We start from the raw sequence: 72,089 nt of genomic DNA, 5'->3' as shown, positions 1-72,089 counted from the left end.
TCCATATCACAAGCTGCTCTCTCTTCTTCCCATTAATATAGTAATAAGCATGTTAGTATTGAGATTAAAGATGTATTCAGATAAGGCATTTGAGGAAATAGTAACTACAGACAGGGCTTGGAAATAAGAATTTGTAACAATTCTCATTTTCAGGATCCTGGCACTTCACGGTTCTCATTCAGTTCTCGAACTCATTATCAATGTATGGTCAGCAAAGTTTCATGATCTCAGTTTATGATGAGAAATTGAAGTGGGGAGAAGTCCAGTGACTTGTCTGAGTTTACAGGGCCAGTGGAAGACCGAGGGCTTCAGCCTGGGTCCTCTGACTTTATATTATATTATATTTAAAAATATGACTATAATAACTAGTATTAATTAGGCTCCTACTGTATGCCAAGCACTATTCTATAAAACCCTTTATGTGCGTAATTATGCAATCCTCAAAACAACCCCATTATTTTTATCCCCATTTTGTAGAAGAGAAAACGGAGGCGTGGGGAGTTGAAATAATGTGCTAAGTGGTGAAGACAGAGTTTGCTTCTCGTGCTCTGGCCATGCTGCTCATTGAAGCACCTTCACTGCTACATACTGTAGAAAATTTACCTTCTTCCTTTCTTTCTTGATTTTGTGTTCTCTACGTCTAAGCTATAATGGAATGTTTGAGGTTATCGGTTATGGGCATTGACTTCTCCACCTTTTCTCTGTACTCCATTCTCTCCCTTGGGCAATAGGACCCCAGCATAGGGAATCCCAGCCCCAGCCGGCCGGAGCCGGCTGTTGCCTGGAGTATGGTCATCCAAACTCCTCCTGGCCTTCGCTTTCTCTAGAGTGAAGCTCTAGTTGGCTCCAGAGAAAAGAGGCTAAAATTGTGATTTGTAAAATCTATTTCCATTCTCATGTTCATGGAGTTATGCTTTTGCAATCTACTCTTTCCATTTTTGAAAAAAAGGTTGCTTTGGATTTTTGTTTTGTTTTGTTTTGTTTTATTGTGCCGTGGTAGTGGGAAACTTCAAAAGGCACACAATCCCTGTACCAAGCAGGACTAGGAAATGTATTTGATGTGGCAAAATGTCACTGAGCACCTAACCAAAAATATTTTAGGATAGCAGTTGCAAAAGACAATACAAAAGAAGCCAGCCATAAGTTATCCATTCCCAAAATGGAAAGAAGAGCATCAATAAGATGCCACTAGATAAGACTTTCAAAGTATAACCTTATTTTAATGGAGTCCAGAATTAAGTCTGTCACTGATGAAGTTTAATTTCATGATCTCAAGTACAAACTTATTTTTGAAGTTCAGTATGTGGTAGAGGGTGACAATCTAGGCTACTATGGAAAGTCAGAGGAAAAAGCCATGTGTGCATAAAATAATTAAAATTAAATTTATTTTTAGTTATTACATCTTCCAAAGGGGTACCGTGGGAAAGAGAACAAGTCACAACCTGTTCTTTTTTATTGAAGTGTGGTTGACGCACAACATTACATTAGCTTCAGGTGTCCTGCATAGCAATTCAACAACTCCCTACATTATGCTGCTTTTATTGATCAAACTCTTCCAATTACAGACAGTTTTACATAGGAGACACTGCAGATATTAGAAACAATTGGGAAGTAGGAAATACTCATTTGAGATTCTGGCATTCTAATTACTTCTCCTTCGGCAAGGTCTTTAATTTTTTGTGGGTCTCCATTTGCTTGTTTATAATATGTGATACTTGTCTTATCTACCTCACAAGATGATTGTGGGTTCACTTTTGTTTTCTATATATATTTGCACCTGAGAGATCTTGCTAAGTCCAAGCTTTCTCTATGCTAACAACTGAAAACTTTATTCTCCTCTCTGGAGTTTTCCCTGCCCTCCAGATACATACATCTGATTTTGTTTGACATCTCCATTTTGATGTCTACTAGGCATCTCAAACTTAAAAACCAAATTCCCGAATGAAGTCCCCCCCACTTCCTGCAATATTATTTATTTTAGAATATGGCCAGTTGCTCAGACCAAAAACCCAGAATTGTTCTTGACTCCTGTCTTCTCACACTGCACATTCATTCATCAGCAAATCTTGTTCGTTCGACCTTCAAAATACACACAGAGTCTGACCACTTCTCACTAACGCCATCTCTAGTGCTCTGGTTTGGACCACCAGCATTTCCCCTGTGATGTATGGCTTGAGTCCGCTCATGGGTCTGCCCTCTTCTGCCCTTGCCAGCTGTATTTCTTTCCTGTGGTTGTCAGAACAAGGTACCACGACTGAGTGACTTGAAACAATAGAAATATATTGGTTTATAGTTCTGGAGGCTAGAAGCCCAAAATCAAGGTGTCCACAGAGCCTTGTTCCCTCTGAGACTCTGATTAGAATCCTTCTTTGCCCCTTCCAAGCAAAGGGTGGTTGCCTGCAGTCCTTGGCTTTCCTTGATGTAGCTGCAAGCATCACTCCTGTCTCTGCCTCTGGCCTCGCATGGAGTTCTCCCTGTGTCTGTGCCCACGTTTCCTTCTTTCATAAAACACCAGTCATATTGGAGTATGGCCCGATTTTATGACATCATCTTAACTTGATGCACACATCATCCAAAAAGACCCAATTTCCAAATAATGAAGATACTGTGGGATAGATGTTCAATACATTTTGGGAGGACACAATTCAACCCATAACACCAAGCTTCAGAATATCCTCAAGCTGTGAGTAAGAGTGACTCTCAACAACACAAGTCAGACCCATCCTTCCTTTGCCCAGAACCTTCTTATGGTGTCACCATCTCCCTGAGAGTAAAAATGGAAATCCTCACATCGACCTGCAAGGACCACACCAAGGCCCCACATGACTGCCCCTCCCACGCATTTCTAAACCCACCATTGCCCCTCTCCCCGAAGCCTATTGCATCCAGCAGTACTGAATCTTTGCTGTTTCTCCAAAATGTCAGATACTCACCCAGCCAAGGCAGGGGCATTTGCACTTGAAAGTTTAGGTCCAGAATGCTCCTCTCCCGAGTACCTGGTGGGCTCATACTCTCACTTCCTTCAGGGTCTGCACTCAGATGTCCTGGATCAGTGGGGTCCTCCCTGCCCATCTATAAAAACTAAAAGCCCCTCCTTCCATGTTGGAGTGTGACTTCCTGACCACCTACCTGATTCATCTCCTTTAGATCTTATCATCACAGCATATTCTCTATTTACCTATTTCTTTCCCTCACTTAACTATAAGATCAGAGACAATGCTCTATCCACTTTTTTTTGTTTAAAACATAATAGGCAATTTATTCAATAAATATTTGTTGAGTGTATAAATAAATGAACTTGAACAAGCAGAAAATGAGATTTTTTAAAGTTCCCTAGCTTAAAGAAAGACTGACTTTTCTGTTGTCATGATAATAAGCAGCCATCAGAATCATTTTCAAACCTTCTCAATTGACCAATGACAACTTACCTCCATAAACACATTGTTGTCAGTCAAACAATCACCATCAGCCCCTGTTCCCCTTCTGAAAAAGTTTACCAATCAGGGATTGGTTAGTTCCAATAACCACACTCCTAAGTGCCTACCAATCAACAACTGCGGCATCTGAGTACCCACACTTCTGGGAATGACATGAACCCATTTATGTCTCTGAAAGTCACCAATCCCTGAAGGAGGTACTGTCCTTGACCAGTGTAACTCTCACTTCCTATAGTCAGCAATAAGTTTTTTGCACCTGAGAGATCTTACTACATTTGTCAAATGTACATAGGAGAAAATGTACATAGGAGAAAAGTATATGAGATATCTTGGGGGAAATAGACAAATGTACATGGGAGAAAAGTATATGAGATATCTTTGGGGAAATAGAAGGCGCTTTTGAAATGTCATTTGACATTTAGCATTATGTTAATATTGTGCTTTAAGAATCATTAATTATTAGAAAAAATAGATATCTTGTCTACTTAGTAAATTGTTCAGAAACTGTGCTCTCATCAAGTGATCTTATTTTATTGTACATTACCATTAAGTTAATGGTTAACTTAATCGGGCTAGTTATTCCTTCATTTAGTCCTTCATATCTTCATCAACTTACATACTTCAAGTCTATCTTCCTGCAGCAAGAAATTTAGTAGTGTGTCCATCTTATTTCTCACAAAACCAACATCACTAAGGTGCATACATTTGAGAAGCATTTATTCTTTTTAATGCCACAATTATTGAGTGATTAGTGTGTACCAGGATCTGTGCTGGGTTGTAGGTAAATGCATTCTCTACCACAGGGAGTTCAGAGATTAGTGGGAGAAACCGATAGTAGACCGATGGTGTCGGGGTGTACTTGTGTTCACACTGTGTCCTCGATAAGTGCGTTGTGCCCTGAGGGAGGAGCCCTGACTGAAGGGAGAGGCAGGCAAGCCTCTCTGAGGATGTAACCCATACATGGCGGAAGGAGGAGTGTAGCATGCCAGGGAAGACATTCTCTTGGGGTTACTAAGAGGGATCAAGTTTACACTTACAACATCAGGGTATCAAGAGCAAATTTTTCTCATTTTAAAGACAGTTGACACTAGGAAAGGTAAGCAGGTGAAGACAAAATACTAGTAAGTGATAGACCTTGAAGTAGATAGCAAATCTTTTTTTTTTTTTAAAGATTTTATTTATTTGAGAGAGAGAGAGAATGAGAGAGAGCACATGAGAGTGGGGAGGGTCAGAGGGAGAAGCAGACTCCCTGCCGAGCAGGGAGCCCGATGCGGAACTCGATCCTGGGACTCCAGGATCATGACCTGAGCCGAAGGCAGTCGCTTAACCAACTGAGCCACCCAGGCACCCCTAGATAGCAAATCTTGATTATCACTTCCCGTATGCCCTCCATGTGCCCAACTCCCTCATCTTATTGTCTTTATAACTAAAAACCAGCACAGACTCCTCACCATCTGGGACTGTCTCAAGTTTTTCGTTGCCCACATTCATTCTCTGAAAACAAAAATGTTGCTTACACTCCAAGAATTAGGTGAATAAAACACACACAAATGAATGTGTATGGTCGTCCCCCAAAAAGGTATATCCAGGCCCTAATCCCAGAAACCTGTGAATGTTACTTTATTTGTAAAAAAAAGTCTTTGCAGTTGTAAATAGGTCAATCATTTTGAGAGGAGGAGATCATCCAGCATTATCAAGTTGACCCTAAATCCAAAGATAAGTGTCCTCATAAAAGACACACAGAGGAATAGACAGAGATGAGGAGGAGGGATGTAGCCATGGGTGCAGGGATTGGAATGATGAGGCCACAAGCCAAGGAACACCTGAAGCCACGAGAAGCTGTAAGAGGCAATGAACAGAATCTCCCCTAGAACCTTGGGAGGGAGCACAGCCTTGTCCGCACTTTGATTTCTGACTTCTGGCTTCCAGATCTTCAGAATAAATTTATGTTGTTTGAAGCCACCCAGCTTGTGGTAATGTGTCAGCAGCCCTGGGAAACAAATTTCTGTCCCATCAAGTCATCCCAACAGATTTTAAATTGGCAATAGGCATCTAATCCAAGATGTAACTGCACTCATTTTTCCTTCTGTGTTTCTTCCCATAAAGTCAAAATTTTACTGCCACTACTAATTATAATAGTATCATATAATAAATAACAATAGCCATTATTATTGCTATAATGTATTTATTAAGTGGCAACTCTTCTAAATACTCTACGTCTTTTACGTCATCTAACCCTTGCAACAATTCTATGGATTAGGTGCTCTTACCAGTGCCACTAAAAAAGCCACTTTTTTTCAGTTCATTAGACTGAATCTCAGTTTAATTGCCTATAATTGCACAGTTAGTATGTGATGGAAATGGCATTTGAATTCTGCTTTTATTCTCAGATTTCCTACTACATCATGCTGTCTCCTTAGAAAGAGATCATCTGTTCAATTGCTTTAATTACTTTTCATCAGTGATGGGGATGGGGCCTCTCTTGATGTCCAACCACTTCTCTCTCTCTCTCTTTCTGACTCGGTCTCTCTCCTCTTTCCCCCTCCCTCCTTCTTTTCCTCCTTCTCCCTTTCTCTGTCTCCTTTCCTTCATCCCTCCTTTAAATTCTTGCGAGCAGAAGAAACATGCGTCTCCTGACACTTTGTCCAATCGAACTGTTCAGAACTCCCATTGCAAGAAATTGGCAGATGTGATAGAGTCCCAAACTGCTGAGCCCTCTCATGGCTCCCGACTGGGCTTTGTGAAGGAGATTTCCTGGAAGAAATGTCACATCCATTATTTTCAGTTTTAGTTTTAGAAAGGTTGCCTGGAGAATGTCACTGAACACCAAATTTAACCTTTCAGTGACACTTGATATGAGAATAAATGAAACCATCTATAAGCTTGGACCTCCCTAAAATAAAGATGTTGAATAAATCCAGCAAATATGCCAGAGCCATGTGGGAGTTTTCATTACTAACCTAATGGGTTGCAAGCAAAGTGTTCAACTATTCCAATGACACAACTCACAGTTACGATATAGTTATTGAATTTGTGGATGGGATAAATCTGGCTCAGGAGTGGTTGGGAAGAGTTTTAGGTGACTTAAAAATGACCCTGGACCTTAAGTGGGCTGACGTAAGATAGCCTGGGACACTCTTACACTTCTCTGGGGAATTAGCTCAAGTGTGTCTCCTCTTTCAGAAAGCCTTTCAGAGCTCTCCTCACTCCCTGCTGGGGAAGAGTGTGGACCCCTTCTTGGGGCCTCCTACCATGCTCATCTCGTTGTATGAAATGTTCTGCTCTTTGGCCTGCCTTCCCTAAAGAACTGCAAGTTTCTTTAGGAGGAGGTGGTTCCACGTCAGCCCGATGCCTAATCCAGGACTACTGCGAGTCCTTCATAAAGGTGTGTTCTGTGGGCACCTCCAATGCCTCCAGTGTTGAGAGGACTATCTGACCGGTGAGCAGGGCACTATGTTCCCTGGAATAAACACAGGGCCTAGTGGGGCTCACTCTATGCTCTCCCAGTCCTCCTCCATTTGGAGAGGGAAAAAAGGACAAAAGTGAAGGTTGGAGATGATGAAACATGAAAACAAAGATCACAGTAAATAATCCAATAAGCTCTGACTTTTAAGATCTCCTCAACTTCCATTTGAGGCTAAACCCTGCCTGAGGATCACTTTTGACTTGCGGGTGGCACAAGCTCTTCTCCTCACAAAACAGAGTCTTTGGGGCTATTCTACTTCTCACCACCAAGAGTACAGAGTGGCTGCTTTGAATACCGACCGGAATTGAAGGTAGAGAAATCCCCCAAAAAGGGAGCTGGCCCGGGGAATACCTTTCTAGGAAATCTGATTTTTCTGGAGAAAAGGTGCTTATATGCCCGGTATTGGAGACATCAGAGCCGAGTAGAAATTAGGATTCGGTGTGTAAAGGAGTCACTGGAACAAAAAGACCACCCTTTCCCAAAAGCATTTCGCTACAGAAGCGGTTCTCCACCAGGCAGCATTTTGGAAATGGGAGGGAGTGTCTAGTTCCAGTGATCTTTGGGGGAGGAGATGCTACTTGGCATTTAGTGGGTACGGCCAAGGACATCAGAGGGCCTGCGGTTCATGGGACAGTCCTGCACAGTAAGAATTGTCCCAAATTGCACACAGTTTTCACAAGTCCTACCGGACCTTTATTGAGATGAAATTCTGCTTTGTGTGTGTGTGTGTGTGTGTGTGTGTGTGTGTGTGTGTGTGTGTGTGTGTGTTTTAATTTTATTTTATTATGTTATGTTAGTCACCATACAATACATCACCAGTTTTCAATGCAGTGATCCACAATTCAGTTGTTTTCATACAACACCCAGTGCTCCATGCAGTACGTGCCCTCCTTAATCCCCATCACCAGGCTAACCCATCTCCCCCCCGCCCCGACAAAACCCTCAGTTTGTTTCTCAGAGTCCATAGTCTCTCATGGTTCATCTCCCTCCAATTCCCCCCCCCATTTTTCCCTTCCTTCTCCTAATGTCCTCCATGCTATTCCTTATGTTCCACAAATAAGTGAAACCATATGATAATTGACTTTCTCTGCTTGACTATTTCACTCAGCTCTTTATTCTAACAATCTCTCTATTCTACCTGTGCAGTCGATTCTCTTCATTTGTGGTAGTTACATTCGATAAAGCCACCAAGGACACTGGGCTAGGGAAGCCAAACCATTGCTCCTAGGAAAAACGCAGTCCGGTTCCTGCGAGCCTCTGGTCATAACAGTTTCATCAACCCATCAATACATACCCTTGTTTTATGTCCGTTTAAAGACATCTGATTTTATATTTATTGCTGACTTGTTAACATTAAACTCACCGCCAAAGGCACTACGGCCCACACCTGTACAAAGCTTACCTAACACACGCATTTTCTCTGTAAGACACACCGCAGCCTCCTCGTGCTTCGGAGAACAGACAGCATTTCAGTACTATGCCTGAGGGCCCTTGACAACAGCAAAATCAGCAACAAAAGCAAAAAACGTGGCACTAAATAGACCTGAAAAGGACACTTGCTTACAGTAGGAGAGCTGAAGCGAGACGGCAGAGCCTTGCCGTCTCACCTCAGCTGGGAATGTGCATATTGGCGACTCAACGTTTTCACTGCTCTGCACATACTCGGGAATGAGTGCAAAAAGCACCATAAATATCCATTTCGGGGTCGTAAATCAATTCTGGCAAGTAGCAAAGTCACAAACACGGAATCCACAAATAATGAGCAGTGGCTGTCTATGCAAAGTATTTTTGCACAGTTTTAAGTGAGACTGAATTTTTCAGAAACGCACAAACTAGGAAAACCAAGGGAAAGTTGTGCTTCGGCCCGGGCTTTCACCAAAAGTTATGCAATATTTTGGAACTCATGTCCCTGAAGGCAACACTGCTAATGATGTTTGAGTCTCCAGAACAGCACATCAACATCACTCCGCATTTGCAGCAATGCCATTCGTGTGATTTGTTGTGCGGGTGCAAGCAGCTATCCGTTTCCTGATGTTGTCTAGCACGGCTGGGAGTGAGCACTTATAGGTAACAATGTGTAGGATTTCAGTGTATGTCCCTGTCTTTCAGCTTCATTTTATCTCTATTCTACACCCCCCACATCAACACAACAGAACACAATCCACCTGCCATCTTATATCTTATTTTTTATAGAACTCATTTCTACCCCTTTTTCAATATAAAAATTGGTAGCTGTTTTCACAGTTGAAATGTAATTTTCCTAAAATGTTGTGCTCCCAGGCTTTTTGTTTTGCTTTGCATCCCACTTCCTTTCTCTGAGTTACCTGATGCCCTCAATTAGTTCTTGCAGCGGAGAACTATGGCCGTCGCACTCCAGACGCTGGGGAATGTCTTCATTTAACCCTCAGGCATAAACCACATTTTAAAGGAGTGTGGTGGGGCGCCTGGGTGGCTCAGGCCGTTAAGCGGCTGCCCTTGGCTCAGGTCATGATCCCGGGGTCCTGGGATCAAGTCCTCTCATCAGGCTCCCTGCCCAGCTTCTCCCTCTACCTGCCCCTCCCCCTACTCATTCTCGCTCTCTCAAACCAATAGATAAAATCTTTAAAAAAATAAAATAAAGGAGTGTGGTATTCCAGGTCAAAACATATTTTCCCTCACATTCTGAGTATACTATTCCACTATCTTTTATCGTCTATTTTTACTGTGGAGAAAACCGCCGCCAGTCTGTCTCCATGTGCAGGTAGTCTGCACTTCCTGTCCAGTAAGATTTGCAGATTGCTTGTTTTCCCTGGTTGCTCTGAAGATTTTCTCCTCATGTTTGCGGTATCATTTTGACGTGTTTGCGATGGATTGATTTTTATTCATCCTGCCCAGCACTCAGTTTATACTCTGAATCTGAGGCCCATATAAGTTTCCTAATTTCTGGAGATTTCTTTTGCCTTTTATCTTCAAGTAGTGATTTTTCAATCACTAGTGCAATATATTTATATAATAATTCATAAGTATATGCTATATATAATGTATGTTATGTAATAGTATGTGTAATCATTTTTTAAATAATATAATAAGTCTACCTGATTTATTTGAAGGAATCGGCTGAGACGATTATGGGGGCTGGCAGGTCTGAAATCTGGGCAGGCCCGTAGGCCAGCAACCCATCAGGGAAGAGTTGACGTCGGAGTCTTGAGTCAGAATTGCTTCTTCTGTTTGACTAGGAGTTTTTTGGCTTCTGTGTTTTCCTCTCTAGCTCTGTGCTCACCCTTTCCCCTAAAGCAATTTTGCTTCTACCCATCTACTCAAGGTCCTGTCCCAAGGTGACATTAAGGACATTATTGTCCCTGTCCCAGCGCCAGTGATGACTTGGCCCAAGTCCTGCTGGTGAGACAGAGTCTGCCTCTCCCTCCTTCCCTGGGATGTGGGCCACAGGCAGCCACCAGTCACAGCTCCCTCGCCTTCCTTCCCTTGGTTTTAAAGCAGGAAGCTGGTCCCAGGCACCCCACCTCACACAGATGTTTATTTTCCATGAACACACAGGAGGAGAACACACAGGCACATAAGACACTTCCTCACCTGGAGTCAACAGCCCCGTCCCGTTTTAGTTCTGTGAGTACTGTGGGCTCACTTGAGTTCAGCTCAGCTTCCGGTCCAGAGATGTACAACCTGATTTTTGATTCTGGCTATGACTTGGATGTTTTTTTCTTTTTCAATGTTGAACTCTTGTTGATACATAGAACACGTATATGTAGTTGCTTTTGTTTGAAGAAGAAGAAAGAGCCTCAAATTACACACACATCTGCTGCGCCACCTTGATGAATGTGTTCACGACCAATTTATTAAAATGGCAGTTTGGTCATTGTCTATTTTTCCAGCAGAGCTGGTTTGATTAATATCTCTCATTATTAAGAAACAGAAACACATTTTCTTAAAGTAATGAGAGTTCGCTGGGACTATACATGAGCACGTTAAGGTTACAGTTGTAGGAAGCACAGAGCCCGCAAGGACCTGAATGTGTCCCTGAAACTAAATCAAGACCAGCGTCCCCACCGCGGCACCATCACCCACACCCTCTTCTCTCAGCTCCCTGATTTCTCCGTTCGCTCATTGTCCTCTCTCCTTGCTGCTCTTCCACATGGTGTCTGCCCCTTCCCAGCTTCAACTGTCACACTGCCTTCTGCTTATATCCTGCCCCCTCTGCATCTCTTGAACTCTGTTTTATCCCATTATCTGTTCCAGTCTTTCTTATCCTACTTTCAGACTTCTCAGAAGAAATATCGCTGGCTTGTTAATGTTACCACAAACAGGAGCCGCATGGTCCTACTAGGTAGAGCTCTCCTCCAGAGCCACATTCTCAATCACTCCTCCTTCTCGCCCAGACATGATCCTGGTCCCAGCAGCAGTAACCAGATCTACAGGCTTTATGACCTAAAGCATGGACTCTAGATACAAAATGGCCTATTGCTTCTTTGCTCAGAAGGGGAGTGTGGATGTGGCAAGCACTTGGAAAAGAAAAAAACTTTGCTTTGCAGAGCTGGTCCCAGTCGCCTCTGTCCCCAGCCCAAAACATCTACAATTATGTTCATGATAATTGAGGGTCCTTTGCAAATGTCATTATAGGATTCCTTTTATCTATTAGTAAATCCCAATTTTGTGGGTAGTATTTTTTCTTGTGAAATTATACCCTTGGGAAATGTGCATTTCATAAGACTGCAAAATACACATAGGCGCTCCTCAAAATCATGAATGCTGACTCCAGGGTGAGATGCACGATTATGAGAAAAGATTGAAAAAACCTAAGATAAAAATTGTACCTATATATTTCTTCAAGTGCTCTTTGAGCATTTATGTTCTAAAGCAAATGTCATTTTCTTTACAGTATTTTAAGTTATCATTGACTTTTCTTATCTGTGGACAATTTCTTATGGGTTTAAATTTAGTGGATAACATTCATCTAACAAGGTATTTGTAGTTTTAATGAGCCACCCTACCACAAACAAACAGTTGTCCAAGATAGCATTTAGAAACCTTATGCTAGTTTCATTCTTCTACATGTGGCTGTCCAAGTTTCCAGCACCGTTTATTGAAGAGACTGTCTTTTTCCATTGGATATTCTTTCCTGCTTTGTTGAAGATTGGTTGACCACAGAGTAGAGAGTCCATTTCTGGGCTCTCTATTCTGTTCCATTGATCTATGTGTCTGTTTTTGTGCCAGTACCATACTGTCTTGATGATGACAGCTTTGTAATAGAGCTTAAAGTCTGGCATTGTGATGCCAGCCATTTTGGTTTTCTTTTTCAACATTCCTTTGGCTATTTGGGGTCTTTTCTAGTTCCAAACAAATTTTAAGATTATTTGTTCTAGGGCGCCTGGGTGGCTCAGTTGGTTAAGCGACTGCCTTCGGCTCAGGTCATGATCCTGGAGTCCCAGGATCGAGTCCCGCATCGGGCTCCCTGCTCGGCAGGGAGTCTGCTTCTCCCTCTGACCCTCCTCCCTCTCATGCTCTCTGTCTCTCATTCTCTCTCTCTCAAATAAATAAATAAAATCTTTAAAAAAAAAAAGATTATTTGTTCTAGCTTTGTGAAAAATGTCGATGGTATTTTGATAAGGATTGCACCAAATATATAGATTGCTCTGGGTAGCATAGACTTTTTAACAGTATTTATTTTTCCAATCCATGAGCATGGAATGTTTTTCCATTTCTTTGTGTCTTCCTCAATTTCTTTCATAAGTGTTCTGTAGATTTGGAGTACAGATTCTTTACCTCTTTGGTTAGGTTTATTCCTAGGTATCTTATGGTTTTGTGTGCAATTGTAAATGGGATCGATTCCTTAATTTCTCTTTCTTCTGTCTCATTGTTAGTGTATAGAAATGCAACTGATATCTGTGCATTGATTTTATATCCTGCCAAGTTGCTGAATTCCTGTATGAGTGCTAACAATTTTGGGGTGGAGTCTTTTGGATTTTCCACATAAAGTACCATGTCATCTGTGAAGAGTGAGAGTTTGACTTCTTCTTTGCCAATTTCAATGCCTTTTATTTCTTTTTGTTGTCTGATTGCTGAGACTAGGACTTCTAGTGCTATGTTGAACAACAGTGGTGAAAGTGGGCATCCCTGTTGTGTTCCTGACCTTAGGGGGAAAGTTCTCAGTTTTTTCCCATTGAGAATGATATTCACTGTGGGCTTTTCATAGATGCCTTTTTACGATATTGAGGTATATTCCCTCTATCCCTACACTGTGGACAGTTTTAATCAAGAAAGTTTGCTGTATTTTGTCAAATGCTTTTTCTGCATCAACTGAGAGGATCATATGGTTCTTGTCCTTTCTTTTATTAATGTGATGTATCACTTTGATTGATTAACAAATGTTGAAATACCCTTGCAGGGGAATGGAGGGAAAACAGAATAGGAAGTCATCAGAAAGGGAGAAAAACCATGAGAGACTCTTAGCTCTAGGAAACAACAAACTGAGGCTTGCTGAAGGGGAGGTGGGTGGGGGGATGGGGTAATTGGGTGATGGGCATTAAGGAGGGCACGTGATGTGATGAACACTGGTGTTATAGGCAACTGATGAATTATTGAACACTACATCTGAAACTAATGATGTCTATAAGTTGACTAATTGAATTTAAATTTTTTTAAAAAGTAACCTTATGCCAACAAATGGCCATAATTGGAGACCTACTTTTCCAATCCCTACTCAAAAGCTAAAGACTATTGACGACCATTCATAAGGCATTTAAATTCTCCTTTTTCCTTAAACATACCACGTGTGTAAAAGAAGTCATCATAATGTTGGTGACTCTGCTAAGAACTCCCTCAATTTCCAACATGATTTTTTGCTAATTCCATCCCCTCTGTGGTGAGGTGGTGATAGAAGAGGTTCCCATCTGTTCTCTCTAATGAGATGAGGGAATCTTAGTCCATATCCTCTATCTGGCCTTTGGCTTAAATTCATGTTTGTAAAATCCATATGGAACAAGTCCCAAGGGACCTAAATAGTGCCTGAAAGTGCTTAGAAGGCCTGAGTGTGCCACACAGGGCAAGAACTCCTGGTAATATGGTGGGCTGAGCACTGGACTAAGTTTCCCCATGAAAAATAACTTAAAATGCTGGTGAAAATAACAACGACAAAAAAAAAAAAAAAAAAACCACAACAAACAAAAACAAACACTGATGAGCTGCAAGAGAGTAAGGAAGTCTGCAGCCAAAATCTAAGTGAAAGCTGGAAGCTGTAACAGGAGGCCTGTGCTTTAGCCCCTTCTGCCTGAGGGCATTTGCCAAAATAGGAACTTGAGAGGTGATTTTTAAGTTTTCATTCAGGCATGTGGAACAGAGACAAAGTGGGTGGTCTAATAACAAACCTTCCCCTCATAAAGCTGGGACCCCAACGGGTTCCACTTTTGGTTTAAGGATTAACTGGAAGAAAATTTATCACCTTCCTCACTGAAGACTGCAGGGAAAGTTGCTGTGTTGCTTTGGCAATAAGCAAAGCAGAGGAAAAGAGAAGAAAAAGGAAGAAAGGAAAAGAAATGGTAATGTCAAGCTGACTTTTGCAGATTTTTTGCCCAAATTCACAAATTCAAACAGTGCATTTAGTTTATAGAGTATCCAGATTGGGATGGTTCCCAGGACCTGGCAAAGCCTATCTGAAAGAACTTGCCTTCATTCTAGATCTTTAAAAAGTTCCCATGATTAACTCTTCAAGAATAAGGAACCATGAACAATAATCAACAGTTCAGAGTAAAAATTAAAAGCCAAGTTTGAAAGTATGCAAAGTAAAGGAAACTACAAAGAATTACAATGTATACTTGTCAGGAAGCAAATAAAGCTTTTAGATAGAAATGGAAAATATAATTGGAAATAAAAAATCAATGGACAGGTTTAATAGCATATTAGATACAGCTGAAGAGACATGGAGATTAGCATGAGTATATGTGGAAAAATTTCAGCCATTATCAGTTGAAATACTGCCCACACTCCATCCTCTCTTCTTTCCTAGAACTCTTAGTATTTGATTTTTATAACTAACAAATACTCACTAACATCCCAATATTCAGAGTTCCCAAGGGAGAAGACAGAGGATGGAACACAGGGAATATCTGAAGTTTTCCAGATATGGTGAAAGATCAAAGTGTAGTTTCAAGATTCCAAATGAATCCCAAGCAAGATAAAAATAAATAAATAAATTGATACCTAGATAAAACAGCATGCAACTAAAAAACACAAAAGACAAGGTATACTCTTAATAGAAGCACAAAGCCAAAGTTCGAGTACAAGAACATCATTTAGACTGACAGGTGACTTCTGAACAGCAACAATGGAAGCTAGAATAGAGTATAGAATCAAGTTTTAGTTATTTATTGCTGGAAAACAAACCACCTCAAAACCTACTGGCTTGAAACAACAATGATCACTGTACTCAAGAATCTGTGATTTGGGCAAAGTGTGGCAGGAAAGTCTCCTCTCTGTCCCATGAAGCATCAGACAAGGAGTCTCAACTTGGAGCTGAAGGATCTCTCCACAGTGTGGCTCACTCACATGGCAGGTGAGTTCTTGTAATGTGGGACTCCCCACAGGCAGCTTGGGTTTCCTTACAGTATGGTGCTTGGGTTCTAAAAGTTAGCATCCTGGGGCACCTGGGTGGCTCAATAGATTAAGCGTCTGCCTTCAGCTCAGGTCATGATCTCAGGATCCTGAGATCAAGCCACATGTCAGGCTTCCCTGCTCAGCAGGGAATCTGCTTCTCCCTCTCTCTCTGCCCCTCCTCCCCGCTTGTGCTCTCTCTCAAATAAATAAATAAAATCTTAAAAATAAATAAATAAAATAAAAGCTAGCATCCCAAGAGAATAAAGTAGAAGTATATGGCATTTTTATGACCTGTTCTGAAAAGTCATATGGCATCACTTTTACCATGCTCTATCGATCAAGCAAATCACAAACATGTACAGATCCAAGGAAAAGGGACAGACTTTACCCCCAGTGGAAGAGTGGCAATGTTTCATAAGAGCATATAGGATAAGAGATCATTTTCCAGCCATCTTTAGAGCATGCGATTTGTCACAGCCTTCATTTGACACAACAATTCACATCCTTCTCAGGTACAAAATATTTTCATGTCCTCACCTAGGACCTCTAGCTCACCTTACAGGATAAGGCTTAGGCTTGAGGTTCAGAATATTCTCCTAAATCACATCCAGGGGTACATGAGGCTCCTCAAGTGCAGTTCCTCCGGGATAGTTCTTTAAGAATCATTCTGTTCACTCTGAAAACATATGAATTAAAGAGGAAAAGGTATGTCACTACACACATGCCCAGCATAAAATGATGAGACAGGCATAGGATAACCACTTTAGATATTCTGGTTCAAAAATGGTAAAATAGAAGGTACATAGCTGTCACTGACCCACAGTAATTCTGAAATCCAGCTAGGCGCATGTTGCCACTTGCTTGATTAGTGCTGAATCCTAGTCCTCGGGGTTATACTCCAAAGTTCTTGGCTCCTTTTCCTGGGTCATCTTTCTTTTTTTATTAAAAGTAGCCCATGTTTGAAGCTGGGTGGTTTTCTCAGCCCCATTAATAGAAGTGTTGTTGTTAAAAAGCCTCTTTTTATTTTGTACTATGTCTGGGTTTCTTTAATCCATTCTGGTAGTATTTATTTTAGAAAATTAACTTTAAAAAATATTGTGGGTTTTCTATCAATCTTATTGGGGTTTTCTCTGCCCCAATACAAAAGCCATTACCACACAATTCTTCAGCATAGCCTTCTCGAGGTCTCTTTGGGGCTGCTGCTGGACAATGCCCCTAAGATTCTTTTAAGTCCTGTTGTTTAATGGAGAAAATCTGTAAGACAGGCATGCCCTTAAGATCCTTAGGGGCCCTAAGAATCACAGAAAGATTCTAAAAGGTATGGAGTTAGATTTTTATGATGTTTGCTTAAAAGAACTTTCAACTCCACCTTGGATTTACCTTTAGTCTAAGGTTCTTTCTTACATTACAAATTGTTTGAAGTCTGGAGAAGCTTGAAAAGTCTTGGCTCCTTTTTATTTAACAGCTCAGATCTTTAGCTCATGTCTCTTTTGCATTTTGTCATAGGCAACAAGAGGAAAAAGTTTCAAAATTGGGCCTGGAGATCTCCTTATCTAAATCTTTGAGTTCATTAAGTGTATTTAGTATTTTCCATACTCCTACAGATGACAGTACTGCAAAGCTTTCCACCACTCACTACTTCTCAAGGATTTCCTTCCCTCCAACTTCCAATGACATTTTTCTCAGTCTTTCTAGCCTCACTGACAGCCTCTCTTCAGACTTCCAACATTCTCCTTGAGCTCTTTCAGGCTCTCCTTAACACTCTGCGTAAAGCCTCTCCAGCTTCTACCTGTTACTCCGTCTCAAAGCCAATGTCAAACGTTTTCAGGGTGGTTTGGTTTTTTTTTTTTTTAGTATTCCACACCTAGGTACTAAATCTGTTTCAGTTTTCCATTGTATAACCACCCCAAAACTTAGTGTCTTAAAACAACAATTATCATTTATTTTACTCATGAATCTGGTATTTGATTATGGCTTGGCAGGGATGACTTGTCTTTGTTCCACACAGAACCAGCTAGACAGGCTCAACTGGAGGGTGTAGGATCCACTTTCAAGATGACTTATCCAAAGAGGGGACTGGTCCACTTTTCATCTCAGAATCACTGCATCATGCTTCAAGCTCAGCTGCCACCAAGAAGCACAATAATCACTGGATAAAGTATCAGAGAAATGTATTCTCTCACAAGTAACAGTCCAGTTTGGTGGAGTGTCGCTGCCTCATATGGTCATCCAGACCCACAGCTACCTTCCATTGTGTTGTTCTGACGCCGCCTAGGGTATTCTTGTTGTCTGTGTGAACAAAGCCGGGAAGCTTCTTGTCAACAGTCCAGCCAGAAAACAGGGGAAAAGAGCATAAAAGAGGCCTTGTCCAATGCTTCAGGCTCAGACTTAGCTGTGGTACATAGTTCTTCTCATGGTTTGTTCTTAAGAATTTAGTAAAATAGGGACACTGGGGTGGCCCAGTAGGTTAAACATCTGACTCTTGATTTTGGCTCAGGTCATGATCTCGGGTCATGAGATCGAGTCCTGTATTGGGTTCTGAGCTCAGTGGCAAGTCTGTCTGAGGATTCTCTCTCTCTCCCTCTCCCTCTGCCTCTCACCACACTTGAGCTCTTTAAATAAACAAATAAATAGGGGGCACCTGGGTGGCTCAGTTGGTTAAGCAACTGCCTTCAGCTCAGGTCATGATCCTGGAGTTCCAGGATCAAGTCCCGAATTGAGCTCCCTGCTCAGTGGGGAGTCTGCTTCTCCCTCTGACCCTCCCCCTTCTCATGTGCTCTTTCTCTCTCTCCCAAATAAATAAATAAAATCTTTTTTAAAAAATAAATAAATAGGGGCACCTGGGTGGCTCAGTCGTTAAGTGTCTACCTTCAGCTCAGGTCATGATCCCAGGGTCCTGGGATCGAGCCCTGCATCGGGCTCCCTGCTCCACAGGAAGCCTGCTTCTCCCTCTCAGACTCCCTCTGCTTGTGTTCCCTCACTCTCTGTGTCTCTCTCTGTCAAATAAATAATAATAATAATAAAAAAGAGTCTGTTAAAAAAAATTTAAAAATAAATAAATAAATAAATAACAAATAAATAAATAAATCTTTTTTAAAAAAGCCACAAAATAGCCACCTAAAACTACAAAGGAAGCATGAATGCAAAACTGGCTGGGTAGCTAGGTGCCCGGGTAAAACTCTATGACTGTGGAGGAAACTGAGAAAGGGTTTTTGTTGACACTTTTCAGTCCTTGTCACAATCATTAACCTCGAATGGGTCCTCAGTGCCGCCCCATAATCCTGCTATGCATCCTTGGCCCATTTTGTCTCCCACTCTTTTGGATCATTTGTCATACCTTCATCCTCTCCTCACACATGGCCAGCTCCTCCCTCATCATCGAGAATAGGCTTGTTTCTTACTTGTTGAGAAATTTGAAGTAACCAAAAGGAACTTCCTCAGGCCGCCACCATTGCACCTGCACACCTATCTTCACGTCCGTCCTGGACCAGTAGCATGCATCCTGCATGAAAGGTCTGTAGTCCCAGTTGGTAAAGACTGTTCCACTTGTCCACCAGACCCCGTGCTTTATCACCTACTCAAGGACATCAATCCAACAATGGTCCCTTTCCTGTCCCCCCACAGCATCAACTTTTCCCTCTTCTTGATTGTCACCAAGCATACTGTTTTTTCTCCCAGAATATCAATCCTCTTTTGACACCCACTTTCCTCTTCCAACTACCATCAGATTTCTATCTTTCCTCTTATTTTTTATTATTTATAAATAAAGTATAGTTGATATACAATGCTATATAAGTTCTATGTATACAACATAGTGATTCAACAGTGCCATACATTTTATAGCAAAAAAAAAAGGGGTTAACTGTACTTACTACCACCAATTTCTCTCTTGCTATTCTCATTCAAATCAAGGCCTGTCAAGGCCTATCACCTACACTCCACAGAAACTCTCTTCTCAGGATCACTAAGCAATTCCACACTACAAAATTCTACAGTTGTTCTCATCCCTCATCTTCTGTGACCATCAATATTCTATGATCTACCTGCTAACTCTTCCCTCCCCCAAACTTCCCTCACTGGATTTCTAGGTCTCTGCACTAATCTGATTTTCCTAACCTCTCAGACCACACCTCAGTCTTCCTTACTGGTTCTTCCCTTTCATGTGGCATCCAAATATTTCAATGTCCCAGATTTCAGTCCTTCACCTTTCTCATTTCTCTCTATTTTCAATCTCTTCCAACCTCCTAGAAGTAAATATCATCTATATGCAAAAATCTTTCAGATTTCTATCTATAGTCTACGTCCCTCCTTTGAAGCCCAGATTCATATATCTACCTGTTTACCAGAACTCCACTTAAAGATCAATATGCATCTCAATCTTCACCTGTTCAAACCAAGTTTCTAATATTTCCCCTGAATCTGCTCTTTGCTTACTCTCTACTGTCTCAGAAAATGACGACTGCATTCCTTTACTTGTTCTGACCAAACTATTTTGAGTTATCATTGATTACTAAGAATACTGCTGAATCTACCTTCAACATAAACAATGGATCTGTTCAGTTTTCATTGTCTCATTTGCTACCAGTTAAGTTCGAGCCACCATGATTTCTTGATAGGATTATTGTAGTAGCATTGGACATCTTGTTTTTACTCTTGAACAACTACAATCTCTTTTCAACACTATGGCCAGAATATTCCTGCTGAAATGACAGTCAAATCATGCCATACCTTTGCTCAAAACCTGCCCCTGCCTCCCTGTCCCCAAATATATTTGCATGGCTGCTCTCTTTCTTTAGATCTTACTAAATTATTATTTTATTTGTGAGAACTTAGCCTAGACTTAGTGAGGACATTCTCTAGATACCATATCTAAAATTAGATAAGACAAAACTTGGATGTCACATCCTCTTTCCCTGCTTTGTTCTTCACCTTAGCACCTAACCATTGCATACTATAGATTGGTGTTTCTCAAACATTATTATGCCTACAAATTACCTGGGGATCTTGTTAAACTGAAGATTCTGATTCAGCAGATTTTGGTGGGACCAGAGATTCTGCACTTGTAACAAGCTTCCAGCTAATGCTAATGTTGCTGGAATGTAGGCCACAGGTTGAATAGCCAGATTCCTTAGAAATAAAATGTGAGTAACATATGTCACTTTAAGTTTTCTAGTAGCCACATTTAAACCTAAATAAGTGAGGTATTCATGATCTATAGTAATATATTTTAATTTTAGTAACATATTGTAGTTAACCCTATATATCTTTATTATTAGCATTTTACCATGTTACCAACAAAAAAAGTGTTAATAAGATATTTTACATAATTGCTAATAGTATGTCTCCAGAACTCAGTGTACTCACAACCTGATTTGGACTGGCCATGTTTCAAGTGCTCAGTAGCCACATGTAGCTAGAAGCTACCATATTGGACAGACCTAGACTTCACTTATTTATACTACTTTTATCTTTCTTTCCTTCCAGAATGAAAGCTACCTAAGGACATAAGTTTTTGTTTTGCTCACTAATGTATCCCCCCTGTGCCAGAAAAGTGTCTGGCTTTAGTGGCCCTCAAAAATATTTGTTGAATAAATGGATTAATAAGTATCTAGTGTGCTGACAGAAAACGCTGGGTTAGCTGTTTTATTTCCCAGAATCTCCCAGAGAGAGTAAATGCTAGCCACCCACAGTGATAGTTTGCCTTTATTGGCCACCATCACTTCTCTGACCCATGTCCTTATTCCCTCCCCAGGTAAATTACTTTCAATAGAAGACTTATCTCAGCATTGGCTTTGGGGGAAACCCAAGCCAATACATTGGCTTCAACCTATCAGTTCACTCCTTCTGGATCAGCTGGACATGGGTCCCTCTTTCTTAGATTCCCTCACACTGATGGATGAGGGCCATGACTCATTTGCAAAAGAGACATGAGACCAAGTTTAATGTTCAACATAGCTCCTCATCCAGTTGACATTTTCCCATTCTCCTTTTCCACCCACTACCAGATTCAAAGAAAGCAATTTGTTAGATAGAAATTACCAAAATAGGGGCGCCTGGGTGGCTCAGTCGTTAAGCGTCTGCCTTCGGCTCGGGTCATGATCCCAGGGTCCTGGGATCGAGCCCCGCATCGGGCTCCCTGCTCAGCGGGAAGCCTGCTTCTCCCTCTCCCACTCCGCCTGCCTGTGTTCCCTCTCTCGCTGTGTCTCTCTCTGTCAAATAAATAAATAAAATCTTTAAAAAAAAAAAAAAAAAAAAAAAAAGAAATTACCAAAATATTACCCAAGGCCCATTAACATGCCTGGAAAAGTTAAAAGTGAGTAACATCCCAGGAATTCCTGAGGAGTGACAAGACTGCCTTTATGTTTTGCTTTGGTGTTGACAACTGGGAGAAAATGCACACAAAACAGTCCTTGCGATAATTCAGCCGAAGGCTAGCTAGGGCTGGACAGTGCCATTTCGTCTTAAGTGACAGAAACAAAAAGGCTTTTATTTCGGATTACTTCTCCAAAATCAACATTTTTGAAATGGTGCCCATTCTCATAGCCTCCTTCTCTGAAGCATAAACATTGTAACCACCTCTTTGAATCTTGGGAGTTAGGCCACCGGGTCTGGGTACAAATACTATAGTCCAGTATTAAACGCTAGATCAGATATCGGCTGGAATCCCAGGGGTCTTTTAGTACAGTATAGCTGTCTGAAGGGGAAGCATTTTTTTCCAACATAGCGAATTCTGTAGCTCTGAAATTCTGAGTTCTGGATCGGGTTTGTTTTGATAATGCATACCTCAGCTTCTCCAGAGAAAGTTCCTCTCAGTAGTGAAATGATGGCTTCAATTAGACTTGGCTCCACCAGTCAAAGCCTGCAATTGTGATTCAATGGGCTGTCGATGTTTTATTCTGCCACCTTTGACATAAATTGTTTTCTGTCTGTGGCTAAGCCCCAGGTCTGTTCCATGGAAGCCATGCATAAGGGAAAAATGTGCCCCTTGCACAATAGAACCATTGATGCCTCCTGAATGGAATGGTGCCCATAGCCCTCTTTGTACCTGCAGATCCCTCTCTTAAAGGAGAGCCCTTCATTTCACTTTCTCCCTACAAAAGTAAGTCTGCATGTCATTGCAGGGTCCCAGGATAAGCCAGGTGCCCCGGGAATCCTAGGAAAAGACATTGCAAGCTGACTTATTATGATGGTGCCTGAAATATTAGAAAAGCTCAGAAACAGAGAAGAAACTGAACCTTAAAATTGTAAGCAATGGGTATCACTTCCCTGCTCTTCTTCCAGGAACAGAAAAGCCATTATCTACAGAAAGTATTTTAGATAAAAATAAGTTTCAATTCTCAGGAATGATTCCTCAATTCATTTTCTCATTTCTCAAACCGTCTCCCTTACCTCCCTCAAGTCTTTTCTCAAATAGTCAAATGTTATTTTCTCAATGATGTCTATACAGACCATTTGATTTAAAATTACAAAACCAATTCCTCCCTCTCCCCATGCTCTCTCTTTTGCTATACTATTTATCACCTTCTAATATTCTATATAATTTACTTATTATGCCTATTATCTATTATATCTAGAGCAAGCGCCATGAGGAAAGGAATCCTTGTCAGTTCGGTTCAAGGACCTGAAATAGTGTCTGTCCAAATTGGCACTCCTAGATATCCTTGAATGAATATGTAAATGCAGTAGTGAGTCGAAGAGTTGCAATGTAGCAGCCATCCATCGAGGCCCTATGGATGCAAGGATAACATCAAATTAGATGATTCTGGATCAGGGCTTGCAAACTCAGATACCTTCAGGGGCCAAGGAGATGCAATCCATGAGTGATGTGAGCCAGGTATAAAACAATAGAAAGGCGGTGGGATTGGGAGGGCTTGGAGAATACCCACCCTTACTAAAGGCATCAAATTCAATTTAGAAAAATTCTCTGCCAAGCAAAACACATCTGCAGAGTGTATGAGCTTCCACATTATGATCTCTATAATTCTACCTATTTTCCAGTGTACTCACATTTTCTCCCTCCTGCTTTTAATTCTTTCCAAACTTCCTATCTCAGAAAGTCAAAATACTATAAAATCAGACTCAACTTTAATAAAATTGATGTTTCATTTTAAAGTGATCCCATTTCTGGTTCTAATTAAAAAGAGTTATGAATAAGAGTTAAGTAAAAGACTTAAAATCTATTTCGTGTGTATGAAGCACCTCCCAATATCTGTATTATTGTCCATAGAGGTATATATGGAGGCCCAGACTAGTCTAACTTATTTTTTTATTTCTCTCTAAATTGTTGTGTGAACTGGAATCTTTCATGTAACCTCTCTGGATCCCATTTTACTCATCTGTAGAAGAAATACTGTGTACTTCTAATTTTAGGATTCTATTTAGATTTTACTTCCCCTCCTTGCCCTAAGAATATAAAACCTAACATTTTTTAGGTTTTGATGCTGAAGAATGCTGTGTAAGGTAGTTTGTACTAGGCCATTGTATCATTGAGCTCTCACTGTGTAAGAAATAGACACAAAACCTCAGAGGTGTATACTCGACTCTACAAGATGGCTCTGCTCCACATGTCTCATGCTGGTTACCAGGGGGGATGACAGTGACAGCAATATCAGATGGCAAGTCCACCAAGCAAGCATTTTGCAAGTCTCTGTCCACATCGCAATGAGATGGATTGTCCTGTTGGTCTTGAAGAGTAGGCTGCCTTGTGGGAAAAGGCCACGTAGCAATGGCCTGAGAGTGGTTCCATCCAACAGGCAGCAAGAAAACCGGGACCTCAGCCCTACAACTGCAAGGAACTGAATTTTGCCATCAACTCATGAGCTTAGAAGAAAAATTTGTGGCTCATGTGAGAATGCAGGTCCAACCAGCACCTTGATTTTAGCCTGTTCACGCACTGAGCGGAGGACCCAGTTAACCTCTACCCAGACTCCTGACACATGTGTGTTGTTTCAAGCTGCTAAGTTTGTAAGAATCCATTATTCAACAATAATGGACATTAATACAAAAGAATATTATGAACTCAATGGGGGTAGCATGGCAACATTTTAGGTCTACCAAAATTAAAGAATTGTAATTAAAGAATTTGAATCCAATTCAAAATTGCTTCAAAAATCAGTGACTAGTAATTCAAAGTACCTTGACACAAAAGGAAACAGAAGTTGATAAGTCATACCCCCGATCTCCTTCCACTGGGCCCTCCTATTAGCTATGACTCTTTTCCTTAGCTGCTCTCCTTCCCTCGTCTCTAGCAGCCCACCCTCCCAAGCTCACCCCATGCCCCCTCTCAAACATAGAGTCTCACCAGGTCCCCTTTACTTTCAGATGATGTCACCACCTAATTTCAGCCACATGGAATAATAAAATTCCATTTGTGTTTATGCCACTTTGATTTAGGGTTTCTGTTGTTTAGAATAAGAGATTCCTAGTGAACAAATCTCTTCCAGCAATCATCCTTCCTCTCCCTATTTCCCTTCACAGCCAATGTCATAAAAACTTTGCTCCATTTTCATACCCATTCTTAGCTCATGGGTATGAAAATCACTTCCCATCACTCCAAAGGAATCACTGTTGTCAAATTCCCTAAAGAACTTTGCTCTTCATTGCTCAAAGCTTATTTTACTTGGTGTTTCAGTAATATTTAGCATTGTTGGCCACCCTCTTCTCTGGAAATATTCTCCATAGGCTTCTATTTTTCCTTATTTTTCTCCTTTAATAATTCCCTTCTTGCTTTCTGCTCTTCCCTGAAATGATGATATTCTGGCTTGGATCAGAAACTGGAGAGTTACGCTTGATTCCATCCTTTTCCTCATTCCTTGAAACTAACAATTTATCAAGTTCTATGAAATCCACTTTCAAAATATCTCCTGAATTTGCCTTTAGGTCAACGATTCATAACCTGGGGTCTGCTGATATATAGAATTCAGGGATTCTGTGACTTTAAATGGGAAAAAAATTTTTATTTTCACAAACCTCTAACTGGACTCTAACAATTCCCGCAGTATCAATGCAGGCAACAAACCATAGTAGAATTTGGAGAACTTCTGACATTATTACCCAAAAAATCACATATAGCTTCATATCACATTACAGATGTTGCAGATACCTCAAAATATCACCTGTGCTTATCCCTACTTTGAAATAACAATGTCACCAGACCCTCCACTAAATCCTGCCATCTGATGCATTAATAAAGAAGCATATATATTATTCTATGAGATACTTGTCATTCCTTACTCTTTTGCCAACTGTATCTCAAAAAAGTTATAAATTTATAATCATGTATTATATTTTATACTTATAAAAATATTCTCAGAAGTGGTCCACAGGCTTTTCCAGACTGCCAAGGAGGTTCCTGTAATAAAAAAGGTTAAATATCTCTACTTTATTTTCTAAGTAAAGTGGCCACCAGAGGTACACCCCAGCCACCTTCACAGCAGAACTCAGTCTATAAATGACCACACTTCTGCCATGGGCAGTAACCTAGAAACTCTACCTGAGATGAGAGATGTCCCCTTCCTACCTTCACTGTCCTGCCAGCCACTTCCCAAAGCCCAACAGACTCACTGATGGCCATGACCACAGCAGTTAAGTGGGTTTCGCTCCAGCATCAGATTCACCATGCCACGCCCCACCCTTCTGCCTCTGCTTGACTAAAGAGAGAAAATCAGTGGTTAGTTGAGGTTTTTGTAGGAGGTACCTGAGAAGCCAGAGTACAATGCCCCTCGAATCCATTTTACTTTTCAATTTTCTCTGTTTGTATTATTTCCATTCAGACATCTGCAGTCATCCTAGAAACTCATGAATTTATGATGCCATTAGTGTTTTGAAAAGCAAGTACATCTCTTCCCAGATGTCATTTTGTATAAAGATTTTTTTCTTTTTCAATACCAGTTCAAATAAACCAAGTCATGGCTCTAATTTGAATGAAGGCCCAGACTTCACTTTCTGTCACACGCCAGCTGTCGTAAATAAATATTATGACAGCCTGGACACACGATGTGTCTTGATGCTGGGAGGAACGAGGCAGGCTTCCACCCAAGAAGGCAGCAGAAACCATACTGTTGGTCTACTGCCTTGCTCTTCTCCCCAGACCTCTGTCAAACCATTTAGAAAAGACACCACAATTTAACTTACAATCTGTCACAGGACCTTAGAATCAAAGAGGAGTCTGTAAATACCCATGATTATGTATAATCATTTAATTCAAAACCTTGAGATGTACAAAAGCATATGCAGCACACCCTGGGGGTTTTCATTTTACCTAGGAAGCCTGAATATGTTATTCTGTCCCCTGAAATCATAGATGGGGTAGCTTGGCCATAAGCACTCATCTTAGAAGTAGAAAAACCTTAGCATAAAGAAATAAATTGTCAAGATAGACTTAAGAGGGTGGCGCCTGGGTGGCTCAGTCGTTAAGCGTCTGCCTTCAGCTCAGGTCATGATCCCAGGGTCCTGGGATCGAGCCCCACATCGGGCTCCCTGCTCTGCAGGAGGCCTGCTTCTCCCTCAGCTGCTCCCCTTGCTTGTGTTCCCTCTCTCCCTACCTCTCTCTGTGTCAAATAAATAAATAAAATCTTTAAAAAAAAAAAAGATAGACTTAAGAGGTCACAGGGTAGGCATTTTCCTTCAGAACATCCCTGTCACTCCTTATATTACAAAATGTAGTCCAAAGTCTATTTCTACTTTTTAAAAAAAAGAGCTATTTTGGCCTGTGACAAAAATGTGAGCCAGGTTGTGTCAGTTACTCAGCACCTGCCCGGCCAAGATTGGACTTCAGCATCCTTCTCAACACCATGCTCCTGGAAGCTGCTACTCTGATTCAGAGCCAGCAAGGAAGAGAAGACTTAGCTTGTCTTCTCTGCCTTTGGAGTTTGTAAGGGAGAGGAAACTGAAAGTGAGAAAAGATCAAAGAAAGAAGCCTTTTCCCCATCACCATCTATCAAAGTCCTGACGGTCCAAAGACCATCTCAATATTTATCTCTTCCTTAAAATTTTTCTTGAGGTCCCCAGCCTAAAAACTAGTCCCAGATTCTGTAATGTTCTATAATGTTTGGTTCATTCCATTCAATGGCACATATACAACATACTACTCTGTAGAGCCATTATGTGAGCATTTCTATTATCTTTACTTATTTTATTCATGCAGCCATTTTTGGAGCATTTATTGTGTTCCAATTTATTGTATGGGGATGCAAAATGCAATGACAAAATCCCTGTCGAGTTGCTCACAGATATAGCTAATTATTTAAAAAGTGGCTGAAGTATAATTTTTTAAAGTAATCTATATTTGATACTATCATAACTATATATAATGATAGATAAATGATAAAAATTTAAAATCAGGACTAGAGAGGGAGGCAAAATTGGAACCTCATTTCATCTGGTCCCTTGAATTTAACTAGATATCTATCAAATCATTCTGAACACCTATGAATTCAACCTGAGATGTAAGAAAAGAATTGCTGGAATTCTGCAAATAGAAAAGTGATCACTTTTTACAAGGTTGGAAATGCAGAGACATGAATCTGAGGGGATATATTGGAAGATAAAGCATGGGGGGAGGGCCCCTTTGTAAGCCAACTCCTGGAAAGTAATACAACAGCAGATCACAAAATCAGAATATTTAGAAGTCTGCTCCAGTGAGTGATGTCCCTGCCTGAAAGGTGCTCAGGTGACAAAGCAGGGCAGAATCCTAAGTGGGACAGTGTGGTCTCAGGTACCCCAGGGTCACAGAAAGAATGGGGGTGCCTAAGCCGGCAGAGTTCCCAAGCATTGGAGCAGGGAAACTAGCTATGGTCAGTGAGCCCAGGAGCGGGATCTCAGCTTGGTTTGACATAAACCATGAACTGCAGCATGATTAGTGACCACTTTCCATGCAGGGGTCCTGCAAAGGGCAGAAACGCCATGACCCTCCACCTTCCCCTGGCAGGATTGGCATGGTGAGCACTGCAGGAGTCTGAAGAGTTTGGTGCACACAGAAGTGAAAACTGCTTTTCCCTGAGGGTTTACTGAAGAGAGGAGGCCCCAATCTTTTAGCTCTGAGGCTGGAGATCGGGGCACCATCATTTTCATTCTCATCCTCTAAAGCAGCCCGGAAAGTCTTCAAGGAACAAAAGCCACATAGAGCAACCAGAAGTAGCTTACACTGAGCCTGGCCCCCTGGCAAAGGTTGGTGCAACTCCCCCCAGGCAAAGACACCTGAGAATCAGCCCAGCAGGCCCCTCCCCCAGAAGACCAGCTGGAATATCAGGTGAGTACCAAGTTTACCAAGCACACGGAACTGCAAAACTCCAGTGCTAGGGGAAAATAGCATATAGAATTTGAGGTTTTCTTCTCATGCTTCTTTTACCTTTCAGTTTAAAATTTCCTTTTCTTTCTCTCTTTTTCTCCTTTTCAACTAGTTTCTTATTTTATCAACTCTTTGTTTTTAATTCTTTTTTTAACTTTCATTTTTACATTTACATTTTATAGATATATTCTTCATTTTTTACTTCTTTTCACAGTATTCAATTTTATTTTGATATATATGTATATTTTTTTACTTCATTTTTTACTTCCTTTCACTGTATTCAATTTTATTTTGGTATATATATATATATATATATATATATATATATATATAAATATATAATTTTACTTCATTTTTTTTAAAAGATTTTATTTATTTATTTGACAGAGAGAGACACAGTGAGAGAGGGAACACAAGCAGGGGGAGTGGGAGAAGGAGAAGCAGGCTTCCAGCTGAGCAGGGAGCCCAATGCGGGGCTCGATCCCAGGACTCTGGGATCATGACCTGAGCCGAAGGCAGACACTTAATGACTGAGCCACCCAGGTGCCCCCAATTTTACTTCATTTTTTACTTCCTTTCACTGTATTCAATTTTATTTTGGTATATATATATATATATTTTTTTTTTGCTTTCTTTACAATTTTGGGATTTAGTGTCTTCTAACAGACCAAAATACACCTAGGACCAAGTGGATCACCTTGTTTTATCCACCTGGGAGATTATATTCTCTCTTGGCCCCCCCCTTTTTTTTCTTCTTCTTTTCTTTTTTGGTTTCTGACCTATTCAGATTTGTCTAGTGCGTATTTCACTTGGGTCATGGTTGATATTTTTTACTTTGTTCTCTTGTTCCTCCATTCTTCTCTGGACAAAATGACGAGAAGGAGGAATTCACAACAAAAGAAAGAACCAGAGGTAATACTCTCTAACTCTCTAATACTCTCTAAACAGATCTAAGCTAACCTTACACCTAAAGGACCTGGAGAAAGAAAAGCAGATCTAATCGATATGGATATAAGTAAACTGTCAGAGCTGGGATTCAGGATAATGATTATAAAGTTACTAGCTGGACTTGAAAAAAGCATGGAAGACACTAGAGAATCCCTTAGTGCAGAAATAAAATCTAATCAGGCCAAAATTAAAAATGCTTTAACTGAGATGCAGTCTAACATGGATGGTCTAACTGCTAGGGTAAATGAAGCAGAAGAGAGAGTCAGTGGCATAGAAGACAAGACGATGGAAAGGAAGTAAGCTGAGGAAAACAGAGGAAAAACAACTAATGGACCATGAGGGAAGGCTTCAAGAAATCAGCAATACCATAAAGCAAAACAATATTAGAATTATTGGGGTCCCAGAGGAACAAGAAAGAGAGAAGGACAGAAGGTATATTTGAGCAAATCATAGCTGAAAACTTCCCTAATTTGGGGAAGGAAACAAGGATTCAAGTCCAGGAGGTAGAGAAAACCCCCATCATAATCAATAAAAATAGATCAATACCCTGACATATAATAATGAAGCTTGCAAATTTCAGAGATGAAGAGAAAATCCTGAAAGCAGCTCAAGACAAGAACTCCTTAACCTATAGGGGTAGAACATTAGACTGGCAGCAGACCTATCCACAGAGACCTGGAAAGCCAGAAAGGGCTGGCATGATATAGTCAGGGTACTAAATGAGAAAAACATGCAGCCAAGAATCTTTATCCAGCAAGGCTGCCATTCAGCATGGAAGGAGATATAAAGAGCTTCCAGGACAAACAGAAACTAAAAGAATTTGCAATCACTAAACCAGGCCTGCAAGAAATATTAAAAGGGATTCTTTAAGCAAAGAGAGAGCCCAGAAGTAACATAGACCAGAAAGAAACAGAGACAATCTACAGAAACAGGGACTTTATAGGTAATACAATGGCACTTAGTTCATATCTTTTGATAGTTACTCTGAATGTAAGTGGGCTAAATGCTCCAATCAAAAGGCACAGAATATCAGATTGGATAAAAAAGCAAGACCCATATGCTGTCTACAAGAGACTCATTTTAGACCTAAAGACACCTGCAGATTAAAAGTGAGGGGATGGAGAACCATTTATCATGCTAATGGACATCAAAAGAAAGCTGGGGTAGCAATCTTCATATTGGAAATATTAGATTGTAAAAGTTTGTAGTAAGGGATGAAGAGGGACACTATATCATACTTAAAAGGTCTATCCAACAAGATCTAACAATTATAAATATTTATGCTCCTAACTTGGTAGCAGCCAATTATATAAACCAATTAATAACAAAATTAAATAAACACATTGATAATAATACAATAGTAGTAGGGGACTTCAACACCTCACTCACAGCAATGGACAGATCATCTAAGCAGAAGATCAACAAGAAAACAAGGGCTTTGAATGACACACTGGACCAGATGGACGTCAGAGATATATACAGAGCATCCCATCCTAAAGCAAAAGAATACACATTTTTCTCAAGTGCACATGGAACATTCTCCAGAATAGATCACACGCTGGGTCACAAATCAGGTATCAACTGGTACCAAAAGATTGGGATCATTCCTTGCATATTTTCAGACCACAATGCTTTGAAGCTTGATCTTAACCACAAGAGAAACTTTGGAAGGGACTCAAACACTTGGAGGTTAAAGAACATCCTACTAAAGAATGAATGGGTCAAACAGGAAATTAAAAAAGAATTTTAAAAATTCATGAAAACAAAATGAAAACACAACTTTGGGATATAGCAAAGGTGGTCCTAAGAGGGAAATACACAGCAATAAAAGCCTTTCTCCAAAAATTAGAAAAATCTCAAATATACAAGCTAACCTTACACCTAAAGGACCTGGAGAAAGAACAGCAGATAAAGCCTAAACCAAGCAGGAGAAAAGAAATAATAAAGATCAGAGCAGAAATCAACGAAACAGAAACCAAAATAGTAGAACAGATCAATGAAACTAGAAGCTGGTTCTTTGAAAGAATTAATAAAATCAATAAATCCCTAGCCAGACTTATCAAAAAGAAAAGAGAAAGGACCCAAATTAATAAAATCATGAATGAAAGAAGAGAGATCATGACCAACACCAAGGAAATACAATTTTAAGAACATATTATGAGCAACTATATGCCAACATTAGGCAATCTGGAAAAAATGGATGCATTCCTGGAAACTTATAAACTGCCAAAACTGAAACAGGAAGAAATAGAAAAACTGAACAGATACATAACCAGCAAGGAAATTGAAGCAGTAACCAATAATCTGCCAACAAAGAAGAGTCCAGGGCCAAATGGCTTCCCAGGGGAATTCTACAAACATTTACATAAGAACTAATACCTATTCTTCTGAAGCTGCTTCAAAAAATAGAAATGGAAGGAAAACTTCCAAACTCATTCTATGAGGCCAGCATTACCTTGATCCCCAAACGAGACAAAGACCGCACCAAAAAGGAGAATTATAGACCAATATTCCCTGATGAAAATGGATGCCAAAATTCTCACCACGATACTGGCCAATAGAACCCAACAGTACTTTGAAAGGATTGTTCCACCATGACCAAGTGGGATTTATTACTGGGCTGCAAGGGTGGTTCAACATTCACAAATCAATCAGTGTGATACATCACATTAATAAAAGAAAGGACAAGAACCATATGATCCTCTCAACTGATGCAGAAAAAGCATTTGACAAAATAGAGCATCCTTTCTTGATTAAAACTCTTCAGAGTGTAGGGATAGAGAGTACATACTTCAATATCATAAAAGCCATCTATGAAAAACCCTCAGTGAATATCATTATCAATGGGGAAACCTGAGAACTTTTCCCCGAAGGTCAGGAACACAACAGGGATGCTCACTCTCACCACTGCTATTCAACATAGTACTAGAAGTCCTGGCCTCAGCAATCAGACAACAAAAAGAAATAAAAGGCATTGAAATTGGCAAAGAAGAAGTCAAACTCTCACTCCTCACAGATGACATGGTACTTTACGTGGAAAACCCAAAAGACTCCACCCCAAAATTGTTAGCACTCATACAGGAATTCAGCAACTTGGCAGGATATAAAATCAATGCACAGATATCAGTTGCATTTCTATACACTAACAATGAGACAGAAGAAAGAGAAATTAAGGAATCGATCCCATTTACAATTGCACACAAAACCATAAGATACTTAGGAATAAACCTAACCAAAGAAGTAAAAGATCTGTAATCCAAATCTACAGACCACTTATGAAAGAAATTGAGGAAGACACAAAGAAATGGAAAAACATTCCATGCTCATGGATTGGAAGAATTAATATTGTTAAAATGTCTATGCTACCCAGAGCAATCTACACATTCAATGCCATCCTTATCAAAATACCATTGACATTTTTCACAAAGCTAGAACAAATAATCCTAAAATTTGCATGGAACTAGAAAAGACCCCGAATAGCCAAAGGAATGTTGAAAAAGAAAACCAAAATGGGTGGCATCACAATGCCAGACTTCAAGCTCTATTACAAAGTTGTAATCATCAAGACAATATGGTACTGACACAAAAACAGACACATAGATCAATGGAACAGAATAGAAAACCCAGAAATGGACTCTCTATGGTCAACTGATCTTCAACAAAGCAGGAAAGAATATCCAATGGATGAGCTTGAAGAGGTTGCTGCCTGTGTTCTCCTTTAGGATTTTGATGGACTCCTGTCTCACATTTAGGTCTTTCAACCATTTGGAGTCTATTTTTGTATGTGGTGTAAGGAAATGGTCCAGTTTCATTCTTCTGCATGTGGCTGTTGCAGCTACTTCTTCCTAGAAACATTGCCAAAGGCAAGGGAAGCAAGGGCAAAAATGAACTATTGGGACTCCATCAAGATAAAAAGCTTTTGCACAGCAAAAGAAACAGTCAACAAAACCAAAAGACAACCAACAGAATGGGAGAAGATATTTGCAAATGACATATCAGATAAAGGGCTAGTATCCAAAATCTATAAAGAACTTATCAAACTCAACACCCAAAGAACAAATAATCCAATCAAGAAATGGGCAGAAGACATGAACAGATATTTTTCCAAAGAAGACATCCAAATGGCCAACAGACACATGAAAAAGTGCTCAACATCGCTCGGCATCAGGAAAATCCAAATCAAAACCTCAATGAGATACCACCTCACACCAGTCAGAATGGCTAAAATCAACAAGTCAGGAAATGACAGATGTTGGCAGGGATGTGGAGAAAGGGGAACCCTCCTACACTGTTGGTGGGAATGCAAGCTGGTGCAAGCACTCTGGAAAACAGTATGGAGGTTCCTCAAAAAGTTGAAAATAGAGCTACCATATGATCCAGCAATTGCACTACTGGGTATTTACCCCAAAGATACAAAGGTAGGGATCCAAAGGGGTACATGCACCCCAATGTTTATAGCAACAATGTCCACAATAGCCAAACTGTGGAAAGAGCCAAGATGTCCATCGACAGATGAATGGATAAAGAAGAAGTGGTATATATATACAATGGAATATTATGCAGCCATCAAAAGGAATGAGATCTTGCCATTTGCAATGACGTGGATGGAACTGGAGGGTGTTATGCTGAGCTAAATAAATCAATCAGAGAAAGACATGTATCATATGACCTCACTGATATGAGGAATTCTTAATCTCAGGAAACAAACCGAGGGTTGCTGGAGTGGGGGGGTGGGAGGGATGGGGTGGCTGGGTGATAGACACTGGGGAGGGTATGTGCTATGGTGAGTGCTGTGAATTGTGCAAGACTGTTGAATCACAGATATGTACCTCTGAAACAAATAATGCGATATATGTTAAGAAAAAAAAAAAAGATAGCAGGAGGGAAAGAATGAAGGGGGGGAATCAGAGGGGGAGACGAACCATGAGAGACGATGGACTCTGAAAAACAAACTGAGGGTTCTAGAGGGGAGGGGGGTGGGAGGAAGGGTTAGCCTGGTGATGGGTATTGAGGAGGGCACGTTCTGCATGGAGCACTGGGTGTTATGCACAAACAATGAACCATGGAACACTATATCTAAAACTAATGATGTAATGTACGGGGATTAACATAACAATAAAAAATTTTAAATAAAGTAAAGATAATAGAATAAGAAAAAAAACGAAAAAAAACTAATGATGTAATGTATGGTGATTAACATAACAATAAAAAATTTTTTAAAAAGAGTAATAAAAGTGAGAAACTAAAAAAAAAAAACTTAGCCATCGAAGTTTCAAAAAAAAAAGAGAATATCCAATGGAAAAAAGACAGTCTCTTCAACAAATGGTGTTGGGAAAATTGGACAGACACATCTAGAAGAATGAAACTGGACCATTTTCTTACACCATACACAAAGATAAACTCAAAATGGATGATAAACCTAAATGTGAGACAGGAATCCATCAAAATCCTAGAGGAGAACACAGGCAGCAACTTCTATGACCTCAGCCACAGCAACTTCTTGCTAGACACATCTCTAAAGTCAAGGGAAAAAAAGCAAAAATGAACTATTGGGACTTCATCAAGATAAAAAGCTTCTGCACAACAAAGGAAACGGTCAAAAAAACTAAAAGGCTATCTATGGAATAGGAGAAGTTATTTGCAAATGACATATCAGATAAAGGGCTAGTATCCATGATCTATAAAGAATTTATGAAACTCAACACCCAAAAAACAAATAATCCAGTCAAGAAATGGGCAGAAGATATGAACAGACATTTCTCCAAAGAAGACATACAAATGGCCAGCAGGCACATGAAAAAATGCTCCACATCACTAGGCATCAGGGAAATACAAATCAAAACCACAATGAGATACAACCTCACACCAGTCAAAATGGCTAAAATTAACAAGACAGGAAACACCAAATGTTGGCAAGGCTGTGGAGAAAGGGGAATCCTCTTACACTTGGTGGGAATGCAAGCTGGTATAGCCACTCTGAAAAACACTATGGAGTTTCCGCAAGAAGTTAAAAATAGAGTTACATTATGACCCAGCAATTGCACTACTAGGTATTTACCCCAAAGATACAAATGTAGTGATCTGAAGGAGCACCTGCACTCCAATGTTCATAGCAGCAATGTCCACAATAGCTATACCATGGAAAGAGCTGAGATGTCCATTGAAAGATGAATGGATAAAGAAGATGTGGCATATATATATACAATGGAATATTACTCCACCATCAGAAAGGATGAATACTTACCATTTACATCAACGTGGATGGAACTGGAGGGAATTTTGCTGAGCAAAATGTCAGAGAAAGACAATTATCATATGGTTTCACTCATATGTGGAATATAAGAAACAGCACAGAGGATCATATGGGAAGCGAGAGAAAACAGAAAGGGAAGTCATCAGAGAGGGAGAAAAACCATGAAAGACTCTTAACTATAGGAAACAAACTGAGGGTTGCTGGAGGGGAGGTGGGTGAGGGGATGGGGTAATTGGGTGATGGACATTAAGGAGGGCATGTGATGTGATGAGCCCTGGGTGTTATGTGCAACTGATGAATTATTGAACACTACATCCGAAACTAATGATGTACTATATGTTGGAAAATTGAGTTTAAATTAAAAAATACATAGATAAATAAATAAATAGGGTTCCTGGGTGGCTCAGTCATTAAGCGTCTGCCTTCAGCTCAGGTCCTGATCCCAGGGTCCTGGGATCGAGCCCCGCATTGGGCTCCCTGCTCTGTGGGAAGCCTGCTTCCTCCTCTCTCACTCCCCTTGCTTGTGTTCCCTCTCTCGCTGTGTCTCTCTGTCAAATAAATAAATAAAATCTTTAAAATAAATAAATAAAATCAGGACTAGAGAAAAATACATATGAAAATGGGGCAATCAACACCTGAGGGATAGGGAAGAAGGAAAATAAAACAAATATATAACTCCACATTAAAATCATGCAGGTCAGGATGAGAGTGAAATTGCATTTGAACAGCAAGATAATGTGTAAAGATTATATTCTGAGGGCAATGAGGTATCATAGAATTTTTGATGTATGGAATTAGCAAGATCACTTTTTATTTCCCAGACAATTTTTGTAACATATTATAAATTCTGACTTACTCATGTCCCATCTACCTGCCACAATGGCTGACACATAATAGGTGTTCAATACACACACAATGAAGTCATCTGAATGTTAATTGACTGTGAAGGATGTGTGAGTGTTAATAAAAAGTAAGAATGTGGTTTCTGGAAACCAAAAGTTCACTTTACACTTTTGTCTCTGGTCAATCCTTTGGGGAACACTGTGAGATAAAGAGGTAGAAATGTAAATCAATTATTAAAAACTTCTCAAACTGGGAGATTTGAGTCCTTAGACAATGCTGCCCATATGATATTTTACAGAGCTCATGGATACAAATTTATGATTTCTTAAAGATAAATTGCATCAAACCTCAAGGAAAAGTAAGTACATCTCTCCCCAGATGCCTTGAAGTTATAAAGTCATAAAAAAGCCAATATTAGAATTTCAAATTAAGAAGAATGTAATACATAAAATTCATTAGAATCATTCAAATCCATCTTCTTGCGTGTCCACTCTTAGGAATAACTGTCCTTCTAAGGCCTCAAAGTAAAGAACCATAAAACTCTTGAAGCACCCACATTGAAGCATTCAGGTAGGGAAATTTAAGATCTAATGCAAGATTACAGGAGGAGGACCAAGTCACCAATGTCCTCAAAGTATTTATCAATATGTTTTTAAATCACTAAAATTAAATACAAGCACTACAATAAGCAATTATTCATGGTGTTTTATCTACCTCAACCTAATAATAAGAACTGATTTCTATTTAACATTCTCTGCTCTTTATACATTTGGGTAATTCCTTTCTCCTACACTTTTAAATTTTTTGGTAGCAAATTTGTCTGCTTCTATTGCAATCAAATGGCTGTGAAAGCATTCTTTTTTCTTTGGTTTGCTCATGCAATGATCAATCCTTTCTAACGCCATGACACTGAACTCTTGGCATGGTTTTCTAGGCCCCATTATGGTCCTAGAGGAACCTTAGATACTTGAAGAGAAAAACTGATTGAATGATGCAAGCTAGCTTGTTAAATAGGTTTTTCTGAAATTCCCCAATACAGGTCGTTTTAGTCCCTTCTAGAATGGCTACATCCACAGCCCAGAACATATGATAGAGGTCCTCTTATGCTGGCTTCACCTCCTTCCTCCCAGCAGCACAGCACTAAGCCTTTATCCTAGAAAGGCTCTGTTCTAGGACACAAGCCTCTGCAACATTCCTCTGCTTTCTCCTCCTGGGAGCACAACTCTAAGGCCACAACTCACTGTCCTTCAGCTACCTTCAGCATACCATATATCATATCAATCATATCATATCAATCATGTCATATCAATCATATCCTATCATGGTAACACTTCAGCTCTCATTCTAACTTGAGATTTACCCACCTCACCTATTCCCAGCATTGCATCCCTTTGTATTCAGTTATACCCCATGGAGGTAAATGGTAATTTAACATTCAGAATAAATAAACTCATAGTTGAAGAAAATTAGGAGTTTAAGATAATAAACATGAGGAGGTTAGAATTTCATGTAAAGAGAGCTCTGTTAGATAGTCCATTTGTCCTTTCACACCTGCACTCTGCCTTCTCCAACCTGCTACGTGGCTCTGTGTCATCCTGCATGGAATGCCACAGTAGGGCCTTCTTGCCCTCTGGTTTCTGGATGGTTCAGTCCAATGTGAGGCATTAGCTAAAGATCAGAGAGCAGGAAATCAGAGATATTGATGTGTTTATTTCTCCAGCTCCTCCCTCATAAGCAGTGGCTTGTTCTTTCGCCCTCCTACAGCCAAAGCTCTTGCCAATCTCATAACCTGCTCTTCCCTTCGCCTCTCCCTACCTGTGGAGGTAAGGCCTCCCCTTGTTGCTCAACCAAGGGTGCTTCCTCACCCCTTCTCCATTTGCCAGCACTCTTACCACATCTTGCAAAGACCCCCTTTATTAATCTCTCCTCAATCAAAAGGAGTCAAAAGACTCCCCCCTTTTGAGTACTCCAACTATTTCCCACCAGGACACTGAGATAACTGACATTTGGGAAAAGTGCTTCCAAACTCAAGTACATTTGTGGATTTTTACTGAGTTGACCCTCTACCCCACAGGGAAGCACACAACCGTCCAGCAGTTCAGCCTGGAAGCACCATGCACGCTGCACGTCCTCCTGACTCCAGCCTTAATGGTTCAATTATACAATCTCAGAAATGATTTGTCTTCATGGTGGTAAATGAAAGCATGTTCTATTTCAGCGTTTGAATTTAAACAAACCAAGGGTACGCTCTAATCTCTCTGCGTCTGATCCAACTTTAATTAGATTCCAGAATAGATGTGCAAGCAGAAGCATGACTCAAGAATATGTTAACTGTCCTCTGCTACAGAAATTTGCTAGAATTGTATATGTAACTGCATTGCCTAGACTACACCTTATACTTTTCTTTATATACTTTTCTTCTAGTTTGTAATCAGACTGAGAATACATAATGACAAAAAAAAATGTTTTCTTCTATCGCCCTATTTTCTCACCTCAAGTTCAAATTGATTCAGATTATTCAGAAATTCAAATTGAATTTCCTTGTGAACAAGATAAGCATGTAGATCCTTCTTTCAAACTTTTTTACCATGACCCACATCATAATCTAGACACAGAAATCTATGCACAAAGACACATGCATGATTTACTACACGAAGTTTCATTAGGCAATAATTTTACTATGCATAATGAATCCTAATATTTTATATACTCTTCTATTTAGAAAATATGGTAGTTATTGCCCATGAAAATGACTGTATGACCCACTAGTGGCTGTGACATTTGGTTTGAAATGCATAGCTTTAAGCCAGTTGAGAGAGGAACAGGACAATGAAACAGACATCAATTAAAGCAAATGAAGAGAGCACAAACTCTGGAGTTAGCCAAGTAAAAATTAAACAAAGTGAAAGTTTAATTAGACTTTTGAAAGCTCATTTAGAGCAAATTCTCAATCACTTAAATCATTAATCTTTTAAATAATCATTGATAAATATTAATATTTAATATTTGAAATAAATTAATAACAACTAATAATTTAAATAAAATTTTAAGTGAAATTTATTTAGAGCAAACCAGTATTTTCTTGATAATATCTAAGCGCAAATAGTTTCATGGACACTAAAGTCATATTCTCTTCATTCACGAGAATAATTGTCACAATTATTACTTTCATTTCAACCTACATAACAAAACACATTTTAATATTGAAGCTCCAAACTTGCCCATAGACTATTTTGCCTCTTTAAAGAAAATGGCAGTGCACTCAGCCCAGTTCCTAAGTATCTACATGAAGTGGAGCTCTTCCAGGTAAGGAAACGGCTTCCTCTGGTCGGTTACTATATTAATTTGTGACAAGCCATGGTTCTCCACCTGTATTATGAAAGAACAATGCATACTCTCCGAGGGTCTCAAATCTCTCACTTCTAGTAATAAAGTGTTCTCAAGAAATACACAAATGAATAAAAACCTTGGTGAGAATTAAATTGATTTTTATGGATTGTAAGTATGCAAAATACTATGATAGCCCCTGGGGCTTCTCACCATTAGCCTGGCTCTCTCCTTCTGGGCACATGTAGAACTGCACCAGCTCCACTTGAAGTATGGCCTCGAGACTTGAAGTCTGAGCAGAAGAATCAGTATGTGGAAGTCCAGCTGGAGGAAGGACAGTGTCAGTGTGGGGGCAGAACCCTCAGACAGCTCTCAATGGGGCAGAAAATAAACCTTTGTTCTTTTTGTATGAAAACTTCTTCTGTCTCTGCCCAGATCCTCCAAATAAATTTTCTCTTCTGAAGTGTTTGAAGCCATAAGAATTTAATAAAGGAGTTTTTAAAAGAAGTGATTTCACTTAGCCCATCAAAAAACATACAGAAATCCTCTTGGAAAGAACATACCTCGGGGCGCCTTGGTGGCTCAGTCAGTTAAGCATCCGGCTCTTGACTTCAGTTCAGGTCATGATCTCAGGGTCCTGGAATCAAGCCCTGCATCTGGCTCCCTGCTGCGAGGAGTCTGCTCGTCTCCCTCTCCCTCTGTCCCTCCCCTAGCTCACAGGCATGCACTCTTTCTCTCTAAAATAAATAAATAAATCTTAAAAAAGAAAAGAACATATCTCATCTAAAGTTTAATTTCCAATGAGAAAGAAAATGTTTATCAGAACATTTCATTTAGGTTTCATAAAGCAAGATTTTCTACCCTTAAGCCATCAAGCTGATAAACTTTTAGTTGTCTATATTAAAGAAAAAAGATCGGACCACTTGATTCATTTGGAAATGTTTCTGGGCCTTGTCCACTGACCAGCCAGAAGTCAGCAGGCAGAGCTCACAAATCACTCTTCTGCTCAGGAAAGCTGAGATTCCTTTGTTTGTCTGGTGTCCTACCAGCTTTAATATGTGTCATGCCATATCACATTCAAACATTTTTTTGAAATGCATTATTTAAATGTTTCCACACCAAACCAGATATCAACTTTCAAGCAAAGTTTACAGAGTCAAAACAATTGCAAAGTACCACCACATTAAAAGTTTCACTTAAATAAATGATTTCATCTCAAAGCTAGGAAATGTAATTAGGATTTTCCCTTTCCTAGCAATGAAGAAACCACCCTCCAGATTCCAAAGAATGTAAAACCTCCAATAACTGTATATAAAAAAAAAATTATTGACAGTCTATGCTGGATATTTCTTTCCATCAATTCAAAGATGTACTGACAATGGCTAAAAAAGGTGATGAGTTGCTCAAATCACTAACCAAAATTTGTCTCAATATCTTACACATGTATTATTGAGGAGAAATCTGTCATAGACACTCCTAATCAGAGACTTAAGTGGTACCTGGGGTCTGGGAAAACAGAAGACATTATACATGCTCCCTCTTCAAAAGAGAAAGGTATAAATGGCATGGCAACTCACAAAGTTGTCTAAACTCAGAATACGTATCACCTACATTAAATTTACTTACTGGGGGTCATAATTTTGTTATGCTTGTAGCATCCAAGACTAAGCTCTTTTCATCTTAGAGATAAAAGGCAATGAGTGATGTATGTTGATGTCTTTATAAAAAGGAAGCAAATTATCTTGATTATATAATGTGTCATATGCCCTTGGTCTTTGTACAACCTCCGTGGGAACATTTAAAGCTATGTACATGCATCATTTGTAATTACAAGGAGCTCCTTCCAAATTGGAAAACCTGGTTGACTCTGAGGATATAGAAAAGCATCTCAAGCGCCTTTCTGAAGGTCTTGGCTCCCACAAAACCCCAAATGCAATTGGCCAACCACTTTCACCCTTAACTTTCAAGCTCATGTGTATTTTAAGGGAAATTCAATCCGTATGTTTCTGAATCATGGACACTGAACCCATTAAGATTTTTGTTTGGTAAGAGCTTTCTAAATCCCAAGATGACTTATGAGACTTTTTATAGCCTGTTTACTTTGAAGCAAAGAAGTCACGTTTTGCTGAAAGTAAATAAGACTTAAAAGTAAGAAACTTTGAGACTTAGATAAAACAAGAGTTCAAGAAAGTTTATTCACATCCAACCTGTACAAAACTCATTAGTTGATTCCTCCAGTTTACTCCACCCAAAGCAGAAATAATGGTACCTTGGGCCAATAAGTTTTTATGTCCATAAACATAGTCTACAGTATTTTAGAACAGCATAGTTCTTTTACTTGGGGCAATAGTTCGTCACTCAACAGAATCACATATTTATTCCTTCTTTAGTGGAAACATTTTCAAAAGTGAGTGTCACTGATTTTGAGTTATGTTTGTGTGACTTGATTTCAATTTGTGTGTGTGAACTCTTAAGGGCTCCTGGCAAAATCTTCATTATTTCACATGCTGGTAATTTGGAATTTATGATGGGGAGTAAAGTTTACCCATAACTCAACTATGGAAAAGAGTTTGGAAACAAATTTACATATGAGCAAGAATTGGATAGGCTCTTATTTCACCTATTTATGATTAGAACTTCTTTAAAGTATTCAATGAGCACTCCTTTTTTCACACGAACAATATATACTTATTATAAATAACTATCTTTATTGAAGGAAGTTACTAAAATGCATTAGTTGTCAAAATTTCATATACCTAGATCTATTAGTTGTGTATATTTGGCAGTAACAAAGTGTAATTTATTTAATTAATTTATCATTTGGGTTGGCCATTCCTGTCTTATTTGCCTGAATTAGTGATGTGTATTTCCTTGCATCAAATTTTTTTAATTCAAACAGATTATCAGCGTCAAGGCTGCACCACTTTGTGATTCAGCTATATTAGTTCCAAATATCCTGGTTCATAATCCCTTTAACAGACACCCTAGACTCCACCTCAGTCATGTTCCCTCAAAAGGTTACGGCTTTGAAGGTATCAATCACACATACCTCATTAATTTAGAAGTCTTGAGATAAATTAGTAAATGCTATGTGCAAGTCACCATGCTAGATACTAAGACATTACCAACGCCAATAAGAGACTGCAATTTTGTGGTAGAAGTAACTGATCATTTTTAATTCAATTAATCCAAACACAGGCTGAGTGGTAAAGGCTTTAAAAAGGCACTAAGCTGTGCTAAAATGATGGAGTAAGGCTGGGGATGTGAATTGGCCCCAAAGAAGGAATCTTTATTTTTTCTTCATTCCTTCCTTCGTTCCTTTCTTCTTTCCTTCCTTCCTTTCTCTTTCTTTCTTTCTTTCTTTCTTTCTTTCTTCCTTCCTTCCTTCCTTCCTTCTTTCCTTCCTTCATTTTTATTATGTTCAATTAGCCAACATATAGTACATCATTAGTTTTTGATGTAGTGTTCAATGATTCATCTGTTGCATATAACACCCAATGCTTATCACATCATGTGCCCTCCTTAATACCCGTCACCTGGTTACCCCATCCCCCCACCCCCTCCCTTCTGTAACCCTCAGTTTGTTTCCCAGAGTCCAGAGTCTCTCATGGTTTGTTTCCCTCTCTGATTTCTTCCCATTCAGTTTTCCCTCCCTTCCCCTATGGTCCTCTACACTATTCCTATATTCCACATATGAGTGAAACCATATGATAATTGTCTTTCTCTGCTTGACTTATTACACTTAGCATAATCCCCTCCAGTTCCATCCATGTCGATGCAAATGGTAGGTAGTCATCCTTTCTGAGGGTTGAGTAATATTCCATTATGTATATGAACCACATCTTCTTTATCCATTCATCTGTTGAAGGACATCTTGGGGAAGGAATCTACTTACAGCCAGTGGAAGGGAGCGATGCCTGGAGCCATTCCCAGCCAAGGAAGGAATCAGGATAAACAAAGTCAACAAAATCAGAGGAGGTGGGGAAACCAAGGAGGTTTGGGGCATCCCAAGCCATTTGACATGACTAAAGCACAGGTGGTGGGAAAAGACTCTCCTAAAGCTAAGCCGGAATTGGATTAAATACATACTGGGATATTGCAGGAAAATCCAGTCATGAGTATGGGGTAGGAGAACATAATATTTACTGTGAAAGGATAAGTGCAAAGGAAGGAATAAATGTTTTAACAAGAAAGATAACCTACTGGATAGGATACAAGATTATTTTTCTCCCTCCAGTCATGTGGGTTAAGAGAGAAGTCAAAAAAGGGAGGGTGCGGGAGGGGGGAGGAAGAAAAAGAATATTCTCTCATGAAGAATTCTAACCATGTATACGACATAAATAAATAAATACAAGTACGATTATTTATTCTTATTAAAATACCTTTGAAGTGGGCATTGAAAGAATAAGATATCAAATGAATGTGTCATTGATCTCAACAAAAGGGATAAAATAGATTCTTTTGGGGGCACCTGGGTGGCTCAGTCATTAAGCGTCTGCCTTCGGCTCAGGTCGTGATCCCAGGGTCCTGGGATCGAGCCCCACATCGGGCTCCTTGCTCTGTGGAGAGCCTGCTTCTCCTTCTCCTCCCTGCTTGTACTCTCTCACTGTCTCTCCTCTCTCTCTCTCAAATAAATAAATAAAATATTTAAAATAAAATAAAATAAAATAAAATAAAATAAAATAGATTCTTTTGTCAACTTTAAATCTCTGACAGAGAACAAACTTTAATAATTTCAGGGTTCGGTTGCTCCATGGATTTAAAGAAAACACATTCTTCCATTTACCATTTCAGAGGAAACTTAACTGAAATATTCATGGCGGGTGTGGATTCCGTGACGGTTGCTGGATGTTTTTATCTGTTAAAATAAAAGAGGCTTACCACCATCTAACTTACTATCCCTGACAAAAGATGAGATCACACGGATAACTGGAAGAGCCTATAAGCTTTCAACACTCCACACAAAAGCCAACACTTGGCATTTTCATTCTTTGTTCATTGTAGTTATTCTAATAGGTGTGCTGTAACATCTCATTGTGATTTTACTTTGCATCTCCTCAATGACTATGAGGTTGAGTGCCTTTTCATTGGCCATTCAAATGTCCTCTTTTGTGATGTTTCTTACCCAGTTTTCTACTGATTGTCTGTTTTTCTTTATTATTTGTTGCATTCTTTGTATACTCTGAATTATGTATTGCAAATATCTTTTCCCACTCTGGGTTGAATATTTACCCTCTCAGTGATGACCTTTGTAAACAGAAGTTTCTGATTTTCATACGGTCCAATTTACCACTTTTTATTTGATGGTGAATATCTTGGGGGTTTTTTTGAAAGAAATGTTTACCAATGCCAAGGTCGTGAAAATGCACTTAAATGTTTTTCCTTTAAAGACTTTATTGTTTTGCCTTTAATGTGTAGATCTACAAGCCATCTGGAATTTACTTTTTTGTATGGTGCAAGGTTGAGGTCAAGAATACATTTGTTTTCCGTATCAATATCCAATTGACTCATCCTTTCCTGCTGCACTGCACTGTTTAATTTGCCATAAATCAGATGAAAGTATACATCATGGTCTGTTTCTGGACTCTTTTTCTCTTCTGTTGGTTGGCTTGTCTCCTTGAATCCAACACCATGGTTTTAATTTCCATAACTGTAGCTCAAGTGGTCCAGTTTTGTTATTCTTTTTCAAGATCTCTCTGCATGTTCTTGGCCCTTTGCATTTCCAAATAAATTTTTGTAATCAACTTGTCAAGTTACACACACACAAAAGTTCTTACTTGGAGTAGAATAGCATGATGTTAACTTAAGAATCAATTTGGAGATAGTTGGTGTCTTAATAATTTTGAGTCTCCCAGTCCATGCCTTTCTATTTATAAAGTCTTCTTTAGTTTCTCTTTGTTTGTTGCTGATGTACAGAAATATAACTGAGAAGACGATAAATTCACTTGTGAATTCTAACAGCTTCTCTGTATATTCTTAAGGATTTTCTACATTCACAATTGGGTCATTTGGGAATGACACCTTCACCTCCTCCCTTCCAATGGTAGGATTAGAACAAATAAGCAATAAAGGTAACAGAAAAACTTATATAAGATAACAGATAACAGGAAATCCCAAACATATTCAAAAGTGACATGTCTTTATGTTCATTTTAGTGTTAGCCTCCTGAAGTGACAAATAACCTATTGCTTCCTGAAGGCAAAGTGGGTGTTTGTTTGTTTGTTTTTTGTATAGCCAAATGTCACCTGTGTCCAAATCTGGAGTCCCCCTCCCATTATCAAAGCCTCCTGCATGGTCACAGGATTGCCATACTAGACTTTGGCTTAGAAATCCTTGCTCTTAACAAATTTGCTGTCAATTAATACAAATAATCAACAGACCAAGAAGTGAATAGAAGCAGAGCAGGACAACATGTACATTGAAGTTGGAGGAGCACCAAGGTTGGGGGTAGGGAGCAACCAGACATGTTTGAAGCCCACATGCCCGGCACCTGCACTTTGTGGGCTCTCCTTTCCCTCAGGGCCAGTGGGGGGTGGACATCCTTCTGTACAGTGAACATCAGTCCTAAGAAAGTAAGGAATTGAGAAATGGACGGTTTGAACAAGGTACTATGTCTTTCTTAATGAGTAGACTGTTTTAGTCTTTTGAAAAATACCTTTCTTTGAATATGCAATCACTATTTCTATTTCATTTTATGTTTTTATTTCCCTATAAGAGATGAATCTGATCTACAGCAGAAGCCCAAGGGATAAATGATTTTATGTCTATGCATTTCTGTGGTAATAAAACAAGAGTCAGAAGGAATAAAGAAAATTATTTCTTCTGTATTTCTTCTGGAGTATATAGCAGAGTCTCAAGAGGCAGCCTTCAAGAATGTAAGCAAACATTTAAGGCTTCTTTTCACTTACCACAGCATTGTATTTATGCCTATGTTGTGCATGAAAAAATCCCACATGGACACCCAAGTACGGTTCAACGCAGTGGGTTGCAGGAACACAGAGGCAGAGGTGTAGAGAGAAGTCAGAGACACCAGCAGAGAAACAGTGGGATGTGGGGAGGCTGAGACCAAATGCTTCTTAGGTTGGGATCCCTGCGAGGAAAAAAATTTTAAGCAGTTATTTGGGGAGATGTACTAGTCAGGGTTCTTTAGAAAAATAAAAGTGATAGGATATATATAGATATAGATATATAGAAAGAAGTTTATCATATTATGAGGAATTAGCTCATGTGATTGTGGAGGCTGAGAAGCCCGATGATCTGCTATCCACAAGCTGGAGCCCCAGGAAAGCCAGTGGTGGAGTTCCAGTCCAAACTGAAGGCCTGGGAACCAGGGGAGGAGACAGTGTAATCCCAGCCATGTCTAAAGGTCCAAGGGAGAAGACGGATGTCCCCACTCAAGCCGCAAACAAGTTCCCCCTTCTTCCACTATTGGTTCTATTCAGGCCCTCAGTAAGTTGGAGGATGCCTACTCCAGGTGTGAAAGCAATCTTCTTAGTCTACCAACTCAAATGCTTATCTCCTCTGGAAACACTCTCACAGACACATCCAGAAATAATGTTTTACCAGCTATCTGGCATCCTTTAGCCCAGTCAAAGTGACACATAGAACCAATCATCACAGGAGGTAATCCCAGAAAGTGTGGAGGAGTGGGGACGTAAGGCAGGAAAGGAGCAAAGCCAATGCGGGGTATGTTCATGAGTGGGGACCACAATGGGCAACTGAAACTAAATCCTGCCCAAAACCCTCTGAGAGACTCTATGTGTGCACTGTCCCACATGGTAGCCACTAGCCACATGTGGCTATTTAAATTTGAATTTAAATTAACTAAAATTTAAAATCAGTTCCTATTCTCATTAGCCACACTTTAAGTGCTCAATAGCCACTTGTGACTGATGGCTACCATACTGGACATGGCAGATGACAGAATATTTCCACCATCACCGTCCTGTTGGGTAAGGCTGATATAGACCCCAGCACAGAATTGTCCCATCCAATGGGCAAGGAAGGTGGGGTAATTATCTACCAGCTTTCATCCCTTATTGGATAATGGTCATTTGTGGAGCCTTAACTACCTCACCTTCTGGCTTGTGCCATCCACCAGAGAACACCTTCAGGCAGAGAGATGCATAGAGCAACCTAAGTGTGTAAGTATTACTGGCAGGTAACCTCTAGAACGGCTGCAGGAATATGTGTGGGGCACGAGGTATCTGCTACAGTTACATACAAAACAGATGGGAGGCAGAAATCATGAAAGACACAAAAAAGATTAGAAAATGAAACCTGCTAAACAAAAAAGAAGAGGAAGAGAAGTAGGAGAAGGAAAGAAGGAAGGAAGGGAGGAAAGGAGGAAGGGAGGAAGGGAGCGAGGAAGGGAGGGAGGAAGAATTAAGAGCAACTATCTCAGAACCAGCCACAGGCCAAGTCAAGGCTGCATTACACAGCTGTCCTGCTGGGAAACCCAACCCCGCACCCACACACCCCAAGCCTGTTCCTCTCACAGTCGGAAAGTTGACCTCACTTAGACCTAGCCCCAGGCCATGGTTTCCTACTTCTTTTTAAAGAGTATTACAAATGAGGCAGAACTTACTGCTTAGAAGGGAAGGCAGCCGATTAACTAGAACAGTGTCAAAGGTTCTGGAAAGAGAACACAATCCTCCCAGGCCCTCCCTCCGCCCCTGGGCCTGCCTGATGGCCCAGGAAAATATTAAACCCTTGCCAAGTTGTCTATCAGACCCCTCGACGGCCACAATAATTTTCACAGCAAATAAAGCCTTCTTTTTCACGACCATCATCAGAGATAAAGCGGAGGACCTACGCATCCCTGGGGAGGGAACAACATTTAGCTGTTTTCTTGGTTGTATAAAATTCTCTCAAAAATTTTCCTGAGAGATCTATGTTAACTTGAGAAAGGGAATTATTCTCTGCCCTGTGTGAGAAGAGGGGGTTACGGTGTGGGTAGTGGGCCGTAGGAAGTGAAGATTAAACAAGAGGCTGCCTGGCAGATAGGACCTGGGGTAAGGGGGCAAGGTCAACTTCACCAGTAGTGATGAAGTCACTATCAGGCACCCCAATAAGAGGGAACAAGAGGGGGACTTCAGCTGTGCAATATTCTTCTCAAAAATCCAGAACCCTGTCTGGCCACGAGAGAAACATCAGGCACACCCAAGTTGAAGGACATTCTACAAAATCCCTGAACTGACAAGGTCGTGAAAAACAAAGACCAAGAAGCTGCCCCAGTGTCTTGTAACAACTAAACGCAATAGGATATCCTGAGTGGGATCCTGGAAGAGAAAGGAGACATTCGCGGAAAAACTAGTGAAATCCTAGTAAAGTCTTGAGTTTGGTTAGTAGTTATATACTAGGGTTAGCTTCCTAGTTGTGATACATATATCACAGTCATGTCAAAAGTCCACAACAGGAAAAAGTGGGGGAAGACTATATGGGAACTCTCTGCCCCTTTTCTGTAAATCTAAAATTGTTCAAAAATCAAAAGCTCATTTTAAAAAAAAAGGCTGCATTGTCCAAGACCAACTGCATAATTCCACTTCAGGCTAGCCCTGAGATGGGAGATGGTCTAGTGAGGGAAACAAAGTGAAAGTTATGGTACTTAGAGTGGCAACATTGCAGGCGTGGGTCAGTGGGTACAGAGCAGGGAAATATAAAGAAGGGACGAAAAAAAATCCCTCTTTGCTTACCTTAAGCTTCCTCAACTATTAAAAATTCACATGAAGGTAAAGGTTTTATCTGCCAGAAGAAAAAGTTAATATATCAAAACAAGTTTACCTCAACAAAGTCCAATACAAATGGTGGCACTCAGGTGAGTGATGGAGAAATTAATGGCACCCTGCGTGCTTGAGCCAAACAGAATGGCCCCGCATCCAGTGGTAACAGATGGTGCACAGAAATTAAGTCCAGCCTAAAGCTTTTCAGATAAGTCAGTTAAAATGAAAGGAAACAAAAATGTTGAAATGCGTATGCTTTTAATGTGTAAGTAGTGCCCTCTGGCTCACTGACAAAATGACAAATTGCAGTTTTATTTAAGCCTCAACAACAAAAATTTTAATTCAGGGAATTTCTTGGTAATTATTTTAACTGACTCTCGTTAATCACACACACACACACACAAACAAACACACACACCATAGTTTTATGACACATAACCGAATAGTTAACAATTGCAAGACTCAACAACTTCAACAAGGGTTCTATAAATGGAAAAATTCTCCAAACCCACTAACAGTATAACTGGAAATATGGAAAAGTTTACCGAGTTTACAAAAAGAAATCCCTGAATCATAGGAACTAAACAAATAGAGAACCCAAACTGCTGACTTAGCATCAGGGGTTTAGGAGGGTGAAAATTAAGACATGCTAGGAAAAGCAATTAAGAAAAGATGGGGGGGAACAACAACATGCAACCAGAACACAACTGAAAATAAAGCTCTACACGTGCCACTGTGATAGCATCAGCTGGAACTCTTGCTAATCCTAAAACATATTCCATGGGACCTAATTACTGTTAAAAATGTGCCACCTCTTCTTTTCTTTCCATTCACCTTTCATCCATTGCCCGTCTTGGTATTTCATTACTTAGAACCTTATGAAGCATGTAGAGGTACCCAGGGTGTTCAATGTGACTTTTCCTGATCTCAGCAGAGGATCCTGAGCACTTTTGTAGGCACTGTCCATGCTGAGTTCTTGATCATTGCCTCTCAAATTTTAATATGCATAAAAAATCACCTAGTATCTTGGTATAATGCACATCCCATGGATTGGGAGTGGAGCCTAGTGTTTGCATGGCTAATAAGCTCCTGGCCAAAGTCAATGCCTGTGGTCCAAGAACTACACTTCAAATATAAGACGCTAGAGCACCCAGGAGGGACAGGCTAAGATATTAAAGCAGATTTGCAGGAGTGGGCCCTTCACTTCCCTCCAGGCTGCATAGATGAAAACAGAGCATTCCCTGGGTTTTTGAAGAATCCAGCCGTGACCTTCTTTGCAAATAGTGCTCTGATTTGCTCCACTTGTTTTGGCTTTCTTGTAAGCCAATTGAGGAGCGTTTTATGAAAATCCATAGACAGCTTGACCCTATCCTCTAGAGCTTGAGATCCAAGGGGATGGCTACTTGATCCCCACCTGCCAAAAGGTGAGAAGGTGGGGGCTAGGAGGTAATGAACTTGGACTGAACTTTCAGAGTTTGCAAGGACAAGGATGCATGCAAAAAGAAAAAGAAGCAGCATTTGGAAGCTACCACACCAGATGAAAGCAACACCATACTCTAATTCCATCAGGAAAGTTAAACCTTCTTTACATTTCCTTCTAATCCCTGTTCCTCCAGGGCTCCAAACAGCAGCTTGCGAGTGGGAAGGGGCTAGAAACTAGAAAGAGAGAAACAGCCCATGACAATGACAGCATTTCCCTCCATTATACCCACTACAGGGATCTCAGTTGGAGCCTGGACTGAACCAGAAGAGAGGAGAAGCTCTCAAGTAATGAACATGGCATCATGTGATTTTTCAACTGGAGTGGATTTTCATTATCTAGGAGAGAAAGATCTGCCGAGACGCCCAAAACTTTACCCAAAGTTGAGAAAGAGCAATCCCATAGATGAAGTTTAATGAGAATTGGTGAGAAAGAATAAAGTTGCTTTGTCTTTGTACCCTAGGACCCTAGTTGGTTCCATATTTGAGATTCTCAGTTGTGCTCATTAGAGGAAAGGATTTCCTAGGTCACGTACATATGAATGGGCAGACCATTGTGCATGTGCCATAATAAACAAGAATATAAGAATCTGCTGTAATTAGACTTGGAGTTGGAGGGCTAAAAGAGACCCTAAGGCTTATCTTGTCAAACCTTGACATTTTTATGGAGAGGGAAACTAAGAACTTTATCAAGTGACTCGTCTGAAGACACAATTGCTTATTGGTAGCAGACTCAGATCTGAAAGCCCAATACCCTGACTCCTAATGCAGCATTCTTTCCAATAAGCCATGAGGACAAGCAAATAATTTCAAAGGAGCAAAGCACCTAAAATAGCCAACAGATTTATGGTTATTTATTGCCAAAATAAAAGCTATTTCAGTGGGAAATTACCTTTGGTGAGTAGGGCATGGAAAACCACTGTGATATAAACATTATAAATTTAGTATAAATTTGCTCAAAAAATAGGTTTTAGCCAAAACAATCTTGAATAAGAAGAACAAAGTTGGAGGGCTCACAATTCCTGATTTCAAAGCTTATTAAAAAGCAATAGTCATCAAAGCAGTGTGATACTGGCATAAAGACAGATACATGTATTGGGCAATGGGAGAGACTAGAAAGCCCAGAAGAAACCCCTGCATGTGTGTTAAATTGATTTTTGACAAGGGTGCCAAAACTATTCATTGGGACAGGACAATCTTTTCAACAAATGGTTCTGGGGGAACTGGCTACCCACCTGCAAAAGAATGAAGATGGACCCTTATTTTATATCATATGCAAAAATTAACTCAAAGTTGATCAAAGATCTAAATGTAAGCGCTCACACTATAAAAACTCTTAGAGAAAACACAGGGTGGGGGAAGCTTCATGACAACAGATTTGGTGATTGTTTCTTGGATATGACATCAAAAGCTCAGACAAATAGGGCTCCTGGGTGGCTCAGTTGGTTAAATGTCCCACTCTTAATTTCAGCTCAGGTCATGATCTCAGGGTCATGAGATTGGTGCCCTGCGTGAGATTCTCTCTCCCTCTGCTCCTCCCCTTGCTCATGCTCTCTCTCTCTAAAATAAATAAATAAAATCTTAAAAAAAAAAAAAAGCTCAAGCAACAAAAGCAAAAATAGACAGACGAGACTAACTTAAACTTAAAAACTTCTGCTCATCAAAGGAAACGATGAACAGAGTGAAAAGGCAACCTGTTATATCGGAGAAAATATTTGCAAGTCATGAATCTGATAAGGGACTAATATCCAGAATAGAGCTCAACAACAGCAACCACCACTGTGAAACAACCAAATTCAAAAATGGCAAAGGGTTCGAATAGATTTTTCTGCAAAGAAGATATACAAATAGCCAATAAGCATATGAAAAAATGCTTCACATCATTAATCATGAGGGAAATAGAAATAAAACTACGAATGAGATACCACCTCACACCCTTTAGGGTGGCTACTATAAAAAATAAGAATAACAACAGGTGTTCTCGAAGGGGTGGCAAAACTGGGACCCTCGTACACTGTTGGTGGGAGTGCAAAGCGGGATAGCAACTGTGGAAGACAGGGTGGCAGCTCCTCAAAAAACTGAAAATAGAATTGGCGTATGATCTAGTTTTTTTACTTCTGAGTATATATCCAAAATAATTGAAAGTAGGGTCTCTAAAAGATATTTGTACATTCATGTTCATAGCAGCATTATCCACAAGAGCCAAAAGTGCTCATTGGTAGATGAATGGATAAACAAAATTTAAAAATTAAAAAATAGTATTGTAAGGCATTTGAAAAGCTTCCGTGAGGGTTTTGTCAACCATGTCTTTCTGTCCAAAGCCGGTATATCCATGGTTGAAGGGAAGAATGGCAAACAGAAACCAATTCAAGGGCTGTCTCTAAGGGCTGTTAATAATTTTCTTTTGCTGTACTCATATTTTGCATGCTGCACCAAATCACTCTAATTTATATAATCAGAAATATATATGTATGTGTTTTAAGTAATATAAAAGGACAGATTGTATAATGTTCAGTTCAAATACTTACACCCAAAGAGTGGCAGTCACAGCAATCCCCGCCTCCCTATTCAGTACAATTCAACCTTCTAAACAATGGGAGCTAAACCATGTCCAGGAAGCTACAAGGGAAAATAAGACATTGTCCCTGCCCCTGCCAAAAGATCCCTGGGTTCATTACAATTTAGCATGTCAGTGAGAAATTTTAAAGGCATCCTAAAGTTTTACCACACTCCCTCAACCATAAAAGTCTGAAAAGCAAATGGAAAACAAGCCAACAATTTCATTAGGGGAAAAAACTCTTTTGCTACAGTTTTGTGGGTCAGGAGTGGACATGCGAGTTCTAATAAAAATCAGGCACCATAACTTCCCTGACTAAATTGAGAATTGTGGAGGATAAACACTGGGTCTGGGAGATAGATATCAAATTGTCAGCTTTAATACTGATTTAAAAAGGAGCATGTCCAGTTACTTCCCCCCAAATTCATGAGATACCTTTACAATAAGGGCCAAAGTTCTAGGCCAGGAATGTTGCTCTAACAGAGGTCCCTTCAAAAGGAACAAAGCAAAGAGAAAGGGAGTTACTCCGTGCGCACCGGCAACTGGCTGCTGGGATCAGGGGAGCAGAAAATACTATATAAAAATGAGAAAACGGGTTAAGAACGCGACTTGAAGTAGAGTGTCTTCTCCAAACTCCGCTTCAGCCCTTGAGAAGCCCTAGAGCTGCTGTGTGAATGGCAGGCCAGCCCCCTCACCCCCAGGAACCTCGGTGGCACATTTATGTAAAGAAACAATAGTCCCCACTCTCCTTGCCTCACAGAGCTATTTTGAGGGCCCCCAAAATTACGCGCCTGGAAGGGCCTGACACACTGCAACAGTGCTAAGCAAATTGCATTTTTCCAGTTTTCAAACATAAACTGCCAACGCTTCTCAAGTCTGCTAAGCACATCGTGTGGAAGACTATGATGACATTTTAGTTCCCTTATTCAGACAAAGTAAGCCACTAATTTGCTCTTAGATCTCTGTGCTTGAAACTGCTTATGTGGGGCGCCTGCTTCTCCCTCTCCCACTCCCCCTGCTTGTGTTCCCTCTCTCGCTGTGTCTCTCTGTCAAATAAATAAATAAAATCTTTAAAAAAAAAAAACAAAAACTGCTTATGTTACAGAATCTGCCTTTACAAGGACATTTCCTTCTGGAATGGCAGCCAGGAAACTTCTAAGCAAATTGGATGGTCCGAGTCCAGGTGACCCGAAAACCAAGGCACAAAGCGACGTGGGCAATTGTGAGTCACAGTCCGCAGGCTGCTCACATCGGACCGGGAGTGCTACTGTAGCTTAAGTGATAAATCATCACCTAGAGAAATATAAACCCTGGTTACACAAACAAATTCAATTTAAGAGTCCCTTAATGAACCTTTAATGAGTTGCATGTGGGCCGCGAATGCCCTGCAGGCTGCCTCAATGTGTTTGCTTTTGAAAAAAAAAAATTAAAAAACATGAGTTACCCTGATCTTATGACTCATCTCGTTAGCAAAATGCAATTCAAACAACCGACTTTTAAATTAAAACGCTATTTCCAGAGGAAGGGGGGGTGCATCTGCCGTTGATAAAGACATAAACAAACTGAGAAAATGTAGTCTCCTCCGTGAGGGCGGAAAGCAACAAAGGAACAGTGATGTTTCTTCCGAAGAGTGAAAATTTATGAAAAATTCAAGACTTTCTGCACATGGCATCAGCATTAAAGTGCCCCTTTGCTTTTTATCATGGTTGGAACTTCTAAATAATAGGGTTTTCGTCCTCCAACTCCTTCTTTATTGGCTGAGACTTAAACACATGCTCACATACACACACGAAAACATTTTACTTGGGAGGACAAAGGTAAGGGTTTCGATTTGTATAATGAAGACTAGACAAGAAGGCAGTACCAACTAGGAGTTTTCGCACAATGACCCAAATCTGCCCATAGTGTTTCCACTGACGGATAAGGGGAAGCATGGAGCCCATGAGCAGTGAGGAATGAGCTTTGTTAAAAAGACAATGCTTGCTCCTATCACTTCAGGTACCGCACGTTGTCAACATGGGACGTGGTTATTCATTTATCTTGTGAATGTCCTTCCTTACACAGGACTTTTTTGCTCCTCACAAACCAAGGATTCTGACTTGACAGAGAAGTAGTTACAGGCCAGGTCCACTGGGACGGGACCAAGTAGCCAGCAACTCACCGATCACCCAGCCATGATGAAAGGGGCAGCCAGGATGGAGACAGCTGGTCAACAGAAGTACGTTGACCTGAGGACAGCCCTACATCCTGTATGTCAGGGCACGTCAAGCACTGCAAATAGTTCCACTTGCTGACTTGACTTTGATTTGTGGAAAACCTTAAGATAATTTGTGTGAGTAAGCGGGGAGAAAGGACCTCGGTAGAAGGTCTAGAAAGTGCTTAGAACCACGTCTCCCAATGTCCCCCAGGCAATTCAAGCCCCTGTCTGACTTTGAGGCTTTGAACAAAACTTCCCACCCACCCTGGTGCCTCTTTTCTCTACACCCTCGTTTGAATCTCCCCTGTGAAATTCTCCCACTGTGCTAATCAGTATGGGTTTATCGTCTCCAGAAGCTAATTATAAAAGTAAGGCTGTGTATGTAGGCACAACAGTAGAGGTCCTTCCTCGGGCAGTTCTGAGTCTTTGTTGCCCCAGTGTCCTCACCTCTAAAATGCCTTAATAGTATTACCTATGTTGTAAGGCTATTAAGGAGACTGAATTTGTTAACATAAGAGGTGTAGTTAGAGTAGTGCCTCACACAGAGAAAGCATTGTATAAGAATATGGGGGCGCCTGGGTGGCTCAGTCAGATGAGCGACTGACTATTGATCTCAGCTCAGGTCTTGATCTCAGGGTTGTGAGTTCAAGCCCTGTGTTGGGCTCCACTCTGAGCATGGAGCATACTGAAGAAGAAGAAGAAGAAGGAGGAGGAGGAGGAGGAGGAGAAGGAGGAGGAGGAGAAGAAGAAGAAGAAGAAGAAGAAGAAGAAGAAGAAGAAGAAGAAGAAGAAGAAGAAGGAGAAGAAGAAGAAGGAGGAGGAGGAGGAGGAGGAGGAAGAGGAGGAGGAGTGGGAGGAGGAGGAGAAAGAGGAGGAGGAGGAAAGAAAGCATTGTATAAGAATCACACATTTATTCACTCATAGAAAGAAAATTTCAGCATATATTATCATCTGCTAGGCAATGCTGTTGGAGCCAAAATACAATAATAGCTGACATTTATTGAGCACCTACTATATACTGAGTCCTGTGCTAAACACTACATTTGCCTTATTTAATGGTAGAGGAGGAAAGAGAAAAATAGCTTGTGTTATTGGCTACCATGTGCCAGGAAACTCTTCTTATCCACATCATAGCGGAGACAGAACCAGTACCTTACCTACAGTCACAGCTGGTATGTGGCCCAGTCAGAAATGAAACCAGGTATACATCATGTTTATGTTCTTTCCACTAGGCTCTCTTCCATATACTTATCATATATGCATGAAGAATTGCTTTTCTGCAGGATAAAAGCCTAAGCAGACCAATGCTTTTCTGGAAAAAGAAATGTCTAATATAGAATATTAGAATTTTTGGAAGGGAAAATGTGTCTGTGCATCTCAGGGAGAGGGCTCAGACTGGCCACTTGCTGGCATTGATGCCTGCTGAGGGAGTTTCTTCAGCTATTCTTTTTTTTTTTAATTATTATGTTAATCACCATACATCACATCATTAGTTTTTGATGTAGTGTTCCATGATTCATTGTTTGTGCATAACACCCAGTGCTCCATGCAGAACCTGCCCTCTTTAATACCCATCACCAGGCTAACCCATCCTCCCACCCCCCTCCCCTCTAGAACCCTGTTTGTTTTTCAGAGTCCATCGTCTCTCATGGTTCGTCTCCCCCTCCGATTTCCCCCCCTTCATTCTTCCCCTCCTGCTATCTTCTTTTTTTTTTTTTTAACATATATTGTATTATTTGTTTCAGAGGTACAGATCTGTGATTCAACAGTCTTGCACAATTCACAGCACTCACCATAGCACATACCCTCCCCAGTGTCTATCACCCAGCCACCCCATCCCTCCCACCCCCCACCACTCCAGCAACCCTCAGTTTGTTTCCTGAGATTAAGAATTCCTCATATCAGTGAGGTCATATGATACATGTCTTTCTCTGATTGACTTATTTCACTCAGTGTAAGGGAAGCAAGGGCAAAAATGAACTATTGGGACTTCATCAAGATAAAAAGCTTTTGCACAGTCAACAAAACCAAAAGACAACCAACAGAATGGGAGAAGATATTTGCAAATGACATATCAGATAAAGGGCTAGTATCCAAAATCTGTAAAGAACTTATCAAACTCAACACCCAAAGAACAAATGATCCAATCAAGAAATGGGCAGAAGACATGAACAGACATTTTTCCGAAGAAGACATCCAAATGGCCAACAGACACATGAAAAAGTGCTCAACATTGCTCAGCATCAGGGAAATCCGAATCAAAACCTCAATGAGATATCACCTCACACCAGTCAGAATGGCTAAAATTAACAAGTCAGGAAACAACAGGTGTTGGCGGGGATGTGAAGAAAGGGGAACCCTCTTCAGCTATTCTTAAATTCATCTGCACAGTATTTTAAAAGGCAAAGCACCTAGTTGCCATTGTTGGTCATAGTTCCAAAAGCTCAGCATTTTAGGACAGGCCCACTCTTAACATTTGTCTTAACTGCAGACCTGGCACAGACATTTGAATTTAGTCCCCTGAGAATCTGATAAAAATCAGTGGGGAAAGGTTCCAATTATATTGGGAAATTTTTTCCATCTTGTTCAGATACAACCTAAATGCTTTATAGGTTTCCAGAATAGTTTATGTGATCCTCTGGTTTGTTTTTTATCTTTGTTTTGGGCATCACCTGAGCTAGAGAGATGGGTTGAAGTTTTAAATCATAGAAATAAGCAAACTCACCTCCAGACAACTTGATCTTTCTCATTTGGGAACCAGCATCAACTCTGGCCACTGAGCCTTGGATAGAAGTGCAATCATTATAGCTGCCTTGGATCATCAGAAAGAAGAACTTTATTAGCTGTTCTCTGCCTTCACTCATCTTCACTCATGTTCTCATCTTCACTCACCCAGAAGTGATTGCAGCTGCAGGAAAGAAGTTAGGGGATCTGAAATGAAACTAGGCAACCTGGTTTCATTTCTCTATCCATTTCTCGTTGCCAGGATTATTGGGTTTCCCATTCATTCCCAAACAATCACTCCTGCCTCACCAGGGATTGTGAGCCAGAAAATGGCACCTTTTCTAGGAATTCTCCATTCTCATTTCCCTTTAGAGCCTTCCCTTCTTGTCTTTACCAAGCAGAGGTCACACAGATTTCTAATAGAAAGAACTGATAAAAAGTACCAGGTCAACCTCTACTAGCTCCTCATAAGATACCTTATAACCACAGCTGCACATTGGAGTCACCTGGAGAGTTTTGTGAAAATGGAGATGTATAGCTCACCTCAGAGACTCTGATTTCATGGGTCTGAGGAAGTGCCTGGGCACTAGTATTCTGTAAAGCCTGACAGGAGAATCTAACACACAGCCGATGGAGATCCGCTGCCTGATCCCAGGGTCCCTGTTTCTTGGAGAGAGTGCCTTGGTCAGTCTCTCTCTTTCACTTTGAAGTTAAACTCCATTTGGAGTTTCCTTCTGATGCTGCTTCTCAGGAGTCACCCAAGGCATGGCTTCTCTGCAGAGCCCCTCTGCAGAGCAAGATGTTGTTGGGATCAGGTGTCTATTTCTCACCACTGACTCTACCCATCGTTGTTTTGCCAGTTACACCCTCCAATACGGGATCTATGCAGAGCTGGTAAGGGGTTAATGGGGCACTTGCCGTAAACCCCACATAGATGGAGGGTCTCAAACATAGACCCTTGGCCTAATAACAAACAACTAGATGCATACAGCCAGAAACATACACTGGCAGGTTTGAAAGAATACTTTAAATGTGACGGCTTTAAACATAAATCCAATTAGTAAACTGTACCACTTAGAGTGTGCGATGAATTCATATTTTTATAAATCATACAATTACTTTTGAAAAACACAATTATAATACATTGTATTTTGGGGGTGTATTTGAAGCACTGGTGAGTTAAATTACAAGCATTTTAAACTCACCACAAATTTTGCAGCTCTGCTTTGGCTTCTTTCATTTTCAATATCTTGGGAGAGGTGAGTGCCCTGCCACAGCTACCGGGTCTCACAGACCTCACCCGGGGGTGTGTCACAGGCCTCACTATACACCAGGGGACAGACAACTAAGCCAGCATTTCCTCCACCCTGCTCCCCTTTCTTCAGAGAATCCACAGCAAGGGCAGGACTAGGGTGTGGTAAGAGAGACACAGGGGGCCGGTATTTTAAGGGGGCCCTCACTGTCATGTACAAATCATGCCTGTGCAACCGGGAAAGTGAGGGCCTCCATAAATATTGTATTGTGGGTGGTCAGGTACTTTCTGAAACATGACATTCATGCACACTTATGCCTGCACATGCATGTGCGTACACACACACACACACACACACAGATCCAGCCATCTTAAGACCAAAGTGATAACAAAACTTCTGATGTAAAGTATCCCATTAAAATGCCTCCTACTCAGGGCACCTGGGTGGCTCAGTCAGTTAAGTGTCTAACTCTTGGTTTCAGCTCAGGTCATCATTTCAAGGTCCTGGGATTGAGCCCCACATTAGGCTCCTTGCTCAGCAGGGAGTCTGCTTGAGATTGTCTCCCTCCCTCTCTCTCTGCCCCTCCCTACACTCTCACTCTCTCTCTCTCTCTCTCAAAAAATAAATAAATCTTTTTAAAAAATGGCTCTTATTCAAAAGTATGTTTCACCTTTAACAGACATATTTGATCCATTGATCTTCTATTATAATAATGAAAAAAAATTAAACCTTGCCACTGGACATTAATAATCCTGAACCAATGATAAGGTACTTGAAGGAGAGAAAACAGAAAATGTGTTGAAAAGACACGTTTGTATGTGACGCCTATTCCTGGGGATATATAAGCAGGAAAGAGCCACAGGGACTCTTGGCAACAGATCTACTGAGACTGTTAATTATTACTCTTGTTTTTATTAAAGGGAGTTTTCACAAAAGCTAAAATATACGGTGTTCTTTGAAATGGTAGAGACAATGAGAAAAAGACCAAATCGAATCCAGCCAAGTTGAAAACTGTGTTTGTAAAGACCTTGGTGATATGCCTGTGATTAATCCTGAGGCATTTTTCAGTGAAAAATAAGAACTTGAAGAGATCGTCATTCTGTTCTTCCTTAAAAAAAAAAAGTCAATAGGTTAATATTGTTTACATCAGTTTACTTTATTGTTTCAGTTCATTGCAAGTTCAAGTTACTTTTCCATTTTGAAAGGACTCCTACATCAGTATGTGTATATACAGAAATACACCCCTAATGAGACAGCCCACTTGAACTCAAGAACACTTACTCACTGTAGCAGCTCTCTGAAGAAAGAACTCTTTCTTCTGCCATGAAAAGGCTGTTGTTCCTTTAAGAGGACAGCTGAGGAGAACAGCTTGTCTCTCCACTGAATCCCATCAGCTCTTGATTCTGTCTCATCATTGAATGAGCCTTGCCCAGTACACAGCTTAAAGGATAAGTCAGTGCAAAGGAGAGGATAGGAAAGAAGTGAGAACGTTATGTTTCCTACGAGCTGGTCAATGTCACCTCCAGTCCTACGTCAACCACCTTGCTGAGGATTGATACTATTGAAGCTACCACAAAAATAAATAATGTTCTAGAGTTCACTCCTCTACCCTTTCATGAAGAAGAGCAGCCCCCTCCGAAAAAAATCAGACTCATTTCTTTTACAATTGACACAGTGAGGAAAAGAAGTCCATTGTGGGAAAATTTTGCTTATCCAGTGGAATTTCTTACTCTTCAGTTCTTTAATTATCCATTTTTTAAAAATTTGACTTTCATGGATTAATAACCAAAGGGATCAAGATTAGGAGGAAAGATAGCCTCACCACTGATGTTATCCACCACTTTTGTGTCTGATTCCCACTTTACTGCCTACATGTCCTGGGGCAGGCTGTTGAGTCTCTCTGCTACTTAAGTTCTTCATCTGTAAAATGCAAACAATAAAAACACCTATCTATAGCCACTGTAGTAATTAACAATTCACCTTCAGCCTTTTAATGCTTACCAAGCCCTTAGTGCAGGGCCTACCCTAAAGCAAGGGCTCAAAATTTAGCTATAATTAGGCTTAATATTTTTAAGAATCCTTAAATAATTTGTCAGGATACAAGATCCCTTAAAGAGGTTCCTAAATAGATCCTTTACAGTTTGTAAGGATGCAAGATCTTTCAAGAAGTCTTTTTATAAGACCCTTCGCTCCATCATTTGCCAGTTTTGTGGGATTACAGACAATTGCTCTGTCTCTCTGAGGTGAAAATACCTAGCTCTTAGGGCATGGTTAGATTTCACACTATTGGAATAGGCATGGCTATCAATGGACACTAAATAAAAATTAATTTTCTTCATACTAGAATCAACCCCAAAGAGGCCACTCTAGTGCCACATGCCACAAACCCCAAACCTATGGTTTCTTCTCAATTTTCCATGACAGGGTTCCCAGCCAGACATTCTTGAAACCATTCTTCTTAGACTATTGCTTCTACATGCCTGGTGAGCTACAGCCCCTTTTTAGCTCATTGTGCAATAACTATATTAATATCGCGGCATCTTCTATTTTTTTTACATGGTTGACTCGAGATAAGTATAGAAATTCCTTGTGTCAAATTTATTTAAATTATTGGCTTTCTTGTCTTCCTCTGGTGATTCCCAATGAGTTAGTAGTAGAAAGTCCTTTATAAATCCAGGACATGCCATCATCAATGTTGTTATGATAATATCAATTCCCTTAATAAGGCAAATTTGATAAATTGAGACACCACACATCATGCTTCAACATTCTCAGCAAGAAGCTCTGTAATAATCATTTCTAGCTTGAGAGAGGCCTTTTCTAGCCAAGTGTCCTATGAAAGCCAGACTTGGCAGGGAAACAAGATGGATTGCTCTTAGTGATTAATAAACCACATATTGCAAATTTATAGTCCAAAGTTGATGTAGAAAGTTCCCAAACTGAATGAGATGCCATTTTCATTCTATTCTGGTCTTTAGGTCTTTTCTAGAAACATCAAATATCTGGGATAAATATAAGGTCGGTCTTTTGGCTTAAAAAGAATGACAAGTGTGTCTCTCTAGACATGTCACAGTCATCATGGGAACAGACTTAGAAACTTTATCAAACAAGGTGATGCAGCTTCCAGAACAGTGATCCATCAACTCAGATGTCACGTGGTTAGAAAGTAGCGTCCTTCCTTGACTCTGCCCAGGTGAGATCTTACCTGGAGCATGGAGTGAAGCAGTAAAGCACCCATGAGTAGTGTTGGGGGAGGGGTTAAAAGGACAGTGCAGAGATTTGAAGCCATGATGAGTGGATAGTTGACTTTCACTTCTCTACCAAGGCCAAGGTTCCCTCTGCAAGGTCTTTTGCATCTGCCCCTCATCTCTACCTCTGCCTCTTGCACTCCCCTGTGTTAGTCCAAGTCCCTCTTGTCTCTTGCTGTTATTGCAACACCTTTTCCTTCCCTCCGCGCTCTCTCCATGCCAATCCTGCCCCCAAGAGTGTAACTGTGTAGAGCCCAGGCTCAGCAGCCAGGCTACTTGGGTGTGGATCTGGCTCTGCTACTTGCAGCTATGTCACCTTGAGGAAATTTCTCAAATTCTCTGTTTCCACCTAAATGGGGGTGATTATCTTTATTCCACAGGCATAGTGAGAAAATGCAGTGTATTCATACATGAGGAGTAGTAGGGCAGTGCCCGCACACAGCAGACGCCTTAGTACTGACTCTTCAAGTAGCCTTCTGGCACTCACTTTTCCAATGATGACAGTGGCTCTTATTGCCTACAGATTGGAAACCAAAGCCCTCAGTAGCATTCTGGGCCACCCTTGCTCTACCCCCGAGCTTTCCAGGTTTGTCTTCTATTCTAGGCTCCAGACACATGCACACTTTAATCCACGTGCATCCAGCTACCCCACAGCAATCAAAAGCTGCCACCCATTTTTCCCATCTCCTCATTGAGGCTCTCACCACCTCTCCCGACTAACAGTCCCCTTTGCCCAAAGTGCCTTTTAAAATACTGCATCCCCTTCAAGGTCTGGATCGAATGAACTGTCATCCAGAAATAGAGTCTCAGTAACCCCATTTGGAAAAATTATCTCAACCATGATGTTTCTCTGGCCCTGTGTCACTGTATTACACACATCGTCACATTCCCTCTTGTATTCTCAGAGTTGTGAAGGGAGGCATAGGTGTACAGGGGCAGGTCACCAAAAATTTTCCCAAATCACACTCTGTGATGTTTCTGCTCTGATCGGGGAATGTGCCAAGGATTTGCTTCTTTAGCTTTGAGGAGTAAAAGAAGGAAACAGAAGATGTCCTGTGGAGCTGTTCCATGAGCTAAAATCTGAAATAGCTCACATCTTAAAAAGAGAAGAAGATGGTAACATATCTGATAGCATGGGAACCTAAGGATTAAAAGAAGTAGTCAGGTGGTTATCATCCAATCTCCAACACGGAACTAATCTCTGTTGCGAGAATTCGTGTTGAATATACACTCCAAAGGAGACAACTCTGATTCATCTAATATTTGCACTATCTTGTATTTTACATTCTTTGAATCATAATAAAGGATGTTTTCTCACCTAAGCTATTATCTTGAAATCTTTCTTTCTGAAAGCATAGTTATCACCAGCAATTGTTAAATGTTGGAATCCTGAAATCTTGCAGACTCTGGAGCCACTTTAAAGGCAAAATGGGATGCCCTGGACAGTTTCTACCCTAATGATCCACAACATTGCAATTTGCTAACATATCAAAAGGAACAGATGTTAGAAATGGAGGTAACTTCAAGCAACTGGTCAAGAAAGAGCTGCCTTAAAGCATTTCTAAATTATTCTGGTCCTTTCCTGACCTTAAGGTTTTACAAAACAATTGGAAAAGATAAGATCTGTTATGAAAACTTTAGTTCCAATCATCACTTTACGGAAGGATAACGTGAGTTCCAACTTGGGGAACAACTAACCTATAATCAATGCAAGTCTTGGGAACCAAGTCTTGGTAACAATAGTGTATCCTGATGCTGGAAGCAGAGTACTGACTTTGAGTATTTATAAGCAAAATAATAGACTCCATGATAATTCATCCACAGTCCACAATTAATCCACAGAGATTTTAGAAAACCAGAAACCAAAGGTAATCTATAATCTTGAAATAGAAAAAGGTACCCTAATCTCTAAGGCAGACTATAGTGGTTCATGGATACCAGTCCAGGCATGAGCTTGTCTATGTACATCTCTGTAGCCTTACACAGTGGGAAGTCAATTTTGTCAGTTGACGTGATAAACGAGCTGGGGCTTAATTCAGTTTGTGGGTTCATCTTGTGAAAGACAAACGTTTGCACTTCATTCAGCCTTGGATAATTCAAAAGGTATGTTGTTCTAACAAGATAATCCATTAAGCATAGTTGTTCAAATGTCTGTCCATTTGGGGGGAGAATTTATCAGGGGGTTGTCAGAGGAAAAGAACCCAAGTGATGCTTCTCCAGACATTGAGCTTACCCTGCAGATTTGAGAAGGGCCCCTGCCAAAGAGCCCACACCAGAGACAAGCCTACAAGCAGATTTATGGAGCAAGGAGACCACACTCGCAGAAAGGGTCCCATGGCAGCTTCCTCACCTCTTCATAAGCTTTGGGTTTGGCTTCACCAACACTGAACTCTCCTAGACATTTACAATGATCTACAGCCTCAGTTTGAAGCTCATCCAAAGGTAACTGCAGAGCCATCAAGTTTTATTTCTATTAGGATCCTCTGGAATTTACTGAGTCTGCACTGGACCTTGGACAAAAATGACCTTGGTTTGCTTTGTCACAGGCACATAAGAATCATACATTTCAATCATTAGCTCCTCATGGACTATGAAAGCCTGATATTAAAGATTGAGCCTTTTAAAGATCATATCCTATATAAAGGTTGTAAGTGAGAAATGTTTTCTTCTTTGATTTTGAAGGTTAATGGAAATGTCATGGAAACACTCACACATCCATAATTCTGTGGATACCCAGAGGAAGGCAGCGTACTCCCTGGTAGCTGTGTTTAGAATCCATGCCACAAATAGAGAGCTGAATGTACTCTACGTTGCTTAAGAAGTAAATGTAATGGGTCACGGGTTAACAGAGAGAAATGCTAGGTGAAGCCCTTGCATTAATACATGACAACATAAAAATCTAGAAGAAAATGATAGAAAGTGTTTGGGGCAGACAAGAAAACACTTTGTGGAGTCCATGGGATTACTGCTATATAAACTGGTTGAGCTCTAAGCAAGGGACAACTCATATCGTCATTTCCCCAATACACCTTCCAAGTCTTTGTTTCAAACCTTTTGGATGAACACGGCATCAGACCTGCCACCCTTCTGCCATTGATGCCCCTTCTTCAGCCCTTCAGCCACGCACACATCCTCCTTCCAAGCAAAACAATGTTCTGAAACACTGCCATCTTGTGGCCGCTCCCGGAGAAAGCATGAGCGCTAGGCACCTGAAACACCAATCACCCAAGAGAGGAAACTTTTGAAGATCAAGTTTTCACAAACGGGCACTTTGGGGATGAGGATGTTAATACCCTCCAAAATGTAAAGTAACGTGCCCAATGTGATTCATATAATAAGTGACATTTATGTAAAATAGAATTCAGTTTTTCTTAAATTATAACTATTTCCAGACTGCTGGATGTGTACACAACCAAGGCATCATTGTGGGAAAAACAAAATAGAATTAAAAAAAAAAAACACTAAAAGAAGAAAAGGAAGGAGGAAAAGAAGGAGAAGAAAAAGGAGGAGGAGGAGGAAGAAGAGGAGGAGGATGGGAGAAGAAGAATCTGAGCAATGTCAGCACTGCCCAATAGAATTTTCTGCAATGATTAAAAAAAGAGAGAGAGAGAGAGAGAAACAGTAAAACATATCTCAAGAAGATATCTGCACATGCAGCTCACTCAGAAGGTGATTATTTGTGATCTGTATGATGAGTTCTGCAAAGGGCATTCCAGAAAAGAGATTGGGATCACGTTTTCCCAAATTTTTGTTTTTGGAAAATTGTCAAACCTTCCAAAAAGCCAAAAAAAAAAAAAAAAATGGCATCATGAAATGCCTGTATTCCCATTCTTTCGATTCACCAACTGATAACATTTTCCTATTGTCTTTATCTCTGTATTTCAATTAGAATGACTGACAGCAAGTTGCAGTCATCATTAGCTCTCACCTTGAAATACTTTAGCATTTATTGTCCCAAGAAAAAGGACCTTCTTCTCTGTAGCCACAAAATCAATGTCACACTTAAGAAATTTAACGAGTCAGTAACATTATGTAATATAGAGCCCATATTTCAATTATTTTCATTCGTCCTCCAAAATATCTTGTATACCCTATCTTTTTCCTGATCTAAGGGCCACTCAAAGTTCACATGATGTATTTGATTATTATGTGTCTTCAGTCTCTTTGCAGGTTGGACAACGTCTCCCCATCACCATTGTCATTGTTCATGACCTTGATGTGTCTGGAGAGCCGAGACAGTTGACTATTCCATTTCTGACATTCTGGATATGTTCGTGTATTTTTCACTTCAGAGAACGAAGTTAGCTGATGCCAGCCTTTCTCCTATCTGCCCTCATTTTCATTAAATATAAACGTATTTATTTTTTCTGTGGCCTCCTAGGATGATAAGCACTGGAGTCCTTCTGGACCCCAAGGAATATCTCATTAGACCACGAAATATCTCATTAAACAACTTGCCTATATAAAATCTCAAGGGAGAGACACAGAGTCCTGGGCTTTTCAGGGGGTCGAGGACAGGAGAACAGTTCTGCTCATGACTGACAGTTACTCTCAGGCTCCATTTTCTTGGGACCCTCATCCACGCAAGCGGAAATTAAAAGTTCATGTTTTCATTTTCATGCCCATGTTCACAGATACTTTTATCAAAACTTATTTTTGAGGAAAAGAATAATGATATGGTCAAAGCATGAGAAAATATTCTAAGACCTATCAGATTTCAAAAATGATCCCACCCAGTTTTATATCCTTTCCTACTTCTCAGTCACGATCATTTGCAGCTGAGAGGGAGCGTTCTTCGCTGCAGAAGTAGGTTCGTATTTTCCATCGTTGTTCAACCGTACATCTGCCATCCGCCTGGTACACAGTACACCCGATTGAACTCTTTCAGGTTTGGCTCCGTGTTCATTCGCCTAACAGTTTGAAGTCTTATAGAAACTGAGAACCTGGTAGGTTTCTTCAGTTATTTTATGAGCACCTTAATCTGTAATATAGAATTTACCTACGTCAAGAGACCATCTAATCCCAGTCCTCTCTGGGTTCCTCCTTCTCCTTGAAGCTGTCGCATTTCCAACACACCGCTGCCCAGTCCTCCTTGCCTGCTACTGCGAAAATCTGATACCCAGTTCTGGGAGGAAGGCCTTGCTGGTCCAAGGGGCACCCTGCTTAAACCAGGAGCAGTAGCACCTGCTTGTCCAGTGCGACCCAGGTGAAGAGTTGGTCTCTCCCAGCCTTAGCACTCAGGTCCTTCACAGTGTCTGATTGCCAGCTAATTATAACCTGGCCATTCTGATTGCTGATTGCCTCTCTTTTCCATGGAACTAAATTTCACAAGGGTACTAAACCATTCCCTCACATCAAGAGAAGGAGTGCCTACAAACTAATCAGGGAGAAACACACACACACACACACACACACACACACACACACACACACACACTGAGCAGCTCTGCTTCTGGAGTCAGATATGCCTGAAATTCCAGCCCAAAGCACCCCTAGGAGGTTAATCTGGGAAAAGTTACTTGTATCTCTAAATTTCAACTTTCTCATGTGTAAAATACTGATGAAATACGCCCTATAGGAAGCTTCTAAATCTTAGCGAGATAATGTATATAAAATGCTTTACTTTTCAGGCTTCTTCAAGTATCCCAACCCCACATTTGATATGTGATATCAGTGTACTAACCATTGCTAAGATGATTCATAGGACTCACAGATTCCACTGATTCGTGAATTACTGTCAGGGAGAATAAATTGTAGAATTAGATAAGACCCTTTGGGAATTTGAAGGTAGTGGTGCAAAAATTCTTTATGGATGATAAAAATTGCTACTTAGCGTTAAAAATTAAAAGCCCATAATAAAGGGCATTGCATACGCATTGTCCAGGGGCATTTAACAGAGGCCTTTGCCAAGGAAGGGGAAATTTTAGTCAACTGGTTCCACCTCACAGGATAAAGGACTACTTGGCTAGCAGTGGCAGGATTTCCTGACTGTGCTTGGCTGAACATTTGGCCTCAGCTGATAGAAGCACGTAGACCTATGTCCTGGCCAAAATGGAGAGATAAATTCTCTCTCTCTGTCTCTCTTTCTGGGTCTCTTTGGATTCTTCCAGAAGAAGTGAATTTCACTCAATCAGCAGGCCTGGGTGCATGACCTCGCACTAGGTGGGGAAGGCAATGCGGCACACACAGCTCCTGAACACTTGGCCAGCTCGCCCAGTCCCATCTTGCTCCTCCCTTCAGTTCACACTGGCCTCATCACCTTCTCAACCCGTCGCTTCAAGTCATCACAACGAACTGGCGGGAGTGTGGACATGCAACATGATGTTTAGTGTTCTGCTCACAGGCCACTCTCATTCTGGGTGTGGGATACTTTCATTAATTCCTTGGGGTTGGACCCCTTTCCTAAGTTTCTCCTTGGGATGTTTTAGTGTTTTGCATCATTTCAATATAGATTCATCCTATTATTATGAATTTCATCTTCATTCCTTCCAGAATGAGAATGAAAACCAATCCTATAACAAGAGCTAACGCCTATAAGCTTACTATATGCCAGAAACTGTCTAAATATTTGTATAGTAAATTATGAATCCACATGACAATGCTATGAGGTAGGTACCATTATGATCCATAGTATACATATAAGCAAAACACTGAAGGGCCCCTGGGTGGCTCAGCCGGTTTTAAGCGTCCAACTCTTGATTTCGGCTCAGGTCATGATATCAGGGTCATGGGATCGAGCCCTGAGTCAAGCTCGGCACTCAACAGGGAGTCTGCTTGAGATTCTCTCTCCCTCTCCCTCTCCCTCTGCCCCTCCTCCCTCTCAAATAAATAAACAAATAAATCTTAAAAAAAAAAGGAAAGGAAAAAAAGAAAAGAGAAAAGAAGAGAAGAAAGGAAAAGAAAAAGAAAAACGCCCAGAGAAGTTAAGCTGTTTGCTAAGGTCACAGAGCTGTGAAGGCAAAGCTAGGAATTGACTCCAAGTAGTGAAGTCTGCGAAGAAACATAATCCCGTGCTCTCTCCAAGGTTCATGTATTCACTCCATGGGCAGTTATCACTGAGACTGTGTGCACAGGTATATAAATTCTACTTCTACAACTTTAAAGTTGTAAGTTACCAAAATGGCGGTGTACTAGAAAAACAATCACATGTTTGGGGCTGAGGAGGAAGCAGATAGCCCACCTTTCCCCAGATAAGCCCTAGAGACATGCCTTATCCTAAAAGAGAGAACAGAATGCTTACTGAGCATCACTGGCACCCTGTTGAGGCCGGACACCATGAGCCTGTTATGATGAATGACCAAGATAAGAGGTGAGAATGAAGAGAGAGGTAAATGTCATAGTGAAAAGTTAGCAGTAAATACAAGAACCTTAAACATCCTCCAAAGAGAAGAAAGATTTGAAAGGAAGAGAGAAAGAGGGAAGGGGGAGAGAGGGAAGGAGGGAGGCAGGAGGGACAGAGGGAAGGAAGGAGGGAGGGAGGCAAGGAGGGAGGGAGGGAAAGAAATACCAGGTGTAATTCTGTTTTCCTTTTAAGCTACTTTCTCAGGACTGAAAGCAGCTAGAAGACTTTATCTTCATAGAAAAAGCCAAGCTGACATTCTTCCATGTCTGGAATTCACCCACATGTTCCTTAATGCCAACAAGAATCTAGTTTGCAGAGACAACTGTGAAGTTTCAGCAAACTGATTCAGCAACCACCACAGGCCATTTTTTTCTTTTTCAGTTGCCTTTACAATGAACAATGTTTCTTTCCAATGTAACTGCTGAGTGGATGTTTCTAAGAGCAATCTATCTCTAGTTGAGTCTCTCCTGGCTCAAGCAAAGATTTCAGTCCTAGATCTAAGAGCCAGCTGACAAGTATCTACATATACCTTATTCCAGACACATCAAGACTGCTTTCTCCCTAAAGAAAATAATATAAGGGGAAAATATACATATATGTATGCATACTCACACATACATATGTAGAGGGAAAAAGGATGTAGGTATGAAGGATATATATAGGGATCATTTTTATATATTCTTTCATATCTATATCCTTTAATGTATATGTGTATATATATCATGTATGTATATATGTGTGTGGATATGTATATATACATGTATAAATAGATACACCCATAGTTTATTATATATCAGGTCACTGGAACTTAAACTAAACTTCTATTTTTTATTTTATTTATTTATTTACTTATTTACTTATTTATTAGAGCAGGGAAGAGTGGGAGGAGCAGGGAGGGGCAGAGAGAGAGGAAGGAGAGAGAGAATCTCAAACAGACTCCCTGCTGAGCACAGAGCCGGACACAGGGCTCGATCTCACAACCTCGAGATCGTGACCTGAGCCAAAATCAGGAGTCAGACGCTTAACCAACTGAGCCACCCACGTGCCCCACTTAGACTAAACTTTTAAATGGAACTACATACAATTTTTGAAACAGGCACCAAGATTGTAACATATTTATGGCCCAAATTCTAATCTAGAAGTTTTGATTTTTAAATATCACCGGCCCATACATTTCTGTCCTGAGGCTCTCCGCCACGTCGAATTATCATTTATATAAGCATTTGCTAAACACTCATTAACTGTCTGACTCTCAAAAAAAACGGTGTCTATTTCAGTTCATTCCCGTTCGAATTTCTGATCTGGATAGCACAGGAAATTGCAGAGTTGCACAACCACTAATCAGATAGGTTTCTTTTCAGAGATTGCCAGGGGTTTCAGAAGAACAAGCTCCCTGAGTGTGTGTTACATGAGGGTGAGGCC

The 72,089-nt window shown here is 40.4% G+C and overlaps 1 long non-coding RNA gene across 1 annotated transcript; it reads right to left on the bottom strand.

Annotated features, from left to right (window-relative positions):
* Positions 1 to 60,969: 60,969 nt before the first annotated feature.
* Positions 60,970 to 61,411, bottom strand: LOC144380939 (uncharacterized). The gene is made up of 2 exons (XR_013445293.1): positions 61,359 to 61,411; positions 60,970 to 61,185 (listed from the first exon to the last, which is right to left on the bottom strand). It is a non-coding gene; the product is annotated as an uncharacterized LOC144380939 (long non-coding RNA).
* Positions 61,412 to 72,089: the final 10,678 nt, after the last annotated feature.

Source organism: Halichoerus grypus, chromosome 2, assembly GCF_964656455.1.
Source record: "Halichoerus grypus chromosome 2, mHalGry1.hap1.1, whole genome shotgun sequence".
In the NCBI taxonomy this organism is placed as follows: domain Eukaryota; kingdom Metazoa; phylum Chordata; class Mammalia; order Carnivora; family Phocidae; genus Halichoerus; species Halichoerus grypus.
The sequence above is the reverse complement of the archived record's forward strand: the minus strand, read 5'-3'. Positions and strand labels throughout refer to the sequence as shown.